Here is a 56,673-nt window from a genome sequence, read left to right on the forward strand (position 1 = left end):
GTAGCGCCGGTGTCCCTGCAAGGACACTGACTTACTCCCCACCCTGGCCAGGTCCGGTTCTCCCCTGCTGCAATGCAGCCATCCATGTGTGCTACTGCCTCCTTCCTCTCCTGGGCCCTGTACATGCCGCATAGGGTTCCCAGTAGTGCACCTAAGATGGGAGCACATACACCTCCCCTCCTCTTAAAAGGCTGGTGTGCCATTTCCTGGATTTCCCTATCAGCCTATGGCTGAGAGGCACTATGTATTTAAGGCACCCTCCCATTACGGGAAGTGCCTGCACAATGATTCTAGTTAGTTAGTCAGTCTCCATTCTGCTACCTAGCTAGTTGTCAGGTCCTGTGCTCCTGCCCTGTTATCCCAATGTTCGTCTCCAGTACCTGTCTTTCCATACCTGTCTATCCTTGCATTGCCCATAATGCCTGTTTGTACCCACCTGTCCAGCTTGCCTCAGTCATCCCACCTGTACCTGAGACCGTCACCCGTCCTGGGGTCAACTGCCACAGACCCGGTCATTGCCCTGGGAGTGGTACCTGGCGCTCACCTCTCGATGGGTGCTTAGTTAAGCCCCTCCTACTAAAACGTAAGCCTTGTGGTCCAGTGGGTCCATTAATCCTGCTCACTGCCTCTACCCCGGCCGTGAGCGTTACAGTAGGTGGTTATATTTTTTCAAGAATAACCCATCTTGGCGATCACTCATGGAAGCTGAGGAAAGTTGCTTGTTTTCTCTGAATTGGTCACTTGGTGCTCACTAAGGAAAGTCATTATTAGCAGCAAATTTCTATCCTAGCTCATAAAAACTAAAAAAAAAACCATCTTTGCCTTAAATCAGATAAAAAAATATTCTTGGTATTTAAATTTTTTTTCTTTAATGTATTGTCCTGTTTGGCTGCTCATAACTATTCATTAGAGTTTACCTGAAGTAAGGTTGAATTAGTTACAGACCACTCTGAAGAAGTCTACTAGCTCCACCCCAGTGACTCAATGAAAAATAGTCAAAGCCTTAAAACTTATTAATGGGACAGTACATCTAACATTTAGAAATTCATTCTAAAATGCTTTTTGGAGCAGTGGTTCAATCTGCACGATATTCTGAAAATAAAAAAAAAAAAGATTTTGCTAACTTCCTCCTAATTCCTCTTCCTTTTTTTGGCTGACCTACAACTTAACAGTTGAGGTTTGGCAAGGGTGTGGATTCTTAACATTTTTGGTCTTCTTTTGCAAGAAAAAAGCAATAGGGGAGAGCTTTTGCGATAGCCAGGAACCCAACAGATTGTGTAAAGGGTGCTTTACACGCAGCAACATCGTGTAAGCACTCGCCACCGTCGTTTGTGCGTCACAGGAAAATCGCTGCCCGTGTCGCACAATATCACTAGTACCTGTCACACTACTAACCTTCCTAGCGACGTCGCTGTGGCCGGTGAACAGCCTCTTTTCTAAGGGGGCGGTTTGTGCGGCGTCACAGCGACGTCACACGGCAGGCGTCCAATAGAAGCGGAGGGGCGGAGAGCAGCCGCATGAAAGACACGCCCACCTTGTTGCTGGAGGACGCAAGTACGGTGTTGTTCGTTGTTCCTGTGGTGTCACAGGTAGAGATGTGTGCTGCCTCAGGAACGATGAACAACCTGCATCCAACAGCAGCAACGACATTTGGAAAATGGACGACGTGTCAACAATCAACGATTTGATAAGTATTTTGCATCGATAGTGGTCGCTCGTACATGTCACACACAACGACGTTGCTAATGAGGCCGGATGTGCTTCACGATCTTCCGTGACCCCAACGACATCTCGTTAGCGATGTTGTTGCGTGTAACCGGGCCTTAAGACTCACAAGGCACTCTCCACTACTTTGATATTCTTTAGGTAAGTCATCAGAATGAGATTGGTGAATGTCCGGCATCCAGCACCATCGATGATCAGCTTTGATCAAAACCCATGGTGATTGGCTGTTAAACAGTATACGGAACAAAAAAGAACAGCTCTGTTCTCCATGTAGAGAACATTACTGAGAACTGCAACTCAAGTTCTTCTTATCTGCCTTTCTTCAAGTCTCCTTGCGGTTCCACCATTTCTTGAGATATTAGAAGGAACTTGTCACCAGGTTTCTCCCTTATGAGCTATGGCCACAACCATTGAGCCTTTATATACAGCTTTCTAAAATACTGTATATAAGAGCCTAGGCCACTTTGTATAACGTAAAAAACACTTTTATAATACTAATTTAGGTGGTGGTCCAGTCCGATGGATGTCGCTGTTCTTCAGTCTGGTGCCTCCTCTCTCCGAGGATCTCCGTCCTCCTTCTCCTGAGGTTCGTGTGCATGATGCATCTTACGTCATCCACACTAGCCGGCACTGAGGTCCTGCGCAAGCGCCCTTTGATCTGTCCTTCTCAGGGCATATCAAACTATTGTAGTGCGCATGCGTGGGTGGTCTTTACCCATCCTCTCGCTTGCACATTACAGTACCTCAGCAGGGCAGATCAAAGTGCGCCTGAGCAGGACCACAATGCCAACCTGGGCTGGATAGAATGAGGATGGTGATTGTCGAAGAAAGGAGGCGCCGGACTGGAGAACAACGACACCCGTCGAACCGCCCCTTAGGTGTTTTTTACTTTCTACACAGGGCTCTTTTATACAGTATTCTAGAATGCTGTATATAAGGGCTCACTGATTGTGGCTGCAGATTATAGTCTCCAAATCTGGTGTCAGGTTACCTTTAAGAAACGTCTCTGCCGGGAAGCTCATGACCAAGCTTAAGAGCTAAAGACGTCAAGCTGTCGTCAAACGGTTAATAGAGGAATATTTGCACAATATACAATAGTACAATTTTTGTAAATTGTGCGCTGATGTGTTTAAATTTGGTAACGCTACATGTCCATGTTCGGCCTTGCACAATATATGACCAATGTGAGCACATGGCACTTGTATGACGGAATTCTCTTACAAAACAGGCTTCCTATACGCAGACACATAAGTAAATATGTTTTATTAATACTTTTAGTTTCTTATATCAATTATTCTGTGGTTTTTTTCAGCCACACTGACACACAGAGTTTTTCAAAAACTTCGCAGACTGTCATGGTGGCATCAGGCTATGTTCAGATTGCAGATTTTGACCCTCTGTCCAATAGTTTCTCTGATGTCTGAGATCAACAAAGGTAGACTCAGGCATTGCCCTGTTGTGTGCTGACTCTTAGGCAGGCTAGCATAAGTTAATTTCTGCTTTTTTGATCACATGTTTTGGGTAGGCCTATCACATCTGGTCCCCTCCTATTTATGCTGGTTGAATACTTCCACCCATGCCAGTTATAGTTTGTTCTATGTTGCTCTGTGAGATGTGGTGTCCCAGACTGTCTGATCAAAGTTCTGCTTATTTGCTTGGTTCGGTTGTGAGGTTTACCCTTGTTGCTTTGTAGCCTCCTTCCTGATCTTGTTTTCCTCCTGAATCTTTTATTGTCTTATCCTGTGTGCATGCTGTTTGATATAGTTTTGGTTTTCCCTTGTCTGTCTTTAGCTGTGGGTTTCATCACACTCCTGTCCCTGGGAGGAGGTAGAAATCAAATAAGGACTGGTCAGGAGCAAGGCCAGTAAGGAGACTCAGGCATCTCCACCATCAGGAGTATCCCTGAGATTAGGGATAGCATTGTGGCCCCCTAGCTTGAGGGACAGATTAGGAGCCCTGGTTCCCCGCTATCCCATAGTCATCCCATCTACATCGATTACACTATTCCCTATTTATAAAATTTGTGATACAAATAAATAATTCCACATCAAAGACCCTAAATCAACTTCACCCAATGTGATATCATTGGTCTTAGAGTACCATTGCTTGAATAAACAATATGACTACTAGAGATGAGCAAACTTATTTATTGTAAATCATATTTTTAGGCATTGTTTTAAACAAATTTAAACAATTTGTGATTCATTTTGCTCAAATTGCCTAAATTGTCCGCCACTATATTATAAAATGAAGAATACTTCATTAGCTAGAGAAAAATAACATAGCTTTGTATGTTGCCGACTGGGCTTTTCCATAATGTCTTGCAGTGATCACATCACAGGGTACAGTGCTATCAATCAGGATAAACTATCATAGTCTGTATAAAAGCTGAGGCAGGGAATGTAGTAGACATTTTGGGGTGAATCTGGATAGTGAGAGAACGTCACAGCTTATAATGTAGTAAACATTTTGGGGTGAATCTGGATAGTGAGAGAATGTCACAGCTTATAATGTAGTAGACATTTTGGAGTGAATCTGGATAGTGAGAAAACGTCACAGCTTATAATGTAGTAAACATTTTGGGGTGAATCTGGATAGTGAGAGAATGTCACAGCTTATAATGTAGTAGACATTTTGGGGTGAATCTGGATAGTGAGAGAATGTCACAACTTATAATGTAGTAGACATTTTGGGGTGAATCTGGATAGTGAGAGAACGTCACATCTTATAATGTAGTAGACATTTTGGGGTGAATTTGGATAGTGAGAGAACATCACAGCTTGTAATATAGTAGACATTTTGGGGTGAATCTGGATAGTGAGAGAACGTCACAGTTTATAATGTAGTAGACATTTTGGGGTGAATCTGGATAGTAAGAGAATGTCACATTTTATAATGTAGTAGACATTTTGGGGTGAATCTGGATAGTGAGAGAATGTCACAGCTTATAACGTAGTAGACATTTTGGGGTGAATCTGGATAGTGAGACAATGTCACATTTTATAATGTAGTAGACATTTTGGGGTGAATCTGGATAGTGAGAGAACGTCACAGCTTATAATGTGGTAGACATTTTGGGGTGAATCTGGATAGTGAGAGAACATCACAGCTTATAATGTAGTAGACATTTTGGAGTGAATCTGGATAGTGAGAGAACGTCACAGCTTATAATGTGGTAGACATTTTGTGGTGAATCTGGATAGTGAGAGAACGTCACAGCTTATAATGTGGTAGACATTTTGGGGTGAATCTGGATAGTGAGAGAACGTCACAGCTTATAATGTGGTAGACATTTTGGGGTGAATCTGGATAGTGAGAGAACGTCACAGCTTATAATCTGGTAGACATTTTGGGGTGAATCTGGATAGTGAGAGAACGTCACATTTTATAATGTAGTAGACATTTTTCGGTGAATCTGGATAGTGAGAGAACATCACAGCTTAAAATGTAGTAGACATTTTGGGGTGAATCTGGATAGTGAGAGAACGTCACAGCTTATAATGTAGAAGACATTTTGGGGTGAATCTGGATAGTGAGAGAACGTCACATTTTATAATGTAGTAGACATTTTGGAGTGAATCTGGATAGTGAGAGAACATCACAGCTTATAATGTAGTAGACATTTTGGGGTGAATCTGGATAGTGAGAGAATGTCACATTTTATAATGTAGTAGACATTTTGGGGTGAATATGGATAGTGAGACAACATTACAGCTTATAATGTAGTAGACATTTTGGGGTGAATCTGGATAGGGAGAGAACGCCACATTTTATAATGTAGTAGACATTTTGGGGTGAATCTGGATAGTGAGAGAACGTCACAGCTTATAATGTGGTAGACATTTTGGAGCGAATCTGGATAGTGAGAGAACGTCACAGCTTATAATAGTAGACATTTTGGGGTGAATCTGGATAGTGAGAGAACGTCACAGCTTATAATGTGGTAGACATTTTGGGGTGAATCTGGATAGTGAGAGAACGTCACATCTAATAACTTAGCCAACGTCAGGAAAAGAAAGCCATAAAAAAACTGAAGGAACTGTAGCAGTGCGATAGCCCATTAGTGAAGACGATTAGTGTGTGATGGATAGAAAATGATGTGATCCAATTCATAGTGGGTAGAGATAATAATTGATCACAGTGTCTGCTGTATTTCAATCCATCATATATTTGCATTCATTGAGGAGTAAGCCATCAATATTGCTGAAAAAAAAGAAAATTTATAACTGCCTCACAAAGTTTGTGTGGCACAAACTACCGATTTTTTGCACATCTGTTATATTAGCCTAAGGGCCGCTTTACACGCTGCGACATCGCTAGCAATTGCTAGTGATGTCGAGCGTGATAGCACCCGCCTCCGTTGTGCGACCGATATGTGGTAATCGCTGCCGTAGCGAAAATTATTGCTACGGCAGCGTCACATGCACTTACCTGTGCAGCGACGTCGCTGTGACTGCCAAACAATCCCTCCCTCAAGGGGGAGGCCCGTTCGGCGTCAGTGCAACGTCACCGCGACGTCACTAAATGGCAGGCCAATAGAAGCAGAGGGGCGGGGATGACCGGGACGTTACATCCCGCCCACCTCCTTCCTTCCTCATTGCCGGTGAGGTTCCTCGTTCCTGCGGTGTCCCACACAGCGATGTGTGCTGCCACAGGAACGACGAACAACATCGTACCTGCAGCTCCAATGATAATTGGGAAGTGACCCCATGTCACCGATTAGCGATTTTGAACGCTTTTCAACAATTCAAAATTGCTCATAGATGTCACACACGACGACATCGCTAACGCGGCCGGATGTGCATCGCAAATTCCGTGATCCCAATGTAGCGTGTAAAGCCACCTTAACTTGACATATACCTCCTAAACTCACCTGAGGCTGATCCCTGCACTTCCTAATGTTCCTATACGGGTTCTTTCACCCCATCGCCAATCACGTGTCTATCCCTATCTTTCCCTGGACTCAGCCCTGTATAGCGAGCAGGCCAGGGGGAACACTAGTCCTGCCCTAGAGATATAAAGACAGATAATAGTTGATCACAGTGCCTGCTGTATTTCAATTCATCATATTTTTTAATTCATTGAGGAGTAAGCCACCAATATTGTGGAAAAAAAGAAAATCTATGACTGCCTCACAAAGTCTCTGTGTCACAAACCACAGATTTTTTGCACATCTGCTAAATTAGCCCAATTTGACATGTAGCACGTACACTCCACATTAATACTACAACCTGTTGCTTCTGTTCATTTCTTTGCATTTCCTTAGCAATTGAAGCAAAAAAATGCAGACATTTAACTGGACGACTGTCTCCATCACAAAGTGTGCGTGTCACAAACTACTGATTTTTTGAATAATTAAAATAAAATTAATCTACTTAATTCCTCCAACCATTAAATGTTATGTTTCTTGTTATAAAATAGGTTAAATTGCAAAATTAGAAATCCAGGAGACTAGAAACAGATGAATGGATCACTTCTGATGTCCCATAGTGACTATCGGGGTTCCGTCAGGTACATGGAAAGCCCTGGCGAGCATCGCAGCATACAGGATACACGTTACAATAGTGGGCACTGGTGCTAGGGAAAGGGGAGCAGGGTCACCTCCTAAACTCACCTGAGGCTGATCCCTGCACTTCCTAACATCCCTATATGGGATCTTCCACCCCATCGCCAATCACGTGTCTATTCCTGTCTTTCCCCAGACTCAGCCCTGTATAGTGCGCAGGCCAGCAGGAACGCTAGTCTCGCTCTAGGTTAAAGACACAAGGGAGGATTAGACAGACAAGGATAAAATAAACAGCAATCATACAAAGCACTCCAAACAACAAAAGATAATAATGAGAAACAGACCAGAAGGGAAAAACCCAAAAGGACTAAGGAAGGGAAAAACTCAACACAGCTTTCACACAGCAAATGTTCTCTGAATGGCTTAGGCCGGTTTCACACATCCGGCTTTTTGCCGTTTTGCCGGATGCGGCGCTCTCCCGTACAGTTAATACAGTACAGTGACAGCGCTGTAACTTCCGGGTCACATGCGCCGGTCACATGACAGCATGTGACCGGCGCTTGTTGCGCTGTCACTGTACTGTATTAACTGTACGGGAGAGCGCCGCATCCGGCAAAACGGCAGAAAGCCGGATGTGTGAAACCGGCCTTACTGGTCTACGGCTCACAGGCTCCCTATAGAGGCAAGCAAAGCAGAAACTATCATCAGCGATTACCTGAGCTAAGAGGGAAGCCTGTATAGCAACACTAATTAGCAATAGAGAACAGCCTGCTATAGCTTTAATTCAGAGTTCAGGAGACCAGAGGATCTACTTAACCTTAGCAGCACTGGTTAAAGGAGAATCTGCACAACCAGCAGTATAAGGGTACGCTCACACGAGCGTGAAAATCGGACGAGTGCAATGCGAGAAATTCTCGCATTGCACTCTGACCAATGTCAGGCAATGAGGTTGAGCTGTTGGTCAGCTTTTCGCGCATCCAGATTCTGGATGCGGGAAAAGCGGCAGCATGCTGCGATTGTCTGTGAGAGCCGTATCCCTCGCACCCATTCAAGTGAATGGATGCGAGAGATACATCGGACTGCACTCGGATATTATCCCAGTGCAGTGCGATATACGCACAGGCTGACAGTGGAGGAGATGGGAGTATTAACCCCTCCCTCTCCTCCGCTGCGCCCGCACTTAGCTTCACAGCTGTGACCCGATCGCAAGATCGGGTTACAGTCGCATGACACTCGGCTCACGCACGCAGCAGAGCCTGAGCCGGGGGATATTAGCATATCGCATCCGATGCTCTCGCATGGGATGCCATACGCTCGTGTGAGTCCAGCCTAAACCTGAGCAAGCAAGTGTGTATGAAGCCCTTTGCTGTGATCTTCTGACACTAGAAATAGGAGTGACCACTCTCCATCGTGGTACCATTGTGACCCATGATGAAAGCCACAGGTCTGCCTTCAAATTGATGTGGACTTTAGCATGATGGAGTCACATCAGGCCCCTTATGCTTCAATGTTTTATATCCCTCTAATACATTATGAATCAATAGTGGAAAATAAAATTTCTGCCAGTGATGTCTACAGGACTTTGCCTTTTTTTATCTGCTCCAGTCATAGTTGAAAGAGTAAAAGTAATACGGTCTGGGGGAGTGCTAAGGAGGCCACACTGGTATAAAATTTTTTGTAGATTTATTTCTTACTTTCTTCATATCCACCTGATGAAGATATTGTGTATATCGAAACGTGTTGTGGCACATTAAGAAAGAAAGAAATCTACAAAAACTTTGATATCAGTGTGGCCTCCTTAGCGCTCCCCCAGACCATGTTACTGTTACTCTTTTGATTCTTTTCCCTATTGTGGGACTCACGGGAGGAGCTGCTTGTCAGCGGAAGTTCTACCACAATCAGCACCAGTGGCGTGCATTATCCCCGGTGGTCAGTCACGTGACCAGTTCCTAAAGATTTCGTTCCTCCGGATGGACACCTCAGGTTAACGTCTTGGCAGCGCAACTACTACTACTAGTGATGAGCGAGTACTAAAAAGCTCGGGTGCTCGAAGCTCGGGCCGAGCATCCCAAGATACTCGTGTACTCGGGCCGAGCAACGAGCCCAATGTTATCCTATGGGAGACCCGAGTATTTTTGTGAAATGACCCCCCGGCAGCATGGAGAAACCCTAAAAATGTCACAAAAGTCTCAGAAGAGTGCTCAAATGACATGGCAACAGCATGGGGAAGACCCCTTGAAGCATTTATCACTCAAAAGTCACAGCTGTGAACAATTTTGTCCGCGTTTCACGCCATTTTTACGGACTCACCAGAAAACCTTCCAAAATGACCCCAAAATGATTTTTCATGGCAGAAATGTTAAGGGCACATACCCAATAGTGAGATAGAGCTGGTGTATGTTACTTTTTGAGATTAATACATGAAAGATTTTACGTGAAAACATTGTGTGGCACTCCGATGTCCCTGAGAAGAGACGTACATGAAGGCCTCTTGAGTCTAATGTGCCCATTTTGAGGAAGTGAGTCTTTGTAGTATTTTCCTTTGCCAGGGCAGTCCAAAATTGTGAGGTTCACCAATGCCCCTGCATAGAGACGTGCATGAGGGCCTGTAAACCTGAAGTGCCCATTGTAAGGAAGTGGGTCTATTGTAGTATAGCCCTTTGGCAGGGCAGCCAAAAATTGGGAGGCTCCACGTTGTCCCTGGATAGAGACGTGCATGAGGGCCTGGAAACCTGAAGTGCCCATTGTAAGGAAGTGGGTCTATTGTAGTATAGCCCTTTGGCAGGGCAGCCAAAAATTGGGAGGCTCCACGTTGTCCCTGGATAGAGACGTGCATGAGGGCCTGGAAACCTGAAGTGCCCATTGTAAGGAAGTGGGTCTATTGTAGTATAGCCCTTTGGCAGGGCAGCCAAAAATTGGGAGGCTCCACGTTGTCCCTGGATAGAGACGTGCATGAGGGCCTGGAAACCTGAAGTGCCCATTGTAAGGAAGTGGGTCTATTGTAGTATAGCCCTTTGGCAGGGCAGCCAAAAATTGGGAGGCTCCACGTTGTCCCTGGATAGAGACGTGCATGAGGGCCTGGAAACCTGAAGTGCCCATTGTAAGGAAGTGGGTCTATTGTAGTATAGCCCTTTGGCAGGGCAGCCAAAAATTGGGAGGCTCCACGTTGTCCCTGGGTAGAGACGTGCATGAGGGCCTCAAAACATTAAGTGTCCATTGTCAGGAAGTGGGTGTATTATAGTATAGCCCTTAGGCAGGGCAGCCAAAAATTGGGAGGCTCCACGTTGTCCCTGGGTAGAGACGTGCATGAGGGCCTCAAAACATTAAGTGTCCATTGTCAGGAAGTGGGTGTATTATAGTATAGCCCTTAGGCAGGGCAGCCAAAAATTGGGAGGCTCCACGTTGTCCCTGGGTAGAGATGTGCATGAGGGCCTCAAAACATTAAGTGTCCATTGTCAGGAAGTGGGTGTATTATAGTATAGCCCTTAGGCAGGGCAGCCAAAAATTGGGAGGCTCCACGTTGTCCCTGGGTAGAGACGTGCATGAGGGCCTCAAAACATTAAGTGTCCATTGTCAGGAAGTGGGTGTATTATAGTATAGTCCTTAGGCAGGGCAGCCAAAAATTGGGAGGCTCCACGTTGTCCCTGGGTAGAGACGTGCATGAGGGCCTCAAAACATTGTTCCCATTGCAAAGGAGCGGGTCTCCTGTCGTTGTAATGTCCATTCTGCAAAGAATGGGCGAAAAAATTTACCACTGGGGGTATACCTGAAACAAAGGCCTAAGTATTGCAATTTGTAACGGTCATCATGGTGGCGCATGAGGAGAAGGAGGAGCAGTCCAGCGATTATCCAAAGTCCAGAAGTGTGTACCCATGGGTGAGTGGAGGTACATGGCAAACTTTAAATTCCGCTCTCATTTGCTGGTGGTGTGGTGAAGTCTGGCCCAATCCAACCCTTGTTCATCTTGATCAGAGTCAGCCTGTCAGCATTTTCAGTTGACAGGCGGGTGCGTTTATCTGTAATGATTCCACCTGCGGCACTAAAAACACGCTCTGACAAAACGCTAGCGGCAGGGCAGGCCAGGACTTCCAAGGCGTAGAGAGCCAATTCATGCCACGTGTCCAGCTTGGATACCCAATAATTGTAAGGCACAGAGGAATGTCGGAGTACAGTTGTTCGATCTGCAAGGTACTCCTTCAGCATCTGGGCAAACTTAGGATTTCTTGTGGCACTACCCCGCACCTCAGGGGCTGTGGTACGTGAGGGGCTGAGAAAACTGTCCCACATCTTAAAGACTGTTCCCCTACCTCTGGCGGATTGGACTTGTGCCTCTCTCGGCTGTACGCCTCGGTTGTCCACTGATTCCTGACCTATGCCGCTAGCGTTTTGTGAGGGGAATGCTTTGCCTACTTCCGTGACTATGGCCTTCCGGAACTGCTGCATTTTGGTTGACCTCTCCTCCACGGGAATAAGAGACAAAAAGTTCTCCTTGTAGCGTGGGTCTAACAGTGTTACCAACCAGTAATGATTGTCGGCCAAGATGTTCTTAACGCGAGGGTCACGAGACAGGCAGCTTACCATAAAGTCAGCCATGTGCGCCAGACTCTTAACAGCCAGGACTTCAGTAGCCTGACCAACAAGATGACTGAACATGCTGTCCTCCTCCTCCTCCTCCTCCTCCTCCTCCTCCTCATCTACCCTGTCCTCTGGCCAGCCACGCTGAACCGAGGATATGACTGGTGTGCATGTCATATCCTCAATTTGGCCGGAGAGTTGCTCCATGTCTTCATCCTCCTCCTCGTCATAGTCCTCCACTGCACGTTGTGATGAGACGAGGCTGGGCTGTGTGTTATCACCCACACCCACTACTGTTTCTTGCTGCAACTCATCGCGCTCCGCCTGCAATGCATCATGTTTGTTTTTCAGCAGAGACCGTTTTAGAAGGCAGAGTAGCGGTATGGTGACGCTAATAATGGCGTCATCACTACTCACCATCTTGGTGGAGTCCTCAAAGTTTTGGAGGATGGTACATAGGTCTGACATCCATCTCCACTCCTCAGGTGTTATGTGTGGAATTTGAACCATTTCCCGACGGCTTAGGTGATGCAGGTACTCAACAACTGCCCTCTTCTGCTCACATATCCTGACCAACATGTGCAGAGTTGAATTCCAACGCGTGGGGACATCACACACCAGTCTGTGAGCCGCAAGATGCAAACTGCGCTGAAAGCCGGCAAGGCCGGCTGAAGCAGTAGGTGACTTTCGAAAATGTGCAGACAGGCGGCGAACTTTTACCAGCAGATCAGACAGCTCTGGGTATGACTTTAGAAACCGCTGAACCACGAGGTTGAGCACATGGGCCACGCATGGAACATGTGTCAGCTGGCCTCGCCTCAAAGCCGCCACCAGGTTCCGGCCATTGTCACACACGACCTTTCCTGACTTTAGGTTCAGAGGTGTGAGCCAGTGATCTGCCTGCTGTTTCAGAGCTGTCCACAGCTCTTCTGCATTGTGGGGTTTGTCACCTATGCAGATTAGCTTCAGCACAGCCTGTTGCCGCTTCGCCGAGGCAGTGCTGCAGTGCTTCCAGCTTGGGACTGGTGTGGAGGGTACAGTGGATGAGGATGCGCAGGAGGAGGAGGAGGCTGAAGAGCATGACATTCCGGAGCTGTAGAGTGTGGGTGAAACACTGACTGAGGTAGGGCCTGCAAACCTTGGTGTGGGAAGGACGTGTTCCGTCCCTCGCTCAGACTGGGTCCCAGCTTCCACAATATTAACCCAGTGTGCCGTCAACGAGATGTAGCGGCCTTGCCCACAAGCACTTGTCCACGTGTCTGTGGTTAGGTGGACCTTGGGTGAAACAGCGTTGTTCAGGGCACGTGTGATGTTTTGTGACATGTGGTTATGCAATGCGGGGACGGCACACCGGGAGAAATAGTGGCGGCTGGGGACCGAGTAACGTGGGACAGCTGCCGCCATCAGGTCGCGGAATGCTTCTGTCTCCACCAGCCTAAAAGGCAACATTTCCAGCGCAAGCAGTCGCGAAATGTTAGCATTTAGAACTGTGGAATGTGGGGTGTTGGCAGTGTATTTTCGCCTGCGTTCAAAGGTTTGCTGAATGGATAACTGAACGCTGTGCTGGGACAAGGACGTGCTTGATGATGGTGTTCTTTCTGCGTAGGCAACTGCAGGTGCAGGAGTGGAGGAGGCTTGTTCGCAGGCAGCATGGACAGGGGATTGGCTCGCATGCACAACCAGCGAAGACGTAGCAGTGACATCAGCAAGCACTGCTCCTCGACTCTGTTGTACTTCCCACAAAGTCGGGTGCTTGGCTGACATGTGCCTGAGCATGCTGGTGGTGGTCAGGCTGCTAGTTTTGGTACCCCTGCTGATGCTGGCACGGCAGGTGTTGCAAATGGCCTTTTTAGAATCATCTGGAGCCAACTTAAAAAACTGCCAGACTCGGGAAGACCTAACATTTGTACAGGCACCTTGTGTCGTCGTGTTGTTCCGGGGAACGGTTGCCTGACTTCTGCCTGGGGCCACCACCCTGCTTCTTACTGCCTGTTGTGATGCTACGCCTCCCTCCCCCTGTGCACTGCTGTCCTCGCTCTGCATATCCTCCTGCCAGGTTGGGTCAGTTACTGGATCATCCACCACGTCGTCTTCCTCTTTCGCACCCTGCTCCTCCTCCTGACTTCCTGACAATTGTGTCTCATCATCGTCCACCACTTGTTGAGACACGTTGCCAACTTCGTGAGAACGTGGCTGCTCAAATATTTGGCCATCTGTACAGACGATCTCCTCATGACCCACTTCAACATGAGCTGGCGAGAGGCCAGAATGTGTGAATGGAAACGTGAACAGCTCTTCCGAGTGTCCAAGTGTGGGATCATTAATGTCCGAGGACGTGTACTCAGCCTGGTGGTAGGAAGGAGGATCAGGTTCTGAAATGTGCGGTGCAGTATCACGGCTACTGACACTTGACCGTGTGGAAGACAGAGTGTTTGTGGTGGTGCCAATCTGACTGGAAGCATTATCTGCTATCCAACTAACAACCTGTTGACACTGGTCTTGGTTCAAGAGCGGTGTACTGCTGCGGTCCCCAAGAATTTGGGACAGGACGTGCGAGCGACTAGATGTGGCCCTTTGTTGTGGCGAAATTAGAGCTTGCCCACGACCTCGGCCTCTGCCTGCACCACCATCACGTCCACTTCCTTGTTCCTTGCCAATGCCCTTGCGCATTTTGCAATGCTGTGCTGACGTGTATTCACTACTTGTGCGTTATATCAAAGTTTGTGGAAATTGCACACAAGTGCACCTGTACGCTGCCACCGACAGGCACACACGTGCGGTTTTAAAAACCAAGCACGGACGCACTAAGAACCTAACAGGTTTTTTTGGGGAGCGACAATTACAGACAAGTCAGACACTATCTGGACTGTTTTAGACTGTGTACACCAGCCCCAGATATGATGAAGGCTGGTATACGGTCACCACTAGGAATGGCTATATATACCCTGCCTGCCTGCCTGCCTGCCTGTATACTGGTACAATAGTCCTGACAAGGACTCTTCTGGTCACTAGCCTGTATTCAGACCTGGCTATACCCTGCCTGTATATAGCAACAATAGTCCTGAGAAGGACTCTGCTACTGTACTCCGACCTGGCTATACCCTGCCTGCCTGTATACAACTAGAATAGTCCTGATAAGGACTTTTGGTCACACTGTTTGCAGCCCTGCAACTGAAAAAGCTATAAAGGGCCGCAAAGCTTTCCCTGAATCAGCGACACTCTCCCTGCACTCACTGTCTGGATAGCTGTGAGCAGAGCACAGCGCGCCGGCCGGTATAAAGGCTCGGTCACGCTTTGCAGGCCGGCCAATCACTGCAATTCCACAGCTAACAGGGCTGTGGCATTGCAGTGGTCTGCCAGCCAATCCCTGCATGAGGGCTGGCTCTCAAAAGAGCGCCAACATGCAGAAATGAAGACCACGAGTACAGCACGAGTATCGCGAGATTACTCGGTCCCCGCCGAGCAGCCCGAGTACAGCGATACTCGTGCGAGTACCGAGTAGTTACAAGCATGCTCGCTCATCACTAACTACTACACTTACGCACTATACCGTGGTTGTGCAAGGTCTGCACAACCACATCAGGAGAGCGGCTTTAATCCCTTCACGTTACCGGCATCCCATAAATCCTTCACATGCGCTCCTCTGTTTAATCTTTTACCCAGTCATAGTTGAGTCACAGTCTGATTAGTTGTGCTACTATTATATATCTTATTGCCACATCACTGCTCTAAATAAATTATGTGACATTTTGAAACTTTGGATAAATTTAACCTCAATAGTCAATACACTGAATCTTGTCCAATAAGTGGGAGTCTGACCACTACAACCCTTACCAGTCACCAGAGAGTAACTAATGCCGGCATCACACGGTACGACATATCGGGCGATATGTCTTCGGGGTCACGGCATCGTTAGAGATGTTGTAGTGTGTGACACCTCCGAACGACTGTGAACGAGCAAAAAGACTCACCTTATCGTTGCTCGTTGACACGTCGTTCATTTTCATAATGTCGTTCCTCCTTCTGCACGCCGCTCGTCGCTCCCGTGGCAGCACACATCGCTCCGTGTGACACCCCGGGAGCGACGAACACAGCTTACCTGCGTCCCGCCGGCAATGCAGAAGGAAGGAGGTGGGCGGGATGTTTACGTCCTGCTCATCTCCGCCTCTCCGCTTCTATTGCCCGGCCGCTGTGTGACGTCGCGGTGACGCCGAACGCCCCTCACCCTTCAGGAAGAGGATGTTCGCCTCCCACAGCGACGTCGTCCGGGAGGTAAGTACGTGTGATGGGGGTTAATGACTTTGTGTGCCACGGGCAACTAATTTCCCGTGACGCACAAACGACGGGGGCGGGTACGATTGCTCGTGCAATCGCACGATAGATCAACTCGTGTGACGCCGGAACAAGTCTTTCTGTCTCAGTCCCTTTCCATCTCTCCCACTTTCTCTCTCTCTCCCACTCTATCTCTCATTCTCCTCCACTCTCCCACTCTCCCTATCTTTCTCTCTCACTCTCCCTTTTACCACCAAAATTATTTTAATCGACACATAAGCTGTCTTATACTAACAATGTGTGTGTGTGTGTCTCTTTCTGTGTGTGTCTTTCAGTGTATCTCTTTCTGTGTGTCTCTTTCTGTGTATGTGTCTTTTTCTATGTATGTATCTCTTTCTTAGCTTTCTGTCCATGCATAGGGCATTTCTGAACACGGCGATATCAAATATCTGTATGGTTTTTAATTTTTTTACTCCTTTAATTTTCAATGGGGCGAATGGGGGGGATTTGAACTTTTAGGTTTTTTTTTTTTTATATTTTTAAAAAAAGTTTTAAACTTTTTTTATTTTACTAGCCCCCCCTAGGGGGCCATAAGGATCAACAGTCTGATCACTTATTCATTTCCGTAGATCACAGCTGCACAGCTCTGATCTGCTGAAATGCTGCTCTGCTATTACAGAGAGCGCTCTGACGGCGGTAAGAGGACATGAGCCATGATAGCTACAGGAGTCATCACTTGACCCTGTACTATCATGGCAACCTTTGGCTCCACATGATCCCGTCACATAACTTCTGTTAGCGGCTGGTGCATGCGTACTTATTGCTGCGGGCATTTACATCGCGCTGTCACATTTTGACAGCACAATCTAAGAGGTTAACAGGCGCAGGTGGATTGTTGATCCACCTGCACCTGCGAGGCACACATTTCAGCTGTTCAAATTATCTGACATGTGTGCGACTCACCGCCAGCTCACTGCTGCAGCCGGCGTTGATTCCCTTGACCATTACCCAGTACATCATGTATTGTTAAGAGGTTTAAGGTATTTTAAACTTCTCTGATTTTTTAGGATAGTTCATTTGTATCAAACTGGTAAAGGTCCAACATCCACCACCCCAACGATCCGTTTTTATCAGATCTAGCTAACATTGCAAACTTCTTTGAGAAACAAGCAAGTCTTTGTGTGCAATGTGGAGTTGCGCAATAATTTTGCAACTTTTGGTGTTTTCACATGAGTTTAAATCAGCTTCTTCAAAATGCATGGAGCGTGGGGAGGAGCTGGGGTGGGATGGGGCGTGACGTCATCCACCCATCCAATTAATCCAATTAAATAAAAGTTCTGCTTTTTGTACTCCAGAAATGCAATTGTAGCCCCGCACTGAAACATTTCTATTGTGGTGCCTAGAGGCACACGCAACTCAGAAAATACAGTTAATTTATTAAGTTACATATGCCTCTTAAGGAATTAGGGGCCTTGGTCCCCAACAAACTGGCATAGCATAAACATGTGATACGCCAGCCTTAATTAATCAGCCCCATTGTGTCATTGTGTATACATATATAAGCTGACCCATTAAAAGAGTACACCCCATTTTGTTGCCTTTTTTCACACCTTGACAGGAAGGGAAAATAATATCCATTGAGATGTTAATCAGCAATTTAAAGAGGTGTTCTCAGCAGAGGCGATTTTGCTAACAATTGGACCAATGTCCAAAAGATGGGGTTCTGATTATTGTTTTCTTTAACAGGCACCAAAATGGCATCATTTGTTTTGTTCCTCTCTTGGTGCTAACAGTAAGGGTCTTGAATAGAGAAGACCTTTAGTATCATTATTAAGTATTTCGAAATAAGTTTTCAAAGATGGACATCCACATTGATATTGACTCCAATGTATTAATGTCTGAGAAGCAGTGATGCATAAAGGGGCTGTCATGGCCACATTACTATTTTTTTAAAATATTGACCCCAAGACCCCCTTCACCCTATTGCCTTTAGTTTTTCATTCTATACCTGTCATGCTAGAGCATACAGATGTTCAGTGTGGAACACAAAAGTTACAACATGGATAGTATAGAAAGAAGTGCCAGGCAGTAGGGAGAGGGGAGAAGTGACACCTCCTGCAACTCACCCGAGTCTGTACCCTAAACTCCCCAATGTCCCTATATGGGTCCTTTCCCCTGTTGGCATAACATACTTAGGCCCTCGCATGCCCTGAACTCACCCTGGCTAGTGAGTAGGCCAGTGAGAACACTAGTCTCACCAATGCAATAATACATCACAAGGTAAGGGAGACAGAAAAATGAAAACACTCTCTTTCCAAAGTGGTCAGCAACAGAATGAAAATCTATAACCAGCATCAGATGGTAAGAATTTTTATAGCAAAAGGGAGTGGTCACAAAAGAGCTGCACCTGAGATTAAGGCTACAAAGAACAGCAAAATAGGAAAGAGTCCTTAACCCCTGCTATACTAAAAAAAAGAAGATGCATTCAAATACCAGTTGTAGACCTGTAAACAATAAGGCGTTGTGATCTTCTGGTCCCAGACTCGCCAGAGGTCTACTTAGAGTGGGATAAACATATGACACTACGGGCCCCTTTACACACTGCAACATCGCTAGCAATATCGCTGTAACGTCACCGGTTTTGTGACGTAATAGCGACCTCCCCAGCGATATCGCAGTGTGTGACACGCATCAGCGACCTGGCCCCCGCTGTGAGGTCGCTGATCGCTACAAATCATTCAGGAACATTTTTTGGTCCTTTGTTTCCCGCTGCACAGCATGCATCGGTGTGTTTGACACCGTTACAACAAAATTGTTAGCGACTTAGAACCCACCCGTAGGCGTTCTATAGCGTTCCCTTTCCCGCCCCCTTACCTCCGATTGGTGGTCGCTTTTACATTCTGATTGGGCGGCTTTCACTGAAAAGAAGGCAACTATAGCGCTTCCGTCCTTTGTTTCAAAGCTCCCTTGTTCCTGAGCGTGCTGGTTTGTGGGTCATTAGAGAGTTCTCCAGTCTGCAATACTATAAAGCCTATACGGTAAGCATCATTGGATTGACGCTCTATTGATGCTGTATCGATATACCAGTTTGGAGTCGCTGCACAGAGAACTCTACAAAGATCCGCTAAGCAACTTCAGGAACAAAGGATATACAAGCGCCACTTTTGCCAATCTTTCCAAGCTTGGGGTCGCCAATAAGAATGCACTAGCGATCACCAATTGGAGCTCAGGGGGGGGCGTGTAAAAAGGACACCTAGGTGGCTTCAGCGCCAAACACCACGCCCCTAACATAGGTGTGAGTCATCAAATAGTTGCTGTGTGACACGTCTCCAATGACCAGCGAGGTCGTTCTGCAGGTCCGGATCGCTGCTGCGTCGTTGGCCAGATCTGCCTGTTTGACAGCTCACCAGAGACTGTTAGAGACTTTCCAGCAATCCTGGCCAGGTTGGGATCGCTGGTGGGATCGCTAGAAAGTCTCAGTGTGTAAAGAGGCCTTTACTCTCCTGGCTCAGAGGGGCTCTTGTGCATTAGGGAATGTCCAATCTTCTATAAAGGGGGCTTTACACGGTAGCGATATCGCTAGCAATTTGTAGCGATAACGAGCGTGTAAGTACCCGCCCCCGTTGTGCATGCGATTGTTTGTGATCGCTGCCGTAGCGAACATTATCGCTACGGCAGCATCACACATACTTACCTGGTCGGCGGCGTCGCTGTGACTGCCGAACAATCCCTCCTTCAAGGTGGAGGGACGTACGGCATCACAGCGACGTCACCGCAACGTCACTAAGCGGCCGGTCAATCAAAGCGGAGGGGCGGAGATGAGCAGGACGTAACATCCCGCCCACCTCCTTCCTTCCGCATTGTGGCAGACGGCAGGTAAGGAGACGTTCCTCGCTCCTGCGGTGTCACACATAGCGATGTGTGCTGCCGCATGAGCGATGAACCACCTGGATAAGCAACCCTTACCGATTTTTGAGTTTGGGACGACCTTTCCATGGTGAACGATTTTCACCATTTTTGAGGTCGCTTAAGGTCACTGTAACACGCTGCGATATCGTTAATGACGCCAGATGTGCGTCACTAACAACGTGACCCCGACGACAAAACATTAATGATATCGTAGCGTCTAAAGCCACCTTTAGACTTCACTTTTCAACACAATTTACACTTTAGAACAGCCCATAGGGCAATGAGACATTTAACAGAGATTAGTCCAGTATGCCAATAATCAATGCAAATACAAATTTTCTCTTAGAAAAATAACACAATGAAATGAAGCCCATGTTTCCATCAGAAGGTTTATTATAATTTATGTTGTTTCTCGACATTCTCATATCCATGAGCTGCACACACACTCACAACATCGGTGTCTGAATGGGCCACAGGCTGTAAAATAAAACATAGAAATTCATAGAAATGTTCAAAAAAACCCATATAGAATGAAAATAACAGAAACGTAAACATCAGTAAACAATAGAGATACAACAATAGAATTATAATTACCTCCAACTGTTCATATATTTCTGTAATCTCGGATCTCCTCAGATCTGTATATGTGGCTTCAGCCTGCAGGAACAAGAAGTTGTGATTGAATGCAATTTTAAAGTCACAGAGAGAAAAAAAAGAAACAACTTTCGAGATTATTCAAATAAATATGCAAAACAAACATAAAGAGTTAAAATAACGTAAACGTAAATGTGCCGCCCTGGCAAAACCAGGGTGTCACAGAGGTCTGCATCCATCTTTTTGGTGCAGATCTCACTCTCCCTTGGGAAGTTTCCCACACAGAAACACACCAGCCAATCAGGCCCTACTCACTCCCTCCCCAGGAAAATGGGGGGGGTGAAAGGAGCTTAGAAAGAGCAGAGCAGAGTTTGAGCTTTAGGTAGTCTGCAGGAGGAGAGAAGTCCGGAAGGAGCTCCAGTGGGGAGCTAGGAAAAGTGACAGTAAGGGCCTCTGGAATAGGCCAGCCGCTTGTGGGGAACCAAAGTGGATCAGGGCAGGGTAGTGGCCCGCCGGTGCCAGCTGTTGGGGCCCTATCCGGACCTGTGCACGGAGCAGACACAAACATCAGGCAGGAGAACAACACCTGAATTACACACACGGGTGTGGGACCCATCCTCACAGCATCTGTGGGCACCAGTTACCAGCAATTTGGTTTACAAAAGACTATTTATATATATACTAGAGTATTTCTTCCATCTGTGTTCCTGACCCTCCACATCAATCCAGCTTCATCCAGCACCATGATAACCGAACTGTGAGTGTACTACTCCCTGCAATCCCTGCCACCACCACAACTCCCAACTGGGCCCCGGGACTACACCTCCCCTACCCGTGGAGGGGATTTCACCTTGCTGCCCCACACCATCAGTCCCGGGTATGGTCCCCAGAGGCAGCGGCGGTGCCACCATTTCATCACCGCAACCCACAGGTGGTGTCACGGACAATCTCCTTTACCTAATCCCCTTTTTGCTGTGGAGCCTGGGATCACAGACCGGGTCACACCACCGTGATACTCACAGAAATGACCCCTTGGCCCGGATCTGAGTAACCCCTATCCCTGGGCGACACATAAAAATAAGTAAACAATAGAGTTACAACAGCAGAAGAAACATTACCTTCAACTGATCATATTCTTCTGTAATCTCGGATCTCCTCAGATCTGTATATGTGGGTTCCATCTGTAGGACCAATAAATTGTGATTGAATGCAATTTTAAAGTCACAGAAAGAAAAAAGAAACAACTTTCGAGATTATTCATATAAATATGCAAAAGAAACCTAAAGAGGTAAAATAACAGAAATGTAAACATAAGTAAACAATAGAGTTACATCAGCAGAAGAACCATTACCTTCAACTGATCATATACTTCTGTAATCTCGGATTTCCTCAGATCTGTATATGTGGGTTCCATCTGTAGGAACAATAAGTTGTGATTGAATGCAATTTTAAAGTCACAGAAAGAAAAAAGAAACAACTTTCGAGATTATTCATATAAATATGCAAAAGAAACCTAAAGAGGTAAAATAACAGAAACGTAAACATAAGTAAACAATAGAGTTACAACAGGAGAAGAACCATTACCTTCAACTGATCATATACTTCTGTAATCTCGGATTTCCTCAGATCTGTATATGTGGGTTCCATCTGTAGGAACAATAAGTTGTGATTGAATGCAATTTTAAAGTCACAGACAGAAAAAAGAAACAACTTTCGAGATTATTCATATAAATATGCAAAAGAAACCTAAAGAGGTAAAATAACAGAAACGTAAACATAAGTAAACAATAGAGTTACAACAGGAGAAGAACCATTACCTTCAACTGATCATATACTTCTGTAATCTCGGATTTCCTCAGATCTGTATATGTGGGTTCCATCTGCAGGAACAATAAGTTGCATTTGCATCTTTTTATTAATATTTTACAAATTTTAATACAAGAAATACAAGGAATAAGGGAGGAATTAGGGAAAGGGGGAACAGGAATAGAGATAAAGGAAAAAGGAAAAACCAACAGTTAAGTGTCGCCTTTATGGCCAATGCTTCAAAAGTATTAACATCAATCGTTTTGTCACCAACGGACTTGGAACAATGAAAAAAATAATATACATGAGAAATAATAATCATTACATGTCAGGAGGGTAAGTTATATGCAGACTAGGCATAAATGTTTCCGTCCATAAAGACCATCTCAAAACGTTTGTTTCTTTCAATGCAAAACTATACTCATACGAAATATGTGATGATATCCGTTCAATAATTTTTATTATGGAAGGTGCCTCTACTGGTTTCCATTTTAAAGCAATAAGATGTTTTAACATGAGTAGAATATGGAAAATTATGTGTCCGCATGGGTCTTTAAACTCTTGGGGGGAAAGAATGAAACTCTGTGATGGAACTTTTATTATTACGAGATCACGCACATCTTTCCACATCTTTTTTAAAGCTGGACAACTCCAAAAAATATGCAAAATAGACCCATTTTCTCCACACTCTCTCCAGCACGAAGGAGAGTTAGATACGGAAATTTTGTGTAGCTTTTGAGGCGTTAAATAGCAGCATGAAAGCACTTTAAAACAAGTTTCTTCCAACGTGGCGCAGGAAGATTCAATGATTTTTGCCGCTGTTCCAATTGAAAAGTCTGACCAAGATCTTTCTCCCAGTTCAGAATATTTGATCTTTATCAAATTGGAGGTCTTCATTAATAATAGCATAAATGTTGCTAGTTTTCCAATATACCGTATTTTTTGCTTTCTAAGACGCACCGGATTATAAGACGCACCCCAAATTTAGACATAAAAAAAGGTAAAAAAATAAAAATGGGGTCCGTCTTATACTCCGGTGTTGTTTTACCGGAGAGGGGCAGCAGTGGTGCTGAAGCGGGGTCACAGGAGTCAGAGGTTGTGCTTGCAGGCGCGGCGGGTCAGTGGCAGCGGCGTCCGTGGTGGTAGGCGCGGCGGGGTCCGTGGTAGCAGGTGCGGCAGGGTCCGTGGTGGCATGTGCGGCGGGGTCCATGGTGGCAGGCGCAGCGGTGTCCGTGGTGGCTGGCGCGGCGGGGTCCGTGGTGGTGGCGGACGGGTGAGTAGTGCAGCAGGCTGCTGCGGTGAATGTCCCAGTGTCCGCGGTCCCGGTTCAAATCATGGCACCTGGAGCGGCGCATGCGCAGATGGACCTCTCATCCAAGGGCTCCATCTGCGCACACTCACGCTCCCGGCGCCACCATTTGAAACAGACCGCGGACACACTGGGAAACCTGCTGCACAGCCGCCCGCCCACCCGCACAGAGAGGCAGCCGGCACCAAAAGGCACCCGGCTGTCGCCCGCACACAGGCACCCAGCTGCCACCCGCACGCAGACACGAGCACCCGACTGAAACTTGCACAGGCCCCTGACTGCCGCTCGCACGCAGCCACAGGCACCCAGCCATTCGATTGACGCACAGACAGGACCCCCAGGTAAAGCTATATTCGGATTTTAAGACGCACCCCTCATTTTCCTCCTAAAATTTTGGGAGGAAAAGTGCGTCTTATAACTCGAAAAATACTGTAATTTATTTTGTGGGTTGAATAAAATATCCAACAAATCTACTGGTAGTGAAAAAGTTAACTTTTTGTTTTTAATTAAGTACTGGTTAAGGAGTGTCCAATTTGCCAGTTCGTTTAAAGGGAAATTAAATTTATGACTAATTGTTTGGAAAGGTAATAAGCTGTTATTACATGAAATATTATTAAAACTGTTTATACAGTATTATACTGTATTTTTTGGATTATAAGACGCACTTTTCCTCCCAAAAATGTTGTAGGAAATTGAGGGGTGCGTCTTAAAATCCAAATGTAGCTTACCGGGTGCTGCCGGCGCTGGTCAGTACGGCGCAGTTGTGTGCACCAGGCGGCGCCACTCTGCTCTTCTCTGCTCTGTTCTGCTCGGCCCATGGCTGCTCTGTTCTGCTCAGCATGCGGCTGCTCTGTTCTGCTCGGCCCATGGCTGCTCTGTTCTGCTCAGCGTGCGACTTCTCTGTTCTGCTTGGCGAGGGTCTGCTCTGTTCTGCTCGGTGCACGGCTGCTCTGTTCTGCTCGGCGCGCGGCTGCTCTGTTCTGCTCGGCGCGCGGCTGTTCTGTGCGGACGGAGGTTATTCTGAAGATTTCAGAGGTCGGCGGTCAGGGATTCAAATAATGGTGTCTAGAGTCAGCGCCTGCGCAGATGGAGCTCTCAGCTCAACCTCTTGCCGACTCCAACCGCCGTTATTTGAAGCCCTCACCGTTGACCGCCGACATCTTCAGAATGGCCGGTGACTCACCGCCCCCGCACAGAGCAGAGCGGCATCACCAGCCCCGCACAGAGCAGCGTCACCGGGCCCCGCACAGAGCAGAGCGCATCACCAGCCCCGCACAGAGCAGAGACCGCAGTGAGTATCTGGGCCTCCCTCTGTACCATTGCCAGCATCAACTTACTCCAGTACCACCTCTGCCTTCTGTGACTCCTGCTCTGCTTCTACCCTCTCTCCCTGGTAAGACATCACCAGATTATAAAACGGATCCCATTTTTTTTTTTTTTTCACCTTTTTTTTTCTCCAACTTTGAGGTGCGTCTTATAATCCAGTGCGTCTTATAAAACGAAAAATACGGTACTTCCTCCACGTTGTTAAGTCTAGCCTAGGGACCGATACTTCAAATACTTCAATTGAGATTCTCGATGTCTGAACAATAAGTTGTGATTGAATGCAATTTTAAAGTAACAGAGAGAAAAAAAAGAAACAACTTTCGAGATTATTCATATAAATATTCAAAACAAACATAAAGAGGTAAAATAACAGAAACGTAAACACCAGTAAACAATACACCATGTGCAGAATTATTAGACAAGTTGTATTTTAGAGGATTTTTTTTATTATTGATCAACAACTATGTTCTCAATCAACCCAAAAGACTCATAAATATCAAAGCTTAATATTTTTGGAAGTTGGTGTGTTTTTTTTTTTTTAGATTTGGCTATCTTAGGAGGATCTGTTTGTGCAGGTAACTATTACTGTGCAGAATTATTAGGCAACTTAATAAAAACCAAATCTATTCCCATCTCACTTGTTTATTTTCACCAGGTAAACCAATATAACTGCACAAAATTTAGAAATAAACATTTCTGACATGCAAAAACAAAACCCAAAAAAATTAGTGACCAATATAGCCCCCTTCCTTTATGATTACACCCAGCAGCCGACCATCCATAGATTCGGTCAGTTGTTTGATCTATTTACCATCCACATTGCGTGCAGCAGCCACCACAGCCTCCAGACACTGTTCCCAGACGTGCACTGTTTTCCCTCCCTGTAGATCTCACATTTTATGAGGGACCACAGGTTCTCTATGGGGTTCAGATCAGGTGAACAAGGGGGCCATGTCATTATTTTTTCATCTTTTAGACCTTTACTTGCCAGCCATGCTGCGGAGTAGTTGGATGCATGTGATGCAGCTTTGTCCTGCATGAAAATCATGTTTTTCTTGAATGATACCGACTTCTTCCTCTACCACTGCTTGAAGAAGTTGTCTTCCAGAAACTGGCAGTAGGTCTGGGAGTTGAGCTTCACTCCATCCTCAACCCGAAAAGGTCCCACAAGTTCATCTTTGATGATACCAGCCCATACCAGTACCCACCTCCACCTTGCTGGCATCTGAGTCGGAGTGGAGCTCTCTGCCCTTTACTGATCCAGCCTCTGGCCCTTCCATCTGGCCTATAAAGAGTTACTCTCACTTCATCAGTCCATAAAACCTTTGAAAAATCAGTCTTTAGATATGTCTTGGCCCAGTCTTGAGGATTTATCTCATGTTTCTTGTTCAGAGGTGGTGGTTTTTCAGCCTTCCTTACCTTGGCCATGTCCCTGAGTATGGCACACCTTGTGCTTTTTGATACTCCAGTAACGTTGCAGCTCTGAAATATGGCCAAACTGGTGGCAAATGGCATCTTGGCAGCTTCACACTTGATTTTCCTCAATTCATGGGCAGTTATTTTGCGCCTTTTTTGCCCAACACGCTTCTTGCGACCCTGTTGGCTATTTGCATGAAACGCTTGATTGTTCGGTGATCAGTTTGGCAATTTCAAGACTGCTGCGTCCCTCTGCAAGACATCTCACAATTTTGGACTTTGCAGAGCCTGTCAAATCTCTCTTCTGACCCATTTTGCCAAAGGAAAGGAAATTCCCTAATAATTAAGCACACCTTATATAGGGTGTTGATGTCATTACACCGCACCCCTCCTCATTACAGAGATGCACATCACCTGATTTACTTAATTGGTAGTTGGCACTCAAGCTTTTACAGCTTGGAGTAGGACAACATGAATAAAAAAAATCATGTGATCAATATACTCATTTGCCTAATAATTCCGCACACAGTGTAGAGATACAACAATAGAATTATAATTACCTTCAACTGATCATATACTTCTGTAATCTCGGATCTCCTCAGATCTGTATATGTGGGTTCCATCTGCAGAAACAATAAGTTGTGATTGAATTAAATTTTAAAGATATTAAAAAAAAGAAAAACATTTCAATAACATATTTTACTTAAATGCTTGTATTTTAAGCGAAAAACAGTTGGATGAGTTTCAAGAACCCATTAGTGAGCTTGTTATGATAGGGAGTTTGTAGCTCTTGGATCATTCTTTGTTTTGCTCCTTGCGGCTAGTTAAAGACCACATCCAAGCTTAGCCCAACTTTGATGCAGTATGGGGTGATGTATCTGTGGCGCCCCTGACGTGGTCAGGCACCACTGGGTACTGCACCCATGCTGGGACAGTGCTTCCAGGAAATTCCAAAGGCCAGAATGAGGTGTGTACGCACAGACACAAAGCAACCAGGTCTCCAATACCATTAGATGGGACCCTTGGGCAGTCCTAGAGGAGTCTGGCCTTCAATTCTTGTCAAGGGGTTTAGTGGAGAGGCTGGAAGCTAGGTTGCAGAGGCTGTCAGAAAAGAGGAGGAGTGAGCCAGTCTGCTAGTGAAGCGCAGCAGTTGCTAGGGGAAGAGAGGCGCGCGGAGACTAGTGAGACCCTGCACGTGTAGTAGCTGTTAGCGGGGGAGAATGGTTACCTGTTAGTCAGTCTGAAAGACACCTGAAGAGAGGTGGTCGAGTATGGGGACTGCTGGTGACTAGGCACACACGGGGAACAGGTCCCTAGAGTAGCCTCAATTTTAACTAGCTGCTAAAACCTGCCGGTGAGGGGATCAGAGATACCTCACCAACCAAACAGAGTCCGAGCCTCAGCAGCAACGCAGGGACCCATAAGGAGACAGTGCCAGAAGCCATCTCACCAGGTCCACGCTGCCGGCAAATGGGACAAAAAGGGGAAAAAAGGCAGTAGCGACTTCCCTGGATGAACCCCACGGTACTTCAAGTCAGGGGTTATCCAAAACAAGAAGCGCTAGGAAGGCAAGTTAATGGTTACCCTCAGATCAGCCTAAAGGAGTTCCTGGTTCCACCTGGTTTAATCTCAGCATCACCCGGGTTATTTCACGGAAACAACTAAAAGTCAGTAAAGAGCAGTTGAAAGACTTTCTGGACTAAGACTGAGTTATTCTGGGACCTGTTGTTCCACACACCCGAGCCCCTGGGGCCAGCCTCACTCACGGGAGGCCATACCACCCAGCTGCAGACTCCATCAGCCCCAGACGCTCGTTAAATCTGCAGTGGCGGTCACTCATATCCCTGACCGCAAACCGTGAGTGGCTTCATGACTCCTAGACAAATACACAAAATCAACCTACCTGTTGCCTGATATCCCCAAGTGTAGACCCTGTGGCGTCCCTGCAGGTGGAGTGATGTCCCTGGGGTGACCGCTGCGGGTGGGCTTCACAAACAGGATCAAGGACTAGACCTGTTTAGACAGGTTACAGTGCGCCTTAGCGGTCCGATCGAAAAATTTGAACAACCGCCATTTTGTCACCGTGGAAAGCGCGCGATTTCAAAAGCTACAGCCCACGCAGAAGAAAATTAACCGCCCACGAAGGGGTTTGTCGATCCCAGGATCACCGGAGCGTTCTGACACTGTGGAAGGAGAAGTTGGGGGTGGATCTGTCCCCGGACTGCGGGGACGTCCCAGTCCAGTGGGAGGAGAACAACCAGAAACGAAACTAAGGGGCACTTTGCACACTGCGACATCGGTAACAATATGTTACCGACACTGCAGCGACAGTCCCCGCCCCCGTCGCAGGTGCGATATATAGTGATAGCTGCCATAGCGAACATTATCGCTACGGCAGCTACACATGCACTCACTTGCCCTGCGACGTCGTTCTGGCCGGCGACCCGCCTCCTTATTAAGGGGGCGGGTTGTGCGGCGTCACAGCGATGTCACACAGCAGGCGGCCAAGAGGAGCGGAGGGGCGGAGATGAGCGGGACGTAAACATCCCACCCACATCCTTCCTTCCTCATTGGCGGCTGGGACGCAGGTAGGAGATGTTCCTCGCTCCTACGGCTTCACACACAGCGATGTGCGCTGCCGCAGGAACGAGAAACAACATCGTAACATCGGTCATTTCCAAATTATGGAAATGACCGACGCTACACCGATGATACGATTACGACGCTTTTGCGCTCGTTAATCGTATCAAAAAGGATTTACACACTACGATATCAACTGCGACGCCGGATGTGCGTCACTTTCGATTTGACCCCATCGACATCGCAAGTGCGATATCGTAGTGTGCAAAGTGCCCCTAAGCCTACAGCTTGACCAGAACCTGATGGGCAACCACAGAGATAAGATGGCGTCAGCGGATGGGGACAAGGGAGAACAGGGTTGGACCAGTCCCATGACAGCGGAGGAGCTGGAGGCAGAAATCAACAGAATCGCTGACTGTATGGAGGAGCAGTGGAGAAGAGAGGTGGCCGCCTGGAGAACCAGAATGCTGGGGGCGATTAGATGCCTGCGGTTGTCCGTGCAGCAAGGCCCGCCTGGAGGCGCCGCCCATGATGAGCCAAAACCACCGTCAGTGACCAATGCCCGACCATAGGATGTCTCCGGCCCAACGCCGGGTGAGTCTGAAGTTGCCCCTGTTCCACCTGGTATGCCAACCCCACCGGCATTGTTAGCAGAAGCCGGTGCGATGTCCGGTGCGATGTCCGGTGCAATGCCCGATGCGACGCCCGAGGCCAGACCAGATCAGGCCGCAAAGCCCGGTGTCCCAGTTGCCCGACCATGAGCAGTCACAGTGCCCCAGTCACTGACTGGGGAACCACCTCCTGCCCCCGGACCAGAAGCGGTTACAACGCCCCAGTCGCTGACTGAGGAACCAACACCTGCGCTCTGTCCTGAAACGGACAAGGAACTGGCTCCATTAAAGAAGGTACTGGATGCTCGGTTCCCAGCACACCTGGTGGAGAGGTACCTAATCAAAAAGCTGCCATTCAACCAACCGGAGTAGGTCGTAGCACACTCTGCGAGAGAGGGAGGCCATGAGGTCGCGCTGCTGTCCCTCCAAGGACCGGAAGAGGTCACAGCAACCTCCGCCAGGGAGGTAGAAGAGGGCCAGCCACCATCACTGCTGTTCTCTGGCCCACCGGAGGAGGCCACAGCACCCTCTGCAAGAGAGGGAGGCCAGGAGGCCGCACTGCTGTCTCCCCCCCCCTGGCAGGTGGAGCTGTTTGCCTAGAGTCCCAGCATGTCTGTCACTTGGTTGCCTGCTGATGACCAGGTGATGATAACGCGAAGACCAGCCCACAGAGAGCAGCGTCGTGTGAGAGCAAGACACCCCCTTGAGAAGTCCACCCCAGAGAGAGAGCAAGTGGAGGCCAGGGACCTGCAGGAAAAGCCGTCCCTGCGGCGGGCCAGGCACAAGGCCAGAGGTCCCCTCCACCGTGGGTTAGTGGAAAAATTTAACTGCCAAACGGGGTATGGGTTTATTGTGGAGGCAGGGTTAAAGAAGGCATCTTTGTGTCTCGGTGGGACGTGCAGTCACATCTGCAAAGGGGTCACCCTGGTCGTGCTTGCATATGGGGGATGTGGTGGGAGTTCACCAGGCATAAGGGAGAAAGAGGCTGGTTTGCCTTGGATGTGGTGCAGTGTCCAAAGGAAACTGTGGTGAGCCCAGGTTCTATCCCCACCGCTCCAACCAGGTCCCCATTGCCATCGCCACCAGGGGACGCCCAAAACCCAAATTCCAAGGGTCAGTGCACTGAAGTGCCAAGCACTGGTCTTGGGAGATGTAATTTTATTTAGTATAAAATGAAAATAAAGAAAGTAAAGTTTACAGTGTTTTAAGGTTGAAGTAACGTTTAAGGAAAAATGTGCCTGACTATAACCACAAACTCTCGCAGTGTAAAAAGTTACCTCAGAGGTACCAACCCCAGAGTCTGCCTGTTGAGGGGCATGGCTCTGCACCACCAAGGGGGACGCCTGTTTATGGGATCTGACCTCCAACACAAGGGGGCACGCCTGTTTATGGGGCCTGCCCTCCAACACAAGGGGGCACGCCTGTTGATGGGGCCTGCTCTCCAACACGAGGAAGCTGGTACACCTGTTTATGGGGCCTACCCTACACTGCCATCCTCAGGAGAGGAAGATTGTAGAAAAGGTCTGGGATACAGATGGCCCAGACCTGGTCACCAAAGGGACCGGTGACCTATCTCCTGAAAGTTTCTGAGTGGGACCAGGACTTGTGGGTGGTGGGTGGTGGTCATATGGTACCTGGTATGTTTAAAATGTAAATAACTCCCCTGTGTGGGAAAAGTTGTATTACTTTTCTTGTCTTTGCAGCCTGAAGACGTGCTGTTGATAACCAAGGCGGAATGTGGCGCCCCTGACCTGGTCAGGCACCACTGAGTACTGCACCCATGCTGGGACAGTGCTTCCAGGAAATTCCAAAGGCCAGAATGAGGTGTGTACGCACAGACACATAGCAACCAGGTCTCCAACACCATTAGATGGGACCCTTGGGCAGTCCCTAGAGGAGTCTGGCCTTCAATTCTTGTCAAGGGGTGTAGTGGAGGGGCTGGAAGCTAGGTTGCAGAGGCTGTCAGAAAAGAGGAGGAGTGAACCAGTCTGCTAGTGAAGCGCAGCAGTTGCTAGGGGAAGAGAGGCACTCTGAGACTAGTGAGACCCTGCACGTGTAGAAGCTGTTAGCGGGGGAGAACGGTTACCTGTTAGTCAGTCTGAAAGACACCTGAAGAGAGGCGGTCGAGTACTGGGACTGCTGGTGACTAGGCACGCATGGGGAACAGGTGAGGGGACCAGAGATACCTCAACCAACCAAACAGAGTCCGAGCCTCAGCAACAACGCAGGGACCCATAAGGAGACAGTGCCAGAAGCCATCTCACCAGGTCCACGCTGCCGGCAAATGGGACAAAAAGGGGAGAAAAGGCAGTAGCAACTTCCCTGGATGAAACCCACGGTACTTCAAGTCAGGGGTTATCCGAAACAGGAAGTGCTAGGAAGGTGAGTTAATGGTTACCCTCAGACCGCCCACCAACACCAGGGAGCACGCCTGTTGATGGGGCCTGCTCTCCAACACGAGGAAGCTGGTACACCTGTTTATGGGGCCTACCCTACACCGCCATACTCAGGAGAGAAAGATTGGAGGAAAGGTCTGGGATACAGATGGCACAGAACTGGTCACCAAAGGGACCGGTGACCTCCCTCCTGAAAGTTTCTGAGTGGGACCAGGACTTGTGGGTGGTGGGTGGTGGTGATATGGTACCTGGTATGTTTAAAATGTAAATAACTCCCCTGTGTGGGAAAAGTTGTATTAATTTTCTTGTCTTTGCAGCCCGAAAACGTGCTGTTGATAACCAAGGTGGAATGTGGCGCCCCTGACCTGGTCATGCACCACTGAGTACTGCACCCATGCAGTGGCGGTCACCCTTATCCCTGACCGCAAACCGTGAGTGGCGTCACGACTCCTAGAAAAATACACAAAATCAACCTACCTGTTGCCTGATATCCCCAAGTGTAGACCCTGTGGCGTCCCTGCAGGTGGAGTGATGTCCCTGGGGTGACCGCTGCTGGTGGGCTTCACGAACAGGATCAAGGACTAGACCTGTTTAGACAGGTTACAGTGCGCCTTAGCGGTCCGATCGAAAAATTTGAACCACCGCCATTTTGTCACCGTGGAAAGCGCGCGATTTCAAAAGCTACAGCCCACGCAGAAGAAAATTATCCGCCCACGAAGGGGTTTGTCCATCCCAGGATCACTGGAGCGTTCTGACACTGTGGAAGGAGAAGTTGGGGGTGGATCTGTCCCCGGACTGCGGGGACGTCCCAGTCCAGTGGGAGGAGAACAACCAGAAATGAAACTAAGGGGCACTTTGCACACTGCGACATCGGTAACAATATGTTACCAACACTGCAGCGATAGTCCCCGCCCCCGTCGCAGGTGCGATATATAGTGATAGCTGCCATAGCAAACATTATCGCTACGGCAGCTTCACATGCACTCACCTGTCCTGCGACGTCGTTCTGGCCGGCGACCCGCCTCCTTATTAAGGGGGCGGGTCGTGCGGCGTCATAGCGACGTCACACAGCAGGCGGCCAATAGGAGCGGAGGGGCGGAGATGAGCGGGACGTAAACATCCCACCCACATCCTTCCTTCCGCATTGGCGGCTGGGATGCAGGTAGGAGATGTTCCTCGCTCCTACGGCTTCACACACAGCGATGTGCGCTGCCGCAGGAACGAGAAACAACATCGTAACATCGGTCATTTCAAATTATAGAAATGACCGACGCTACACCGATGATACGATTACGACGCTTTTGCGCTCGTTAATCGTATCAAAAAGGATTTACACACTACGATATCGCCTGCGACGCCGGATGTGCGTTACTTTCGATTTGACCCCATAGACATCGCAAGTGCGATATCGTAGTGTGCAAAGTGCCCCTAAGCCTACAGCTTGACCAGAACCTGATGGGCAACCACAGAGATAAGATGGCGTCAGCGGAAGGGGACAAGGGAGAACAGGGTTGGACCAGTCCCATGACAGCGGAGGAGCTGGAGGCAGAAATCAACAGAATCGCTGACTGTATGGAGGAGCAGTGGAGAAGAGAGGTGGCCGCCTGGAGAACCAGAATGCTGGGGGCGATTAGATACCTGCGGTTGTCCATGCAGCAAGGCCCGCCTGGAGGCGCCGCCCATGATGAGCCAAAACCACCGTCAGTGACCAATGCCCCACCATAGGATGTCTCCGGCCCAACGCCGGGTGAGTCTGAAGTTGCCCCTGTTCCACCTGGTATGCCAACCCCACCGGCATTGTTATCAGAAGCCGGTGCGATGTCCGGTGCAATGCCCGATGCGACGCCTGAGGCCAGACCAGACCAGGCCGCAAAGCCCGGTGTCCCAGTTGCCCGACCATGAGCAGTCACAGTGCCCCAGTCACTGACTGGGGATTGGGGAACCACCTCCTGCCCCCGGACCAGAAGCGGTTACAACGCCCCAGTCGCTGACTGAGGAACCAACACCTGCGCTCTGTCCAGAAACGGACAAGGAACTGGCTCCATTAAAGAAGGTACTGGATGCTCGGTTCCCAGCACACCTGGTGGAGAGGTACCTAATCAAAAAGCTGCCATTCAACCAACCGGAGGAGGTCGTAGCACACTCTGCGAGAGAGGGAGGCCATGAGGTCGCGCTGCTGTCCCTCCAAGGACCGGAAGAGGTCACAGCAACCTCCGCCAGGGAGGGAAAAGAGGGCCAGCCACCATCACTGCTGTTCTCTGGCCCACCGGAGGAGGCCACAGCACCCTCTGCAAGAGAGGGAGGCCAGGAGGCCGCACTGCTGTCTCCCCCCCCCTGGCAGGAGGAGCTGTTTGCCTAGAGTCCCAGCATGTCTGTCACTTGGTTGCCTGCTGATGACCAGGTGATGTTAACGCGAAGACCAGCCCACAGAGAGCAGCGTCGTGTGAGAGCAAGACACCCCCTTGAGAAGTCCACCCCAGAGAGAGAGCAAGTGGAGGCCAGGGACCTGCAGGAAAAGCCGTCCCTGCGGCGGGCCAGGCACCAGGCCAGAGGTCCCCTCCACCGTGGGTTAGTGGAAAAATTTAACTGCCAAACGGGGTATGGGTTTATTGTGGAGGCAGGGGTTAAAGAAGGCATCTTTGTGTCTCAGTGGGACGTGCAGTCACATCTGCAAAGGGGTCACCCTGGTCGTGCTTGCATATGGGGGATGTGGTGGGAGTTCACCAGGCATAAGGGAGAAAGAGGCTGGTTTGTCTTGGATGTGGTGCAGTGTCCAAAGGAAACTGTGGTGAGCCCAGGTTCTATCCCCACCGCTCCAACCAGGTCCCCATTGCCATCGCCACCAGGGGACGCCCAAAACCCAAATTCCAAGGGTCAGTGCACTGAAGTGCCAAGCACTGGTCTTGGGAGATGTAATTTTATTTAGTATAAAATGAAAATAAAGAAAGTAAAGTTTACAGTGTTGTAAGCTTGAAGTAACGTTTTAGGAAAAATGTGCCTGGCTATAACCATAAACTCTCGCAGGGTAAAAAGTTTCCTCAGAGGTACCAACCCCAGAGTCTGCCTGTTGAGGGGCATGGCTCTGCACCACCAAGGTGGCACGCCTGTTTATGGGACCTGCCCTCCAACACAAGGGGGCACGCCTGTTTATGGGGCCTGCCCTCCAACACAAGGGGGCACGCCTGTTGATGGGGCCTGCTCTCCAACACGAGGAAGCTGGTACACCTGTTTATGGGGCCTACCCTACACCGCCATCCTCAGGAGAGGAAGATTGTAGAAAAGGTCTGGGATACAGATGGCCCAGACCTGGTCACCAAAGGGACCGGTGACCTATCTCCTGAAAGTTTCTGAGTGGGACCAGGACTTGTGGGTGGTGGGTGGTGGTCATATGGTACCTGGTATGTTTAAAATGTAAATAACTCCCCTGTGTGGGAAAAGTTGTATTAATTTTCTTGTCCTTGCAGCCCGAAGACTTGCTGTTGATAACCAAGGCAGAATGTGGCGCCCCTGACCTGGTCAGGCACCATTGAGTACTGCACCCATGCTTGGACAGTGCTTCCAGGAAATTCCAAAGGCCAGAATGAGGTGTGTACGCACAGACACATAGCAACCAGGTCTCCAACACCATTAGATGGGACCCTTGGGCAGTCCCTAGAGGAGTCTGGCCTTCAATTCTTGTCAAGGGGTGTAGTGGTGGGGCTGGAAGCTGGATTGCAGAGGCTGTCAGAAAAGAGGAGGAGTGAACCAGTCTGCTAGTGAAGCGCAGCAGTTGCTAGGGGAAGAGAGGCACTCACTCTGAGACTAGTGAGACCCTGCACGTGTAGAATCTGTTAGCGGGGGAGAACGGTTACCTGTTAGTCAGTCTGAAAGACACCTGAAGAGAGGCGGTCGAGTACTGGGACTGCTGGTGACTAGGCACGCATGGGGAACAGGTGAGGGGACCAGAGATACCTCACCAACCAAACAGAGTCCGAGCCTCAGCAACAACGCAGGGACCCATAAGGAGACAGTGCCAGAAGCCATCTCACCAGGTCCACGCTGCTGGCAAATGGGACAAAAAAGGGAGAAAAGGCAGTAGCGACTTCCCTGGATGAACCCCACGGTACTTCAAGTCAGGGGTTATCCGAAACAGGAAGTGCTAGGAAGGCGAGTTAATGGTTACCCTCAGACCGCCCACCAACACCAGGGAGCACGCCTGTTGATGGGGCCTGCTCTCCAACACGAGGAAGCTGGTACACCTCTTTATGGGGCCTACCCTGCACCGCCATCCTCAGGAGAGGAAGATTGGAGGAAAGGTCTGGGATACAGATGGCCCAGACCTGGTCACCAAAGGGACCGGTGACCTTACTCCTGAAAGTTTCTGAGTGGGACCAGGACTTGTGGGTGGTGGGTGGTGGTGATATGGTACCTGGTATGTTTAAAATGTAAATAACTCCCCTGTGTGGGAAAAGTTGTATTAATTTTCTTGTCTTTGCAGCCCGAGAACGTGCTGTTGATAACCAAGGTGGAATGTGGCGCCCCTGACCTGGTCAGGCACCACTGAGTACTGCACCCATGCTGGGACAGTGCTTCCAGGAAATTCCAAAGGCCAGAATGAGGTGTGTACGCACAGACACATAGCAACCAGGTCTCCAACATCATTAGATGGGACCCTTGGGCAGTCCCTAGAGGAGTCTGGCCTTCAATTCTTGTCAAGAGGTGTAGTGGAGGGGCTGGAAGCTAGGTTGCAGAAGCTGTCAGGAAAGAGGAGGAGTGAACCAGTCTGCTAGTGAAGCGCAGCAGTTGCTAGGGGAAGAGAAGCGCGCGGAGACTAGTGAGACCCTGCATGTGTAGTAGTAGTAGCTGTTAGCGGGGGAGAACGGTTACCTGTTAGTCAGTCTGAAAGACACCTGAAGAGAGGTGGTCGAGTACGGGGACTGCTGGTGACTAGACATGCACGGGGAACAGGTGAGGGGACCAGAGATACCTCACCAACAAAATAGAGTCCGAGCCTCAGCAGCAACGCAGGGACCCATAAGGAGACAGTGCCAGAAGCCATCTCACCAGGTCCACGCTGCCGGCAAATGGGACAAAAAGGGGAGAAAAGGCAGCAGCGACTTCCCTGGATGAACCCCACTGCACTTCAAGTCAGGGGTTATCAGAAACAAGAAGTGCTAGGAAGGCGAGTTAATGGTTACCCTCAGACCGTCCTAAAGGAGTTCAAGGTTCCACCTGGTTTAATCTCAGCATCGCCCGTGTTATCTCACGGAAACAACTAAAAGTCAGTAAAGAGCAGTTGAAAGACTTTCCGGACTGAGACTGAGATATCCTGGGACCTGTTGTTCCCCACACCCGAGCCCCTGGGGCCAGCCTCACTCACGGGAGGCCATACCACCCGGCTGCAGACTCCGTCAGCCCCAGACGCTCGTTTCATCAGTGTGGTCACCCATATCCCTGACCGCAAACCGTGAGTGGCGTCATGACTCCCAGACAAATACACAAAATCAACCTACCTGTTGCCTGATATCCCCAAGTGAAGACCCTGTGGCGTCCCTGCAGGTGGAGTGATCTCCCTGGGGCGACCGCTGCTGGTGGGCTTCACATATCTGCACAGAGGAGTTCAGTAAAAGAAAAATAAGAGTTACAAACTCTCATCAGTATGAGGCTATTGGGGTATTTTATTATTCCCTGTGGACAGAACACTACTCAGAAAACACAGGATTTGGGTACCACACTCGGTTAAGACTTTATTGGGTCACCAGCAGCATTTCGTACATTCCCAGTAAGAATACAAGATGATGCAAGTGACAGAGTCTAGCCCTTCTGCTGACTTTCCAGAGTTTAGAACCTCCTTGTCTTCAGGACATGCAGGTCCAACTCCACCGAGCAGCACACCACTTTTGGCAGTCAACAAGAGCGTTACAACAACAGAATCTTAATTACCTTTAACTGATCATATATTTCTGTAATCTCGGATCTCCTCAGATCTGTGATGTCAGATGTGGCTTCAGCCTGCAGGAACAAAAAGATGTGATTGAATTCAATTTTAAAGACACTGAGAGAATTAAGAAAGACAGGAGAAAGCAGCAAGCTTTGGAACCTGGTAGAGCCCAGCAAAGTATGTGGAAAAGTGACCGGGTTGTTCCACATTTTTGGGCTCAGCAGGTGGGCAGTGGAGCAGTTGTATAATCTACCAGCTGGAACCATGGCACATATGGTGAAGTCCTGTAGAATACACTAGTAATTGGAGAAGGCTCCTTTTAATATCCCTCAGCTCCCATTTCAGGGCATTGTGTCTCAGGGGATTGAGAGAAGATAATTATGGCTGTTCTCTCATTGTTCAATAGTTCAATTGTTCTATACACCGCAGGAGGCTGATGCTGTGAGGGTAGGCCTGGACTATAGGCCGTTTGTCCAGATGTAATAAGATGATCTGTGTGTGTAAATAATCAAAGTGTAGATATAATTGCATAATAATCTCTGTATCTATATGACAATCGCATAGAAGCTTCATAATATGATTCTAAGATGTGTGTTCAGCAGTGTGTTAACAAAGATGATGGAGCCAAAATGAACAATGAACAAAGAAGTATTCATAACATACTGAGAGAATTCATAATCTGTTGGTTCACACCAGCTGGGATGTGGGATGTGGGATGTTGACTCCTTGTTCTTGCTCCAAGGTCAAATGTATTGTGTAATCATGATTTTCAATACATAAGCCAGAAACTAGCTTCTGATCAAACAGTGAATATGTCATATTGTCTGAATCATTTATATCTGCGCATATTTGATTTGGAATCCATCTCTGTGACCCTGAAGACCCCTTAGCGGTCTCCCCCAACAATGCAACCCGCAATCAGCAGGCATTGCAATAATGTCAGCGGCCAGTCCAGCATGAAACAGTGGCCTTTGTCCCTTGTCTCACCAAACAAAGAAACAATATAACTGGTATAATTAAGAATAATTTACCCCACACAAGTGGCTAGATATTCGCAATTGACGCTAATTTGTCACAATAACGTTATGACTAAGGGTGTTTAGCACCAGAAATGGGCTGATTGCCATGTTAGCTGTGGTTACAGCTTTACAGTAGGTACTTGATATAAATTGACTTTCCTATGTCTAAAGTTGAAAATTAAATAAAGGGAAACCTTAAAAAACACCAAAAACCAGAATTCATCCCAATTGTAGAAAATTTATATCTGAAAAATATCATCTCAAAATGTTACATTTTTACTACTTTGCTTCTTTTGCCCAATAATCTTCTGATACGTGGCAATAAATGGCCAATCATGTAATAGTTGGTTGAGCTGAGAACTACAAGAGCAAGAACTTCTCTTTCTTGCAACCGTTTTGCTGCAGAAGGAGACCCTCTCTTTAGCACTCATATAATACAACGAGTCAAATTGTATTGGGTTGTCTTCATTATCGTATTTGCTCACTTACCTCACTGTTTCTCGAATTCTTTAGTCTTCTTCTATGAAAACAATAAATATGTTACAATTATTAAGCTTTTTTGAAGAAAAAAAAGGGAATCTTTACCAAAAGTTATTGTTACATTTTTTTTAAATCTTGCGAAAATCCCTTTTGATCTTCAGAGGATCCTGGCAACAAGTTTTCACTTTTCCTGCAGCACCACCACAGGGGAAACAAAGCATTACAGTTTATGTATCAATAAATTTTAGGGTTGTCTATGTAAGATTTGTAGATGCTGGATGCTTCAGAACAAGTGATGCTCTTTATAGCTGGTCTCAAATCTCGGACTCACAAGGTCCCAATATGGAATTTAGAAATGGGTTCCAAGGACCAGACAATGGAGAGATAAAGAGGTCACAGGGGCACAACGATGTGTCATACTTAGGATTTCAATCTTCTAAATACATGTTGAGTAATAATTTACATCACCTCCAAAAAGAATATGCAACTAATCCAAGCAACAGTAGGCAGATTACTCCAAATGTTGATAAAAGGATGATGTATTTCGATCCTACTGTATGTGAATAGATACCTATAGGACAGAATCAAATTTGAATTGTGCAATCAAAATCATATAAGAGAGGCTGCAAATATGGACTTTTATATACTTTGTATAAATGGTTCAACCTTACAGTTTGGATTATAAGGTACCGCCATGGGTACGGTCAGAACGCTAGGCAAGCTTCTTTCATAACATACTCTTGAGCTAGAGATTACCAGGGAACAGTCTGTAAGTCTTTTCTTTGTTATACCATGTTATTCTATGTTATGTTATTCATATACATTTGTGTTGCTTAATTCCATTTCATTGTAGGCACTGAACCTATAATATGTGTCTCAAACACAGGAATACTGAAACACTATCAACTTTTTATACTATCTTCCATGTGCAGGCTCCATATGCAAAATTGACTCTTTTAAAGGCTGATCATATAGAAGTATAATATTTTATACTCACTTTGATGTATGATTTGAATGCTTTTGTGTGTGACCCCATGTTCATTCATTGCAGAACACTGATATTTCCCGGCATCACTTTCGGTAATGTTGATGAGTTGAATGGTGACAATCTGGTCACTTATGTTCCAGTGAACCACCACATCTTCCTTATACCAAGTGATGGAAGCATTTGGGTTACTGTCTACAATACAGTTCAGAGATACAGAATCTCCGTCCTCCACAATCACAGCGGTCGGATCATTGGTGTCAACCCCTAAGAGAGAGATATGAAATAAATGTAATAAAGTCCTTCCTTTCTTCCATCTTGTTTTAATCTGATTCCTTAAAAAAGCAGTAGCTCATCTTGTTTTAACTCAGACAAAATATAGATGTTATTCAGTAAAAATGATGAATTAAAGAAGTAAAGAAAGTAGAAGAAATGGCTCATAAGTGGTGAAAGAAGCAGACTTCCTTAACAGTATATATTATAAAGCTTCTTACAATTTTTAGTACTATTGATTTATTCAAAGTATGTTGAAATGACTGTGATAATTTAAGCTTCTTTTCCTGTGAAGGCCTAGGCTATGAATCATTTGTCCAGTGTAATATAATAAGATGATCTGTCCTTTGAATGCTTTATGTCATATAGCTAATTAAAATATTAACGGAATGAATAACCAAAACTAATTATGCTTAGGGCTAAGTAGAATAAGTTTTTAGTTTCATGAATAAGTAACTAACATTCTTGAATAGAACAGATACTTGTCTGTAGTTTCATGAATAAGTAACTGACATTCTTGAATACAACAGATACTTGTCTGTAGTTTCATGAATAAGTAACTGACATTCTTGAATAGAACAGATACTTGTCTGTAGTTTCATGAATAAGTAACTGAAATTCTTGAATAGAACAGATACTTGTCTGTAGTTTCATGAATAAGTAACTGACATTCTTGAATGGAAGAGATACTCATCTGTAGTTTCATGAATAAGTAACTGACATTGTTCTATCCATAGACTTTCGTCTATGCACAGACACATGTGAATGCTTTACTAAGGAATGTTGCTGTACAGGAAAGACTGTCCAAATAAAAGAATGAGCTAGACCCAAGTTAATTGGTTGGTTAAGAGACAATGCAGAAAACTGTATAAGAATGCTATGCTTTGAATACAATGGTCAGAAGACCTCTACTGTGCTTCTTCCAAATATGTCTCTGTGGGGTCATTTTTCTGATTCATATAAGTCTGTGCAGTGCTGATCTGGAATCCTCCTCCAAGACCCTGAAAGACCCGGAGGTCTCCCCCAACATTCCCATCTAGTACATCTACAGTATTTCATATCCAAGCGATTTGACATAAATGTTTGCTAGGATGACATCTATCTCAAGAATGGGACTCCAGTGCATGCTGTTGGGAATAGAGATGGCCACACATGCTTGGCTGTCTCAATACAATTGTAGACAGCTCAGTCTGATTCCACATTTATCGGATGTGGTCTACAATTGTCAGAACTCTCATATATATGAACGGAGGAAGCCAAAGCCGTGAGCGCCAACCTTTCCATTCCTGGCACTGCCAATGGGACCTTATCCTAGACTCAAGCAGGAATCCGGATACACCAGCTGTTTAGGGCATTTCTTTTACATCATTGGGTTTTTGGAAATCAAGGGAACTTTTTCTTGAATTCCTTAAATTTTTTTGAATTTCTTAAGGTAAACTGACAACCAAAATCTCCAGTATTAAAGTTTCTCCTGGAGTAGTCACACATCTTCTGGGAGTGTATATTTGCAAATAACATCCGTATTTCCTTATTGGGGCTCTACTACATGGACATGACATCACAACAGTAATTTACCTTCAATGGTTATTTCGATAGACGGAGAATCTAGGGAAAAATAAACAAAGAAAGTCTTAAAAAGTCTGAAAACTTTATTTAAAATGTAACTATAATAATATGCTGCTTTCCATATACTGTAATATAGGTCAATGGGCGGGATCTCTTAAACATGAGAATTTTTGTTAATCTCAACCGTGAGACATTTCTTCACCCACCTATGAAAAATCCTAAAGGCCCCCATATACATTTATCATTTGAACCCATCGATTTTGAAACATCTGGCCAACCATCTGATGTGTACTGGGCCTACTGAGTCTTCCATTCAGAAAACATCAATGTAAAATGTAAAAAATAAACCGGCATCATGTGGGCACCGGGTCTCCCAAGGCTCTCATAACATTATCCTTCCATTTGAGCCCTACAGTCGATCATAGGCTGCTATTGCACTGCTGTGCCACAAACCTTGGACTTCCAAAGGAAGTAAAAGCGTAGCAATCCATTAGCAGCAACACATTGTCTGCAGGGCTCACGTTGCACAAAAATGTCATGCGAGGCTTGGGAGACCAGGTGCTAACATCGTTGGAAAAGCATCTGTACAGGAGGTGAGCATATAGTAAGTTATTTTACATTGGGGAATATAGTATTTAAATCCTGGGGAACTCTGCTAGGAGGTCAGGTTGCCAATTGCCAATCAAAGTCATCTACTTCCTATATAAGATCCTGGATCTTACTAAACAGTACCAATTATAGCTTCAGCTTTAGCTCCAATGATACCGGTCTTGTTGGTGAACCTTTTGATGGTGATCTTTGTTGCGATATTGAGCGATGTGAACATTCCCCTGTTGTACATTACTTCATTCCTTTTTTCATTACTCTTATTGTCTCTCCTGTGTGTTTTTAGTGCAGTGTGTATGAGTATCCATTCTCCCTTGTCCGTGTCATTTTGTGGGGTTTTGTTATTGGTTTTCCCAGCATGCCCCAAGGATAGGGGAGAAGTGGAGTAAGATCAGGGCTTGGACGTGGCTACCATGAAACCTACCACCAAGAGGTCCCAAGTGCCAGCCTAGGGGTTCCTGACCTGTTATTACATTTTCCATAAAAGCAACGTCATTATGTTTTTTGCTGTAGTCAGCACAAAGATGTTGGGACATGGAAGGAGATGACAAATTAAAACTGTAGTGAAGTGTGGAGTGGATGGGCAGTAAGCATGCCTGGATGGGGTGAGTGTCAAGCTGCCACCAGGGGGAGCCAGAGCTCTGCAGCAGAAGACACTAAACGGAGCAACGAGAGCCAGGAAGTAAATACACAGTGTTCTCGTACACTGCCTCACAGCACAGCTGGGGAGCTGAGCTGCGGGGGGTGCAAGGAATAGTCAGGCGAGCCGGGTCAAGCACAGTACGGGCAGAAGGAGGACCGGAGAAAATAGCAAAAGCGGAGTCAAGGTCAGGCCAAGGTCAGTACCAGAGGAAGATACCGAGTGGGGAGGTAGGAGAGGGGACAGAGGACTGGAGGGACAGAGGACTGGAGGGACGACCAGGGGACGGAACACAGACATGGGCATGGGGCACAGGCACAGGAGGATCAGGATATCACTCACAGGACCAGCAATCACAGGCAAAGCAGCGCTAAGGTTATAGCCGGTGCTGGTTCACTGGAAATGTTAGCTTTTAAGGCATCCAGGCTCCGGAAGTGAGGCCCGGGAGAAGGCTCCGCCCCCTAGCCATGTGGACGGGGAGGCGAACCATAACAATGAGTATAATTTTTAACCCTTTCTCAGACCTTTAGAGTTCTGATGGTTTTCAGCAAAGCAAATAGACGAAAATTGGATTTTCCTGAATAGAAGAATTTTAGGTAAATTCTCCTGCCTCAACTACTGCAACCTCCTGCTCTGTGGCCTCCATACTAACATGCTCACACTCCTCCAATGTTCCCTAAACTCTGCGGCCCGATTAATCCACCTTTTCCCTCGCTTTTCCCCAACCTCTCCTCTCTACCAATCCCTTCACTGGCTTCCCATTGCCCAAAGACTAAAGGTCAAAACCTTAACCATGACATACAAAGCCACCCACAACCTGTCTCCTCCTTACATCTGTGACTTAGTCTCCCGGTACCTATCTGCACGCAACCTCAGATCCTCACAAGATCTCCTTCTCTACTCCTCTCTCATCTCCTCTTCCTACAATCACATAGAGATTTATCCCATGCCTCCCCCATACTCTGGAACTCTCTGCCCCAACATATCAGACTCTCGCCTACCGTGGAAACCTTCAAAAGGAACCTGAAGGCCCACCTCTTCCGACAAGTCTACAACCTGCAAAACAATAATAAATTCAGTTTAATCAATTCTATTTCCTGGCTATCACCTATATTCTATACCATTCTCCTTCTGAAAAATTCACAGCAACAAAGGGCAACAGTGTTCACCTGCCTCGGCCACAGGATCAAATGCACTAACAAGATGCAGCGAAACCCTTAATAAAGATGGGTTTTTTCCTGCATCCTGTTTATGCATTTGATCCTGTGGCCGGGGCAGGTGCACACTGTTGCCCTTAGTTGCTGTGAATTTTTCTGTATTTTTTTAGGGAAAATTTAATTTTTCTTTTTGATGTTTACCATTCTCCTTCTGATTATTCAGAATCTCTCCATCTTAAAATGAGATTGAGATTATGAAAATGTAACTCTTATTTTCTCAATTGAACACATTACCCAATAGACAGACCTCAAAATATTTTAGTGCCAAAAATTTTAGGACTGGAAGAAAAAGGTGGATGGTGTAGTTACTTGAAATATACAACTTTTCCCGCAGCCCTGACATTACGGATGATATGTGATCAATATGACTTACACTCAACATTCAGAGTTTGTATCTCTATTGTGGACACATTTTGTTGGAAAGTCACTCTACAGAATAATGGGGTATTGTTGTGTGACTTCCTTGGAGTGAATGTAATCTTGGAGTGAAAGGATCTGCTCAGATTTTCATAGTGTATATTATAGTCCATCAGTCTTGTACCAGTCATGGCTCCTTCCCATGAAATATTTGGTGGTGCTATACGCCAGCATCTGCCAGGACTTGTACAAGTCATCGTCACCTCCTCCCCATCCACCAGCCTTGTAGAGGAGATTGTAGGTTTATCTGTGAGATCTAGACAAATACAAAATAATTTGACAACCGGTTCAATGATCAACAATTGCAATGGAAGCTGCCAGCAGTGGATCTTGATAATTACTCAGACGATCATTAATAACCTCAGAGAGAGCAACTGTAAGTACCAGGATTTCTGTACATGGCTCATGCTCCAAACTGAATAATATAAGAAAAAGATATTTTTTAAATTTTGTTTGACACTTTCACGACCAATGGCATAATGGTACGTCATCGGTAATGTCGCGGTAATCACATACAAAGATAATAATAATAATAATAAACAAATGTGGTATCTATCAGAAATAGAGCATCAATAACTTGAAAAGAAGAAGAAATCTATTAGCAATGAAGCAAAAATGTCAAGGGTGGCCAAATCAACAGTTTGTTACATTGTAAAAAAAAAAAGCGAGTGAACCACTCATGCGAGCATCGCTGTGCTGGGTGTGAGTGATGCTCAGCCCTGTGCGAGCTGCGTGCAGTGTTTGATCGGCTCACATTTGTGGTTAAATCAGCGTGATCAGATGCGAAGAAAAATTCCCAAAAAATAAATAAATAAAAACCCCGCCCACCCTGCCCCGAAAGTGTTTTGCTTGTGGGTCATTAGCAAAACACTTCAGGGAGGCGGGGTTTATATTTTTTTTAATTTTGGGGTGTTTTTGTGTGAGTACACTACATCTGATCACGCTGATTTAACCACAAATGTGAGCCAATGAAACACTGCACGCGGCTCGCACAGGGATGAGCATCACTCATAAACAAGCACAGCGATGCTCGATTGAGTGGTTCATACTCGTTACTCGCTCGAACTCCGAACCTAAACCTTGGGGTTTTGAAGCTTGTTCTCTCATATCATCATTCTCCTTCTGATTATTAAGAATCTCTCCATCTTAAAATGAGATTGAGATTATGGAAATGTAACTCTTATTTTTTCAATTGAACACTTTACCCAATAGACAGACCTCAAAATATTTTAATGCCATCTACTTATGAACAGTGTGTAATTGCTGAAAAGTGCTGTGCATGGCATAACGTAAGTAAGAATAATTGTGCATCTGAACTAGCCCAAGGTGCCCAAACTATTGGAGACATTTTAAAGTTGGGATATTATGGCACCCCTGAGGCTCCAGTCGCCACAGAGTATTGCACCTTATTCAAAGTGCGATATTCACCTCAGTTAAGGAGGGGGTTAATCACCGGTGATCCACATTCACACTTTACATACAGCTTAGGAGCCTTCTCACTGGGGAGCTGTGCTAGGGTAGGCAGGGGGGTTGGCTATCACGAAGCGTGGGACTTCCCGACAACCGACACTAGGATAACCACCTGGGGGGCAGGTTCCACTTGGGGTTAAAGTAGTAGCAACTCACACAACCTTCAGTCAGTCTTCCCGGGATATTAGTTCTGGTGACACAACACCACCATCTTCTCTTCATCTTTTTCCTTCACGAGGCCTGGGACTAGTAGCAGCCCAGGTTCCTCACTACTAGAGGGGCAACTCTTACAAAGAACATTTTTCCAACTTATTCGAGGTCGGCGGGGCCTATCCAAGTGGTGAGCAGTGCTACTACGGCAGCGACCGGATTACTTTAAAGAACTGTGAGTAAAGACACCTGGAACCGCAGCAGCCAACTCGGACTCTTATTACAGGTGCCCCACGCCTCGGCGCCCATGGCCCCCGCCACTACTACTCCCCTCATCGTCCTCCCCAGGGCCGGCTCCACCTGTGGGGAGCAACACCATCTCTGATGCTATTACCTTCCTCACCTGAGGACAGCAACAGCAGCGGCGGCTACTCCCTGGCCATGTACCACAAGTCGCATCGTGACAAACATCATCTATCCCAACCCCCTATTACCCCATTTATTGTGGGCACCTCGGGGCACGAAATCGGGCAGGCCACTTGTGACATCCCTGGACTCGACATTACCCGGCCCGGTGACGAGTAAGGTTAACCCCCTGCACCCTTGGTCCCACAGTATCATCTGCCGGGTATTTCACAACTATGGGGAGATAAGGTATGCACACCAGTGACTATGTAAGGGGAATACATGGAATAGCAGAAACTGCTGTGTGAATACTGACATGAAAAATCCAATAGCTATATGTAAGAATGAAACTATGAAAAATGGAATCTGCATTACTGCCATGAACATATGAATCAAGAGAAATTTAGCTACTGAATTGATCAATGCAATAGAGCCCCAACACTACGCCAAAGTATTTCTCTACGTTGGGGTCCCTAGCTTGTGTGTGTCCTCTCATGCAGTTAAAAAACCTACCGTGTATGGGAAGCTGAGACCCAGGCTATTTATGCGCATGATATGGATTGGCAATAGGTGTGGTTGGGGAGGGTTCACAAACGAAAAAATACTAACAAATAGGAATAACGTTTGGAACACCATTCTAAGTCCGAACTGGGTGCAAAAACCTAAAAAAACATCACTATGGGGAGATAAGGTATGCACACCAGTGACTATGAAGGGGAATACATGAAATAGCAGAAACTGCTGTGTGAATACTGACTTGAAGAATCCAATTCATATGTTCATGGCAGTAATGCAGATTCCATTTTTCACATATTCACTCTTGCATATAGCTATTGGATTTTTCAAGTCAGTATTCACACAGCAGTTTCTGCTATTTCATGTATTCCCCTTACATAGTCACTGGTGTGCATACCTTATCTCCCCATAGTGATGTTTTTTTAGGTTTGTGCACCCAGTTCGGACTTAGAATGGTGTTCCAAACGTTATTCCTATTTGTTAGTATTTTTTCGTTTGTGAACCCTCCCCAACCACACCTATTGCCAATCCATATAATACGCATAAATAGCCTGGGTCTCAGCTTCCCATACACGGTAGGTTTTTTAACTGCATGAGAGGACACACACAAGCTAGGGACCCCAACGTAGAGAAATACTTTGGCGTAGTGTTGGGGCTCTATTGCATTGATCAATTCAGTAGCTACATTTCTCTTGATTCATATGTTCATGGCAGTAATGCAGATTCCATTTTTCACATATTCACTCTTGCATATAGCTATTGGGTATTTCACAACTGACATTATACAGTACTTATTGGGACTTTTTATGACTTTTTATGAACTCTCCCCAATGAGCCAACTAATTGGGTGAAACACATAGAAGAGAGGAACCTATATGATTGCATAGGGATTAAGCTCTGCTAACATGGGGGGTAGAGCTTATTAGCTTGGGGTACACACCTTATACTGATAATACAGGAATTGTGTAGGAATAGACGGGGTCCTAGCTCTTTGGTATTGAAGAAAAAAACAAGGAATGACATGTCTACCTAGATATTACCCAACCCAGCCATACTCTATTGTTTATGTGTTTTTGCAAGATCATCACTCATGATATTGATACACTCACCTGTTACGTTCACATAGGGCCGGATATTCGTATAGGTGTACTGTGTCAGTGTCTGAGGATCCCGAATTCTGAAAGTATACGCACCCTCGTCTGTACTCAGAGGTTCTTCTATGTAAAATGAACAGTCTCCTCTGGTCACATCCCCAGTCAGATGGAAACGTCCATTTGAGTAAATTGTAGAATCTCTTCGGAAAGTCACAATCTGACCGGGTCGTTCAGGTAATCTGTACCAGGATCCAGTCATGTTTCTATTCAGTCTTACACTTGTGGGCACAGTAAAGGTGCAGGGAACATCAGCACATAGACCTCGCTGTACTTCCACATGTGGAGCCACGAATATTTTATGTTCAGACGATTGACAGTTTATATCTTTAAAAAAAAGAACACATAGATATGTAGTTAAATAAAACAAATATTTAGTTTTTAATTAGCAGTAATTTAGTCATTTTGTTTCTCAGGAGTATTGAGAAAGGTCAAAAGGTCCTTCTGCTCCATATACCACATAAGGTTCCAAAAGTTTGGTAGGTCTTAAGGGGGCAATGGCTATGATGACACATCCTATTTGAGAAAAACAATGAGGAACCTTGTGGTCAGACAACATTTATACAACCAAGGGATAGGCTCAAGTCAACTTTAGAAGTGTACGAGAGTAATTTCTCATCTAGGCTGGCAGATGGTCCACCATAAATTAACAGTGTCCCGTAGGGTTGCCTATTCCGGTGGCTATTATAGATTTATGAGAATTAATTCACGTTCATTATCATGTATCCTCCCTTACATGTTAGTTCTGCAGATCAAATACAACTTATCCATTATCCATTGTAGCGACCACATATGGATCTATGAGTGTTTCATATACAGGAACATTTTGACAGTTGACATCTTAATTTAAAGAAAATACATAGAGATGTAGTTGACTAAAAGTATAATGTAAATATATCAGGTGAAATCAGTATTGAACACGTCAACAATTTTCTAAGTAAATATATTTCTAAACGTAATATTCAAATTAATTTCTCACCGGATGTTGGTAACAATACATCCAATACACACAGGGAAAGAAATGACATCATAGATGTCCTTAAATTAAGTTATTTGAGATGAGAAATGACACAGGGAAAATGTATAGAGCATGCTTACTGAAATGTAAAGAAAACTTCGCACAAAAGCTTGTTGGTGATGAAACTTGAAGACGCCTCCTGTATGGAGACATTAGTCGCCTGCATTGCTCAGGTGAATTTTGGCCCATTCTTACACACAAACACTTCTCACATCTTGTATGGAGATGCTAGTCACCTGCATTGCTCAGGTGGATGTTGGTCCATTCTTCCACACAAACACTCTTCACATCCTGTATGGAGACACTAGTCGACTGCATTGCTCAGGTGGATTTTGGCCCATTCTTACACACAAACACTCCTCACATCTTGTATGGAGACGCTAGTCGACTGCATTGCTCAGGTGGATTTTGGCCCATTCTTCCGCACACACTCTTCACATCCTGTATGGAGACACTAGTCGACTGCATTGCTCAGGTGGATTTTGGTCCATTCTTCCGCACACACTCCTCACATCCTGTATGGAGACGCTAGTCGACTGCATTGCTCAGGTGGATTTTGGCCCATTCTTCCGCACAAGCTCCTCACATCCTGTATGGAGACACTAGTCACCTCCATTGCTTGGGTGGATTTTGGCCCATTCTTCCGCACACACTCCTCACATCCTGTATGAAGACACTAGTCGCCTGCATTGCTCAGGTAGATTTTGGCCCATTCTTACACACACTCGTCACATCCTGTATGGAGATGCTAGTCGCCTGCATTGCTCAGGTGGATTTTGGCCCATTCTTCCACACAAACACTCTTCACATCCTGTATGGAGTCGCTAATCGCCTGCATTGCTCAGGTGGATCTTGGTCGATTCTTCCACACAATCCATCTGATCCACACAGGCAAAGAAATTAAACCATAGCTGTCTATACATTACGTGTAATAATGAGAAATGACACAGTGAAAAAGTATTGAACTCGCTACTGAAATGTATTTAATACTTCGTCCAAAATCCTTTGTTTATGATGAAGCTTCCAGACACCTCCTGCATAGAGACACTAGTCGCCTGCATTGCTCAGGTGATTTTGTGCCATTCTTCCACACACACGCTCCTCACATCCTGCAGGTCCGGGCTCCTTCTATGAACTCTGAGCTTTAGTTCCTCCCATACATTTTCTATTGGATTAAGCTCCGGTGATCGGCTTGGCCGTTCTAGCAGATTTATTTTCTCTCTCCTCGGCTGTGTGTTTGGGGTCATTGTCTTGCTGGAATGTCCTCCCTCGTTTCATCATCATCATCATCATCGTCATCATCATCCTGGTAGATGGCAGCAGATTTTTATCAGGAATGCCTCTGTACATTTGTCTATTAATCCTTCCTTTAATTATATGAAGCTTGCTAGTGCTGTGTCCTGAAAAACAGCCCCATACCGTGATGTTCCCACCTCCACACTTCACTGTTGGCGGTTTTGGGGTGATTTGCCTTTTGGCCTCCAAACATGGTGTGTATTATGGCCTCCAAAGAGTTCAGTTTTGGTCTCTTATGACCAAATTTTCAACAAGTGAAGTTGAAACAGTTCCAACCAATTGCTTAGTGCAATGCAGCTGTGGTGCTCGAAACTACAGGCTGGTTCTTGGATCTATGGATAAGGCAAAGAAGATTTGTGTCCGGCATCTGCAAATAAAAATCACACCTTTATTGAATCGGTTAAAACAATGAAATCGGTTAACAGATTCAATAAAGGTGTGATTTTTATTTGTGGGTGCCGGATCTTTTTTGCCTCTTCTGACCAGACTATATTCTCCCAATATTTCACAGGCTTGTCTGAATGTTGTTGAGCAAACTTTAATTGCACTTGAATATGCTTTTGGTTCAGCAGTGGAGTCTTGCGTGGTGAGCATGCATACAGGAGCGTGCATACAGGAGCGTGCATACAGGAGCGTGTATACAGGAGCGTGTATACAGGAGCGTGTATACAGGCCATGAAGGTGGAGTGCATTTCTTTTTGTTTTCTGTGAAACAGTTGTCCCTGCTGATTCCAGGTCTTTCTGTAGCTCTCCACAGGTGGTAATTGGATATTGGACAACTCTTCTGATAACTATTTTGACTCATTTGTCTGAAATCATACGAGGAGTATCTGGGCATAGTACGTTTATGGTTCAAATTATGTTCCTTCCACTTCTAGATTATGGCCCCAACAGTGATCACTGGAACCATCAGTAGTTTTGAAATTCTTCTGTAACCAATGCCATCAGTATGTATTGCAAAAATAAGGTTAAAAAGGTCTTTAGACAGCTCACTGGTTTTACCCATCATGAGATGTTTCTTGTGTGCCACCTTGTTAATGAGACACCTTTTCATAGGTCATCAGTTGAACCAGCTGACATTATTTTTTCACTAAATTGCTTTCTAATTACTGATAGATATCAGCTGGTGTCAGGACTTTTCATGGCTTTTTGCATCTCTTTTTCTTCATGCGTTCAATACTTCTTCCCTGTGTTATTTCTCATTTTCACACACACTAAATTTACGGATATCTATGGATTGATTTCTTGCATATTTCAGTGGCTATTTTACATGCAATAGTTAACGCAATGCCACTATCTTGTAGGCCAATAAAAAAAATTCTCATTACTTGCTCCCCTTCCTGTTAGGTCTCCAGAAAAGTACAGTTTAAGCCACTATCTATTGTTCTGACCATGCAACCAACACCATAAACCTCAATTTCTGAACTCTTGAGGATGTTTACCCTTTGACTTATGCTATAAGTACATTTCCCACAATGGTGGTTTTATAAACTGGGATCTCTTACACTAGAAATCCTTTCTTCACACTTCGTTTGTACATACTTCCTCCCATTCCCTGTTGTTTTTTAGTAGCAGGTGTCCAGTAGGTCAGTGAGGCCAAATTCTACTTCTAAATTAGGTAAAATTATGCATTATAATGAGTTATTGGACTGTAAAGAGACCAATTACTGTTCTTGCAGAGTGGTATTCTTCCATCTGTGTCCACCAGTAAGACAGACCATAGGGATCAGTGTACTAGACTTAGCTTCTCACTATCACTGGTGCAATGAGTGCAGCCAGTGTAGAGGCAGCTAGCGGGAGTAGTGGACCTCCTGGACCAAAGGGGGGACCCGGGCTTACCCTTTAGTTGGAGAGCTTAACTAAGCGCTTACCACAAGGCACACACCAGGTACAACTTCCAGGTATGTGACCAGGACTGTGGCAGCTGACTCCAGGAAAGGTGACAGACCCAGGGTACAGACATAGGTACTGGCTGAAGCAGTCAGGTAGGCGGGTACAGACAAGTATGATGGGCATGACAGGCACAAATAGGTATGGGAAGGCAGGTACAGGTGAAGGACACAGTGATAATGAGACCTGACAGCTAGCTAGCAGACAGACAGACTAACTAGAGATGTTGTGCAAGCATCTGCCCTAATGGGAGGGTGCCTTAAATGCATAGCACTTCTCAATCATAAGCTGGGAGGCGTTTCAGGGAAATGGCAGGCTACCTTTAAAAAGAAGAGCCAGTGTGCACACGTGCACCATAAGTGCATTCTCACAGAGCTTGCGTGGTGAACACAGGCCCCGTGGGGAGAGAGAGGAAGATGAGGACATGGGCGGATGCGGAGCTTTAGAAAGGACACAATTTGGCAGTGGCGGTGAGTCAGTTGGTGTCCCTGCAGGGACAATGGTGCTACAATTGGTCACAATAAAAGATTACTAAGATTAAAGCTCATACTTACTGCTCCATATCTGAGATGTAATCAAAATTAAAGGCAAATAGTCCACAGAAATCCAAAGACTTGTAAACTGCATATTCTGTGTTCTGCAATTGTATTTCCTGGGCCTGGGATAAAATAAATAAGACATGTAAGAAAAACTAAGGAAAACCCTAAGAGTGAATTTATACTTCATTATTGTACTTCATTCCTGCAGGTGTGGGGCCAATATATTTATTAAGAGATGCCCACCCGTCCTGCGTATTCCGGGTTCTGATAGCCTTAAAAACTCTGTATCGTGGATTTTTTAGTCTTAGTATTTGATTATTTCTTATTTAATCTATTGTTTTATCCAGTATATTTTACAAGTAGTTAATCCAAGGCACCTTAATATGCTTCACTACCTGTGCTGCACATTAGGGTTAGAGTCGACGCGTACCATGGTATTTAGGGTTGTCCATCGTTGAGTGGGGCGCCTATTTAGGGTTCCAACCTCCATGGCTAGGCAGGTACAGTTTAGGGACTATTAGGGACAATCAGTCTATATCCTTTAACCCAACTCTTTTGAAATGTTCTGGCACTTACAATCCCATAGTAATAAGTACATCCCTCTTTTTATCAATCTGAGAGTGTTTTTTTTTTTTCTACAAATTGGTGTTCTAGTAGAATTTAATAAAACTTATTTTTAGAAGTTTATTTTCTATCTTAGTCTTTACCAAATTGGACCCTACACGAGATATATATTTTTTTGGGTTGTAACAGCTAAATTTTTACTTTGCTGTCTCCATGTCTCCTATCCACTATTTACAGCCATCTCTTTCTAAGGTATGAGGGACAAGGAAAACCCAATCCCAGGAGCAGTGGGTCTTTTCATTCTCAAAGTCATACTTATCATTTCCTTCAACTGCGGCAACTTTGACAGTCCAACCCTTTCTATGATTATTTTGGATCCTTGTGGGTGTTTCCCTTACACCCAACACCTGAGCACACGCCCCTCTAACCCCCCCAATACCAATATTTAAGTTATCAATATCTACAATAGTAACTCATAGGTTTTTAGTAGCTCATTAGATATTGTCTTTTTAACAGTGCCTCGATTCCTATGATCTTGAGAAATTATTTTCTTACCTTGAATTATCTTATCCTCTTGTGATTTCTGTTTCTTTAATGCTCAACTTCCATTGAGAACGGCAAACTTTTGCCTTCTTCTCGGACATCCAGCTCGTGTCTGATGTCTACTGAATTTATTCAAGGACTGGATAGTTACATCTACCCCAAATGCAGAAGTAAATTGCACAAATTTATGAAATTTCCTAGGTATTCTATTATTAATCCAGTGTTCATGAGTCATGACCACAAGGAATGTTGTAAAGCCAACTTTACCTTACATTGTAGCTGATGCTTATGCAACGCTCTGAAGTCGAGGCGGTTAATCGGACTCCGAGCCATGCCGGGCATGATCCTCTGCGTTGTCACGGGTTGGCTTGACCTGGTTTTGTGACCCCGAGGCATACAGGGATGGAAAGGTGAAGGTGATGGGAAGGATGGAGGTGATGGAGGATGGGGTGACGGTGAGGAAAGTCTCTTATCGTGATGACACCTGTTGTACAAGGCCAAGTAACAGCCGCTGCTGCTGTCATTGTCCTCTTGGGCAGATGTCACTGCAGCTACGGTGGTCTTGTTTCCCGAAGGTGAAGCTAAGCCCCACGGATATGATGATGGTAGAATGGAGTAATACGTTGGGGGTGCAGGACTGAGGGCGACGACAAGAACTGGATGACACAGGTTGGAGTCTCCTTTTACTTGTACTCGGTGTAGTCCAGGAGTTAGTGGCCCGGTCATCCTGGAAGCAGCAGGGGGATTCTCTCTGCCTGGTAGTTGTAAGCCTCCTTCTGTGCGCAGGTGTAGGTCGCTGTGGTCTGAAGCTGCACAGCATCTCTCTTTCTGTGTGTGTTGTTCTCTTCCGTCTGACGGGTAGCACGAGACGGTACTGTGGCCCACTCTGAAGCAGCGACCCCGGGCTCTTTCTTGCCACTTCGCCTACAAATTTCAAATGGGCCAGAAAAGGTAGAATCATCTGCCCTCCGGCATTGCTACAGGGTCGTTAGCACACAGTAGAGAGGAATGGCGGTATCTCGCTCTATGCGCTCGGTCCTTGAGAGCTGGGCAGCAGCTCTCAGACAGCGACTGTTCTCTTTGCTCCGTACTACTGTTCTGAGGTCTAGCTTCCTGTTTCTCCCTATTCCCTCCTCCAAGTCACTATGTCCAGAGAGGCTCCCTTCAACACAGGTTATGAGCTCCTCCTACTAGTCCGGAGAAGGAAGTGATGTTGCATGTTAGTGTACCTGGCAGAAATTTCCCCACTGTTTACAAGCATGGCATTGCTCCCAGTGATGAGAACAACGCCACTGTGGCTCCCAGGACCACTGGGGTTCCACACATACAGTCTTTACATGCAACATTGCTCTTTTCTCCATTCCAGTACTATTATAATTGAGTGTGTCCCAGACAGTGTACTAGGTCATTTTTGCATTCCCCATACACTTGGTTGAAGCTGGACTTAGGGGCACTTTGCACACTATGACATTGCAGGTGCAATGTCGGAGGGGTCATGTCAAAAGTGAGGCACATCCGGCGTCACACTCGACATCGTATTGTGTAAATCCTAGATGATACGATTAACGAGCGCAAAATCGTTGTAATCGTATCATCGGTGTAGTGTCTGGGAATTCCATAATTACGCGACTGCGACAGGTACGATGTTGTTCCTCGTTCCTGCGGCAGCACACATCACTGTGTGTGAAGCCGCAGGAGCGAGGAACATCTCCTACCTGCGTCCTGCAGCTCACGCCGGCTATGCGGAAGGACAGAGGTGGGCGGGATGTTTACGTCCCGCTCATCTCTGCCACTCCGCTTCTATTGGCCGCTTGCCGTGTGACAGACATCGCTATGATGGCGCACGACCCGCCCCCTTAATAAGGAGGCGGGTCGCCGGCTAGATCGACGTCGCAAGGCAGGTGAGTCCATGTGAAGCTGCCGTAGCGATAATGTTCGCTACGGCTGCTATCACAAGATATCGCTGCTGCGACGGGGCGGGGA

The 56,673-nt window shown here is 46.3% G+C and overlaps 1 protein-coding gene across 2 annotated transcripts; it reads right to left on the reverse strand.

The window, feature by feature from the left end:
• Positions 1–20,373: 20,373 nt before the first annotated feature.
• LOC142256097 (sialic acid-binding Ig-like lectin 14) lies at positions 20,374–54,787 on the reverse strand. 2 transcript variants are annotated; one of them, XM_075327625.1, is made up of 17 exons: positions 54,703–54,787; positions 53,599–53,702; positions 48,799–49,167; positions 45,105–45,404; positions 42,278–42,307; positions 40,442–40,696; positions 39,913–40,015; positions 39,454–39,481; positions 37,948–38,016; positions 37,518–37,610; positions 26,999–27,061; positions 22,399–22,461; positions 22,166–22,228; positions 21,933–21,995; positions 21,700–21,762; positions 20,582–20,644; positions 20,374–20,464 (listed from the first exon to the last, which is right to left on the reverse strand). In XM_075327625.1, exons 2-17 carry the CDS (start codon positions 53,669–53,671, stop codon positions 20,381–20,383), a joined length of 1,782 nt encoding a protein of 593 aa, XP_075183740.1. In that variant the 5' UTR covers positions 53,672–53,702; positions 54,703–54,787; the 3' UTR covers positions 20,374–20,380. The 2 variants fall into 2 exon arrangements, with proteins under 2 accessions (XP_075183740.1, XP_075183738.1); XM_075327623.1 differs by having other exon boundaries at positions 39,454–39,484.
• Between the last annotated feature and the right edge of the window lie 1,886 nt (positions 54,788–56,673).

This window comes from Anomaloglossus baeobatrachus, chromosome 11 (assembly GCF_048569485.1).
Source record: "Anomaloglossus baeobatrachus isolate aAnoBae1 chromosome 11, aAnoBae1.hap1, whole genome shotgun sequence".
Classification (NCBI taxonomy): Eukaryota; Metazoa; Chordata; class Amphibia; order Anura; family Aromobatidae; genus Anomaloglossus; species Anomaloglossus baeobatrachus.

Coding starts and splice junctions, on each gene's coding strand:
- LOC142256097 (XM_075327623.1), bottom strand. CDS start 53,671: ATGCAGTTTACAAGTCTTTGGATTTCTGTGGACTATTTGCCTTTAATT. Junction 45,405..48,798: donor GCCCTATGTGAACGTAACAG/GTGAGTGTATCA, acceptor GTATTTGTCTAG/ATCTCACAGATAAACCTACA. Junction 42,308..45,104: donor ACAAACTCTGAATGTTGAGT/GTAAGTCATATT, acceptor ATTTTTCCCTAG/ATTCTCCGTCTATCGAAATA.